Below are 72089 nucleotides of genomic sequence, written 5' to 3'. Positions count from 1 at the left end.
TAGATACCTGAGTTGCTGTTTTGACAACAATTCTAGTTTAATCAATCGGTTTAAATTATGCCTTTGGATACTAAAACCCAATCGAGTTTGAATTTAGTTTTGCCAAACTCAAACCCGTGAAATGATCCGATGTTTCGGGTATAAAAAAGGCATTTTGAAAGTTAGATGGAGAGTAAAGCCATCAAGAGATATTGCCATTCAAAACACTCTCTATCAAAGGTACCTTCTCATATGAAACATCTTAGCAATAAAAGACAGAAGACAACCCAAGGAAATTTTCATCCGCAAGAAGGAGGACACTGGAGCCAACAGTCACTGTGTGGTTTTGAAATTAAGTTGGTGCAATTTTAATACAGGTTTTTAATTGGAATGGCATATTGTTATAGAGTTGGAGGCAGTTAACAAGCAGTTAAGAGAAAGGGGCTTAGAGTTGTGAATAGTTGTTGTTTAGTGTTCACTTTAGAGTTAAAACAATAAATTGATTTTTTTTAATAGTGGTATTCAGAAGTTCTCTGTCACTCATATTTTAAAAGAGTACAAGGAGATGTGAGCTTTTCTGGCTGTTTGGTTTAATTAGCAGAAAGGTTCACTGCCGTATTGTAACAGTTTGGAGGCTTGGGTCCATTATTTAGACAGGTTTAGACAGATCCATTCTGAGATTTGGATAGATTTGAACAGATTTGGAGTTCAAAAGATACAAGCAGATTTAAATACTTGCCAATTAGTGTTCAAGATCTTTAAATAAAAGGTAGATGGGACAATTTGCTTAATTTCAGTTACTTGTGGTTGCTTAAATTAAAAGTGAGAGAAACATAAGGAAGGAATCAGGTCAGACTTGTATTGTGTTTGAAAGAATTAAGTTTGAAATATAGGTGCAGCCTTAAGAATAGATCTAAGAGGATCTAAGAGAGATTATATTCTGCTGGAGGAGTTTAAAAACTTACTTCCAGAGATGATAAGAATTCATGTGGATGAACAGGAAGTTCAAGAAGTGAGAAGAGTAGCAGAGATGGCAGATGAATATGCATTGGCACATAAGGCAGAGTTTTGTTTCTGGTAAGAATTTAATCCTGTGGGGGATAGAAATTGGGAGAAGGGGAGATCCTACACAATAAAATAGAGTAGAGCACACTGGTAATAGTTTATCACAGGTAGAAAAAGAAACTCAGGAGGGTGGAAAGGAGGTGAAAGGCCTCAGGTGTTTTCATTTAATGGAGTGGGACACAGAAAATTACAGTGCCAGTAGTTTTAAAAAAGGCACCGAGAAAGCCATTTTCACTGTGGTAGAAGTGGGACATGTAAAGTCACAGTGTTGGTCATTAAAGAAGGCAGTGTGGGAAAAGATGTGGTAAAAGATGCTATACTTTGGAGCAGCGAGAGGTGGGAGCTGGGAGGAGATGACGTTGGTGCAAGGTGATTGTCGGGAAGGCCGGTAAGTATATTTAAACTTCCTACCTTCAGGCCAGTGAGGGAAGAGCGAGCAAAGGACTTCTGGGAAGGGCAAGTAGAATAGTTTATATTTGCGTGGTTGCGTTACCCGAGACACTACTCGGATAGTGTCTCCCACCCATCCTCCTCCTCCTCTAACCTAAATAAAAGTTGTGGGAGCCAGATTGACAAGGTAACTAGTTTATTTCCTAATCCTTTCTTTTTAGTAGTCACTTCGGGAGTATAGTGGGAATGGAGTTTAGGGCAGTGGAATGTTCCTCCTGCAGAACGTGGGAAGTAAGGGGCACCACTAGTGTCCCTGCTGACTACATCTGTGGGAGGTGCACCCAACACGAGCTCCTCGAAAACCGCGTTAGGGAACTGGAGCTGGAGTTGGATGAACTTCGGATCATTTGGGTGGCAGAGGGGGTTATTGACAGGACTTAGAGAGATAGTCACTCCCCAGATAAAAGAAAAAGACAGATGGGTGACAGTTAGGGGACAGAAAGGGAACCGGCAGGCAGTACAGGGATCCCCTGTGGCCATTCCCCTCAACAATAAGTATACTGTTTTGGATACTGTTGGGGGCGGGAGGGAAGCAGTGGGGCACCTGCTGCTCAGAAGGGAAGGGGGAAGAGGAGCAGAGCAGTAGTCATTGGGGGCTCGATAGTTAGGGGGACAGTTAGGAGGTTCTGTGGGGACGAGAGACACTCACGGTTGGTGTGTTGCCTCCCGGGTGCCAGGGTTCGTGATGTCTCTGACCGTGTTTTTGGGATCCTTCGGGGGGAGGGAGAGCAGCCCCAAGTCTTGGTCCACATTGGCACCAACGACATAGGTCGGAAGAGAGATGGGGACTTGAGGCAGAAATTCAGGGAGCTAGGATGAAAGCTTAGAGCTAGGACGAACAGAGTTGTTTTCTCTCGTTTGCTGCCCGTGCCACGTGCTAGTGAGGTGAGGAATAGGGAGAGAAAGGAGTTGAACACGTGGCTACAGGAGGGAGAGTTTCGGGTTTTGGATAATTGGAACTCTTTCTGGGGTAGGTGGGATCTCTACAAGCAGGATGGTCTTCATCTAAACCAGAGGGGTACCAATATTCTGGGTGGGAAATTCACTAAAGCTATTAAGGTAGATTTAAACTAATACAGCAGGGGGATGGGAACCAAAATTGTAGGACAGGTACAGAAGAGGATGAGAGTAGGGAGTTCCAAAATCAAGTATCTGACACTGGCAAGTGAGAACCTGGTTTGAAGTGTGTGTATTTCAACGCGAGGAGCATCCGAAATAAAGTGGGTGAACTGGCAGCGTGGGTTGGTACCTGGGACTTCGATGTTGTGGCCATTACGGAGACATGGATAGAGCAGGGACAGGAATGGCTGTTGCAGGTTCCGAGATTCAGATGTTTTGGTAAGAACAGAGAAGATGGTAAAAGAGGTGCGGCATTGTTGATCAGGGACAATATTACAGTTGTAGAAAGGATGTTTGGAGACTTGTTAACTGAGATAGTATGGGCTGAGGTTAGAAACAGGAAAGGAGAAGTCACCATTCTGGCAGTTTTCTATAGGCCTCCGAATAGTCCCAGAGATGTAGAGGAAAGGATAGCAAAGATGATTCTCGATAGGAATGAGAGAGGCAGGATAGATGTCATGGGGGACTTCAACTATCCAAATATTGACTGGGATCACTACAGTACGAGTACTATAGATGGGTCAGTTTTTATCCAGTGTGTGCAGGAGGGCTTCCTGACACAGTATGTAGACAGGCCTACAAGGGGCGAAGCCACTTTAGATTTAGTACTGGGTAACGAGCCTGGCCAGGTGTTAGATTTGGAAGTAGGTGAGCATTTTGGAGACAGCGATCACAATTCTGTCAGGTTTACTTTAGTGATGGAAAGGGATAGGTGTACTCCACCGAGCTAGAGTTACAGCTGGGGGAAGGGAAATTACGATGCAATTAGGAAAGATTTGGGAAGGAAACTGCAGGGGGTGAGCACATTAAAAACGTGGAGCTTATTCAAGGAAAAGCTCCTGTGTGTCCTAGATAAGTATGTACCTGTCAGGCAGGGAGGAAAATATAGAACGCGTGAGCCGTGGTTTACTAAGGAAGTGGAATCCCTGGTCAAGAAGAAGAAGAAGGCTTATGTTAGGACAAAATGTGAAAACTCAGTTAGGGCGCTTGAGGGTTACAAGGAAGTCAGGAAAGACCTAAAAAGAGAGCTCAGAAGAGCCAGGAGGAGACATGAGAAGTTGTTGGCGGATAGGATCAGGGTTAACCCTAAGGCTTTCCATAGGTTTGTCAGGAATAAAAGAATGACCAGAGTTAAATTAGGGCCAATCAAGGATAATAGTGGGAAGTTGTGTGTGGAGTCAGAGGAGATAGGGGAAGCACTAAATAAATATTTTTCGACAGTGTTCACTATAGAAAATGAAAATGTTGGCGAGGAAGATACAGAGATACTTGCATCTAGACTAGAAGAGATTGAGGTTCACAAGGAAGAGGTATTAGAAATACTGCAGAGTGTGAAAATAGACAAGTCCCCTGGGTCAGATGGGATCTATCCTAGGATCCTCTGGGAAGCAAGGGAAGAGATTGCCGAGCCTTTGGCATTGATCTTCAAATCATCATTGTCCACAGGAATAGTGCCTGAGGACTGCAGGATAGCAAATGTGGTTCCCTTGTTCAAAAAGGGCAGCAGAGACAACCCTGGTAATTACAGACCAGTGAGTCTCATTTCAGTTGTTGTTAAAGTGTTGGAAAAGGTTATAAGAGATAGGATTTATAACCATCTAGAAAAGAATAATCTGATCAGGGACAGTCAGCACGGTTTTGTGAAGGGAAGGTCGGTGCCTAGCGAATCTTATTGAGGTTTTTGACAAAGTGACCAAACAGGTAGATGAGAGTAAACCGGTTGGTGTGGTGTATATGGATTTCAGCAAGGCGCTCGATAAGGTTCCCCACAGTAGGCTATTATACAAAATGCGGAGGAATGGGATTGTGGGAGACATAGCAGTTTGGATCAGTAATTGGCTTGCTGAAAGAAAACAGAGGGTTGTAGTTGATGTATCATGTTCATCTTGGTGTCCAGTTACTAGCGGCGTACTGCAAGGGTCAGTGTTGGGTCCACTGCTGTTCATCATTTTTATATATGACCTAGATGAGGGCTTAGAAGGGTGGGTTAGTCACAACTCCACCGACACTAAAGTCGGTGGAGTTGTGGATAGTGATGAAGGATGTAGAAGGTTGCAGAGAGACATAGATAGGATGCAGAGCTGGGCTGAGTGGTGACAAATGGAGTTTAATATGGTCAAGTGTGAGGTGATACACTTTGGACGAAGTAATCAGAATGCAAAGTACTGGGCTAATGGTAAGATTCTTGGGAGTGCAGATGAGCAGAGAGATCTCGGTGTCCATGTACACAGATCCCTGGAAGTTGCCACCCAGATTGACAGGGTTCTTAAGAAGGAATACAGTGTTTTGGCCTTTATTAACAGAGGGATTGAGTTCCAGAACCAGGAGGTTATGATGCAGCTGTACAAAGCTCTGGTACGGCCACACTTGGAGTATTGTGCACAGTTCTGGTCACCGCATTATAAGAAGGATGTGGAAGTTTTGGAAAGGGTGCAGAGGAGATTTACTAGGATGTTGCCTGGTATGGGAGGAATGTCTTATGAGGAAAGGCTGAGGGCCTTGAGGTTGTTCTTGTTAGAGAGAAGAAGATTGAGAGGTGACTTAATAGAGACATACAAGGTAATCAGAGGGTTAGGTAGGGTGGACAGGGAGAGCCTTTTTCCAAGTATGGGGACGGCAAACACGAGGGGACACAACTTTAAAGTCAGGGGAGATAGGTACAAGACAGATGTCAGAGGTAGTTTCTTTACTCAGAGAGTAGTAAGGCTGCTTTGCCTGCAACGGTAGTAGATTCGCCAAGTTTAAGTGCATTTAAGTCATCATTGGACAGGCATATGGACGTACATGGAATAGTGTAGGTGGGATGGGCTTCAGATTAGTATGACAGGGCGGCGCAACATCAAGGGCCGAAGGGCCTGTACTGCGCTGTAATGTTCTATGCTCTATGTTAAAAGTTGAGAATCGGAGGAGAGAGCACAGCCTAGGCAGGGGCTGTGTGTTGAGATAATGCCTGATATCTATAAAGACTTCACTTTTGTTTGTGATGTTTACTCAGAAAGAATGGGGGAGAAGGGAAAGAAGTTATAATTTTGAAAGATACAGTATCTAATCTGTTTCTAACAGTAAGAGATGAACATATTTGCACTCTTTCTGACCCTGTTACCAGACAGAATGGTAATAGATGGATAGAAATTTAGCATTCCCTTATGTAAGATCAGGTTAGATTGCCAAATTAACAGTAACAGTGGCAGTGATTGACAGAGTCAAAGTGTAGTGCTGGTAAAGCACAGTATGCCAGGCAGCATCTGAGGAGCAGGAGAATCAATGTTTTGGGCATCAGCCCTTCATCAGGAAAGGGCTTATGACTGATTGACAGAATATCAGTTCCAAGAATATAGTTTGTTCTTGGAACTATTTTGCAGGATCCAAGTTGGGAGTGACACCCCTTGTTGTGGAGAAGCCAAGGGAAGACCAAGGAACTGAGGAGTTAAAAGAAAAGGTATTTTCCCAGACTGTGTAGTAACAAGATCCATTATCATAAGTCACAGCACGAAGCAAAAACTAAAGAGAAAGACAAAGGAGTTGAGGTTCAGTTAGTAGACACCCTGTTTGATGTAATGGTGCAGGAAAAACCTGAACAGGCAGAGGGTCAGGCAGAAGTGTTTAGCCCTAAAAAGCTAATGGATCACAACAGAAAGACGAGACAATAAAAAACATATACACTGATGCATACTCAGAAATGGAGTCAGAATATATTCCTGAGGGCTATTATCTTAAAGATAGAATCCTAAGATGAAAATGGAGACCACAGCAGGTTAGTGCAGAGCAGAAATGGGCAGACGTGCACCAGATTGTGTTGCCAGTAAAATACAGACAGGAAGTGTTACAGGTAGCACATAATTTACCATTAGGAAGTCACCTAGGAAGACTCAGGCTAAGATACAAAGCATTTCTATTGGCCTCGAATGCACAAGGATGTAGTTAAATTTTGCCATCCGTGTCATACATGCCAAATGGAAGATAAGCCACAGGCAGTGATAAAACCAGCAGCTTTGTTACCAATTCCCACATTCAAAGAACCTTTCACAGTGACTGTGTAGGGCCCTATCCCAAAAACTAGAAGTGGGAACCAGTACTTGCTAACCATAATGGATTAGATTAGATTAGATTACTTACAGTGTGGAAACAGGCCCTTCGGCCCAACAAGTCCACACCACCCCTCCGAAGAGCAACCCACCCAGATCCATTCCCCTACATTTACCCCTTCACCTAACAGTATGAGCAATTTAGCATAGCCAATTCACCTAACCTGCATATTTTTGGACTGTGGGAGGAAACCGGAGAACCTGGAGGAAACCCACGCAGACACAGAGAATGTGCAAACTCCACACAAACAGTTGCCTGAGGCGGGAATTGAACCAGAGTCTCTGGCGCTGTGAGGCAGCAGTGCTAACCACTGTGCTACCGTGCCACCCGATGTGTTTACCAGATTTCAGGAGGCAATTCCATTACAAACTTTTGGATGTAGGTTTGCTCGCTGAGCTTGAAGGTTCATTTCCAAACGTTTCGTCACCCTGCGAGGTAACACCTTCAGTGGGCCTCAGGTGAAGCCCATTACAAAATATTAAGGCAAAAATGGTGGTAGAGAAGTTAGTAGCTTTCTTCATCTGGTATGGGCTACCCAGAGAGATTCACTCAGACAAAGGATCTGATTTTATTACTAGGCAATTTAAGGAAGTCATGGATAGCTTAGGCATACATCACTTTAAACCAAGTGCATATCTTGCAAAGCTCAAGGAGCTTTGGAAAAGTGGCATCAGACCTTGAAGACGATGTTAAGAGTGTACTGTCAGGATTACCTGAATGATTGGGATATTGTTTGCTATTAAAGATGTCCCAAACAAATCTACTCAGTTTACTCCCTTTGAGTTATTATTCCGACATGAAGTGAGAAGAACTTTGAAATTAATTAAAGAAAAATTGAATGGACCAAAGTCAGAGATCTCACACTTGGATTATGTATCTGAGGTGAGGAAGAGATTAAATCATGTAGGTGAGTTAGGTCAACAACACCTGAAGAGGGCGTAGCATAAAATGAAGCATGTGGCAGATAAAAACTCTGAAATTCAGACGTTTTCCCGTGGGATAACCTCCTTGTGTTATTACCAATGGTAGGAGATCCCTTGAAAAAACAGGTTTAGTGGTCCCTATCAAATTGAGAAAAAGCTGAGTCAGGTAAACTATCTGGTTTAGATGCCAGACAGAAAAAACCTGTATCGGTTATGTCATGTGAATATGTTGAAACGTTATTATAATAGAGAAAGGGAACTGGAGAAACAAGTGTTAATTACTCGCCTGCAGAGTGAGGAATCAAATCCAGATGTTTTGACGTACCTCAAAACATGTTAAGCAATGAGGAAGTCCTTGAGGATAGGTTAGTGAACTATCCGTCTCAGGAGCAAAAGACCCAGTTGAAAGGTTTGTTGCAGCAGCATTAGGATATATGCAAGAATAAGGTGGGGAAGACTAATGCTATTGCGGATGGGATAGAAGTAGGGAATTCTGTTCCGATAAAATAATACCCCTACAGGCTTAAATCTTTCAAAGCCACACAGGTCCAGAAGGAAGTGAATGTGATGCTCAGCGAAGATATAATTGATTCAAGTCAGAGTAAGTGGAGTTTGCTGATTGTGAACATAGAACATAGAACATAGAAGAATACAGCGCAGTACAGGCCCTTGGGCCCTCGATGTTGCGCCGATCCAAGCCCACCTAAACTACACTAACCCACTATCCTCCATATACCTATCCAATGCCCTCTTAAATGCCCATAAAGAGGGAGAGTCCACCACTGTTACTGGCAGGGCATTCCATGAACTAACGACTCGCTGAGTGAAGAACCTACCCCTAACATCAGTCCTATATCTACCCCCCCTTAATTTAAAGCTATGCCCCCTTGTAATACCCGACTCAATACGCGGGAAAAGGTTCATACTGTCGACCCTATCTAACCCCCTAATCATCTTGTACACCTCAATCAAGTCACCCCTAAACCTTCTTTTCTCTAGTGAAAACAGCCCCAAGTGCCTCAGTCTTTCCTCATACGATTTTCCTTTCATACCAGGCAACATCCTGGTAAACCTCCTCTGCACCCGTTCCAATGCCTCCACATCCTTCCTATAGTATGGCGACCAAAACTGCACACAATATTCCAGATGCGGCCGTACCAGAGTCTTATACAACTGCATCATGACCTCAGGACTCCGGAACTCAATTCCTCTACCAATAAAAGCCAGTACGCCATATGCCTTCCTCACCGCACTATTTACCTGGGTGGCAACTTTCAGAGATCTGTGTACATGGACACCAAGATCCCTCTGCTCATCCACACTACCAAGTATCCGACCATTAGCCCAGTACCCCATCTTTTTGTTATTCTTCCCAAAGTGAATCACCTCGCACTTAGCTACATTGAATTCCATCTGCCACCTTTCTGCCCAGCTCTGCAGCTTCTCTATATCCTGCTGTGTTAGTTCCCAAACTTGACAAGTTTTATGTACACTATTGGAAGGTCAATGCCATAACAAAATCAAGAGTCCTAGCCAACAACAAGTTTGGCGGACTGTATAGAGAAAGTTGGACAAGCCAGTTACATCACAAAGTTGGACTTACCTGCGTGGTTATTGGCAGCTACCTTTATCAGAAAAAGCGAAATAAGTTTGTGTTTGTAACCCAAAATGGACTATATCAATCCAAAGTGATGCCTTTTGGGATGAAGAACACACCCACCACATTCCAAAAACTCATGAGGTAGTGATCTTTAGTTAGTCATGGAAAGATCACATGGTTCAGTTGGCAGAGCTCTTTGAATGATTAAGAAAAACTGGTAATAAACTTAACGAAAACAGAATTTGCAAAGGCAGAGGTGACGTTCTTGGGACATAACATCGGTCAAGGAAGTTTGACCCTAAGGAACGCAAAGACAAAGGCCATTGAGGAATTACCACGACCAATCTCAAATAAAGCAGTGCTTCATGTTTTAGAATTAAGCGGATTCTACCAGAAGTTTGTTCCAAACTGTAGCAGCGTTGTGGCACCGCTTACAGTTTTACTGAAGAAGAACACAAAATTTCAGTGGACAAAACAATGCCATGAGGCATTTGACAATTTAAAAGCAGTATCAACCATTCCACCATTTTAGCTACACCAAAGTTTTTGAAACTTTGACAAGTTGCCAATTGGCTGTTCAATTCTATCATCATCTTCCTGTAGCAGTACAGCTCCAACTCCTATAATCGCTAGCATCGATTGCAACTTTAAAGAAACTCAACAGCCATCAGAGAAAATACTCTACCATCGAAAAGGAATTATTGAGTTTGGTATTGGCCTTACAACATTTAATGTTTAGGTGATGAGCAATGTGTCAGAGACAGTTGTGTAGATGTATCACAATTTTCTTACATTCTTGGAAAAATTTAAAGACAAGAATTTGCAACTAATGCTATTGCAGATGCGGTAGAAGTAGGGAATACTGTTCCAATAAAAAAAAAACACCCCTACAGGCAGATGCTGGAGATCAGAATCGAGAAAAGCACAACAGGTGAGGCAGCATCTGAGGAGAAGGAGAATCAATGTTTCAGGCACGAGCGCTTCCTCACAAATAAAACCTCTCTTGCACACTCTCAGAAAGGCTCTACATCCTTCCTGTAATGCAGAACTGAATACAATGCTCCAAATATGGCCTAACCAAATGAAGGACTAGTGCCCGAAAAGTCGATTTTCCTGCTCCTCAGATCTGCCTGACCTGCTGTGCTTTTCCACTCTTAATTCCCTCCGAACTTCTATAAAGCTGCATCTTCACTTCCTGACTCTTGTACTCAACACTTCGATCAATAAAGGCAAGCATGCCGTATGCTTTCCTTATCACCCTATCTATTTGTGTGGGCATTTTCAGGGAGCTATGGGCTAGGACGCCAAGATTCCTCTACCTCAACGCTATTAAGGATCCTGTCATTATACTTACCCTTAACATTTGATCTCTCCAAGTGCAAAACCTTGCTCTTGCCTGTATTAAATTCCATCTGAAATTTCTCATCCCATTTCAGCAACTGATTTATCTCCAGCTGTATCCTTTGACAACTTTTACATCATCCACAACTTCCCTGATCTTTGTGTCATCTATAAACTTACAAACCCACCCACCTGTGTTTTCAGCCAAATCATTTATATAACTACAAAGAGGTCTCAGTACGGATGCCCGTGGATTGCCAGTAGTCACATTTCCATCACTACCCTCTGTTGTCTATGGGCAAGCCAACTCTGAATTCAAAAGCCCAAGTCACCATGGATCCCATGCATCTTAATCTTGATGTACCTACCATGAGGAACCTTGTTGAAAGCTTTATTAAAATCCTGAGGGGCCTTAACCAGATGTAAATGGAAAATATGTTACCTCTACTCTTGACTGCCTTTGGAACATGCTTTTTAATTTGCATTCTAACTCCTGCTTTTAGAATCTCATCACCTTGATTACCTATCTCCTTGGCCACTGTATACAATTCAGCATAGACAATCCACTTTGCCTGCACAACTTTGGACTGTGGAGGAAACTGGCACACATGGAGGAAACCCACGCAGACTCGGGGAGAATATACAAGCTGCACATAGAAAGTCACCATAATACAAACCTGGCTCCCTGGCACTGTGAGGCAGCAATGCTAACTACTGAGCCACCATGCCACCCTTATTGCAACAAATTATTGCATTTTTAAACTTTTCCTATTTCTAATGAAAGATCATTGATTTGAAAATTTAGTTCTGTATCTCTCTCTGCAGATGCTGTTTAACCCATGTATTCCTTGCAGATTTTTACTTCAGATTTCCAATAACCCCAGTATTTTGCTTTTGACTTACCAAACTCACTTTACCAGCCTAATGTCTTGTACTGCTGTAGCACTCTGCCAAGAGACAAGTCCCAGTAGTAGTCACTGGGACCCCAAAACTTTGTTTATAATATCTCAACATGATCGATTAGCAATTCTGGCACCTGTGACAATTGAGCAAAAAGGCAGGTATAGCAGCATCTGTGGAGAGAATGTAAAGTTAATATTTTGACTCCACTGACTCTTCTTCAGAACTGGGAGAAGTTCTTTCTACTAAATAATCCCCAGTTCACAAATTTCACCAATATTCATTGTAAGCCTCCATCTTACTGAACTACAAGTTTTACAAATGATAAATTGTTGTCACACAACCATGCAATTAATTGGTCATCCATGTCTAAAATATCAACCTCATTTTTAAGAATCAAGTCATTCCATTGCAAAATTAGTCAAGATCAAATTTGTGGATTTACTCATTTTCATCTTTATTTATTTAACTTCTGAGTAGCCAGTTTGATAAGAACAGATGACTTCAGCACAATGATTACCAAAACTTTCTGTGACAGGGGCTTTCCATACCCCATGTTAGGGTCTGTTGTAGATTGATGTAATAGGTCAATAATTTCATTATTGCTGCAGCATGTGATTTCCAGGATTGTAGAAGGTATACTAGATTAACTATAATCTTACTTCTTTCAACATTTCCCATGTTCTCGTGTGAAGGGACGCATGTGAACAATCTATAGGGAATCTGATGGCCTAGTGATATTATCGCTGAAGTGTTAATCCAGAGACCCAGGTAATGTCGTGGACACATGGGTTAAAATCCAGCCGCGGAAGATGTTGGAATTTAAATTCAACAAAAATCTGGAATTAAGAGTCTAATGATGACTATGGAACCTTTGTCAATTGTCAGAAAAACCCATCTAGCTCACCAATGCCTTGTAGAGAAGGAAACTGTCATCCTTATCTGGTCTGGAGTACATGTGAATCCAGACCCACAACAATGAAGTTGACTCTTAACTGCCTTATGGGTTATTAGGGATGGATAATAATGTTGGCTTAGCCAGTCATGCCCATGTACTGTGAATGAATAAAAGAAAAGTAGGCTATTTTACCTCTTCAGCATGTTCCACAAATCAATGTGATCTCAGCTGATTTGAAACTTAATTCCATGCATCTGCTTTCTCTGAGACTTTTGTTGTCCAAAGGTATCAACGATCTCAGATTTAAATCTAGTCTTGATCTGCCACCAGTTTCCATTGAAGAAGAGTTTCAAATTTCTATAGTCCTTTGCATGTTGAATTAATATCATCCCTGATGGGTCTGACTCTATGCTCCCTAAAACTGGATGTTATATCCCAGAAAGTGAAGGATCAGATTGGAGGAAATCTTTACATGCTTTAAGAACCATTTATTTGTCAAGATACATATTACAAATATGCACCTCACAACTCAACGATTCAGTATGTTCTTACTTATTGGAGCACAAATGCATCCTCAGTCAATTCCCACCATTAATATGCAATTAACATCTGACTCTCCAAACAGTGAAATTAGCTTTTCTGTATTCCTGTTAATTGTTCTTCTTAATAAATTGAAAATTGAATAATTCTTTTTTTATTCACGTGATGAAGGCATCGCTGGCCCATCATTTCTTGCCCATCCCTAATTGCCCAGAGGGCAGTTAAGAGTTAACTACAATGCTGTCTGTCTGGAGTCACATGGTGGCAAGACCAGGTAAAGATGGCAGATTCCTTCCCTGAAGGACATTAGTGAACTAGATGAGTTTTTGTAACAATTCACAATGGATTCATGGTCGTCATTAGACTGTTAATTCCAGATTTTACTGAGTTCAAATTACACCATCTGCCATGGCAAGATTGAACCCAGGTCCCCAGATTATTACCTGGGTCTCTGGATTAACAGTCTATCGATAATGCCACTCGTCTATTCCTTCCCTGATTGTTTGTATTTATTTCAAAATCAAAGGAAATCATCAAAATCATTTTAATATATTTACAAAGTTGCAAGAATAACCAGATTCCTTAGTAGACCTTTCTTATTTCAATGATCTGTGAATATTCATTTCTCCAATCATACAATTCCATCATATCCTTGAATTCCACACTTTCTCCCTGCGATTTGACAACCGAATATCAATGATTCCTGAATACATTTGCCTGTAAGAAAATCATAGCAAAGTGTCAGGCTAAATTTTCATTCTTCATAGTGACTGACAAGTGCAGGATGTACAATTTAACTTACTTTGGTAGAATGTACGAGTACACTGTCACACTATCAATTGACAAGATTAAAAAAAAAGCACTGTGGGGTATACATTTTACAAAGCTATTAGTTATCTTGACAAACATTAGAGCAATGCAATTGCCAAGGCACACAAAGAGCAAGTTAAATGAAATACCTTTAGAGAAAGCTTTTCTTTTTAAGGTTGACTTAGCATCACCAAAATACAATTATAGCACATCCACCATAAGCTATCAAAGTCATCAAAGATAGACCTACCATTGTACAATGAAAATAGTACAGCTGCAATGAATGTATCTCCTGCTCCAAGGGTATCGACAAGTTTTTCAGGAGGAAAGGCGTTTGAATGAAAGACACCATCAGGACCCATTGCATCAGCTCCCTGCTCAGCCCAGGCACAGATTAAGTAGGCACTAAAGGTCAAAAAGACAATCAGATCAACAGGACATGATAGTGTAATTTTGGCTTTTCAATGGTCATTTCATTTACATTCGAGTAAGGGGAGTTATTAATGGAAGTTTAATCAGAATAATGGGCCGTGTCTGTGTCAAAAGCAAAGAGTTTGTTGTCAGAAAGGCTTAAAAATTCAGGCTACTAGAACCACAAAAATTCAATATATGCTCTTTGTTTCTGGAGAGGTGGAATTTAAATATAGAGAAGTTACTTTAAAACTGCATTAAATCTTGGTTAGATCACAGTGCTTTTTTTTTAATCTTGTCAATCTTGGTTAGATTACATACCATACAGTTCTGCTTCGTATATGATAGGAGATATAGAGATCCAAAGTGTTACCCAGGTGTCTTTGATGGTGGAACTGAGAAGAAAATAAGACTGGAGAGTTTTCAAATGGCAAGCTGATGAGTTTCTTTTTATTGCCACTTTTGCCACAGCTGACGTGGAAGCACCAATGCCCAGGCAGTGATGGAAAGTCTATGTGAATATTTAACTGCTCACTTTTGGGTGCTTCCAAGCAGTGGGTGGACACCCCATTGAGGGTTATGCCCAGAGCTTGGGTGTGAGGAATTCTTGGTGGTGGCTGACCTGGGGATCAGAAGTCCTCCATTGCTTATATTCCCTGTCAGCATAAGTTCTGAGGTAGACCTATAGGCCAGCCCCTCCACAGGTTTGGCCTGGCAGCCATGTCCGCAAGTATTTTTTAAAAAATTGAATTCATCACCTGAAGACCTCTCCAGCTTGAAGCACCCCCACATTCTCCTGCCTGCCATAGCACTGCCCACCACTTTTGATTAGGCTAACTGCAGGACAAAGTTGAAGGCTTTTCCATCGGGCTGGATGACTAATCAAATTCAGGATGGCTATTTACTAGCTATGTCTGGTAAATTCATACAGGTGGTGGCCAGGGTATGCTTTTGGTCCCCAGCTCAGAAAATCTTCAAATGTGGTAAGATTTCATTCATAGAACCACAAATTTATTCCAGCACAGATGTAGCACATTCAGCCGTAATATATGCTAACTGTTTGTTGTGCAATCTAGTCATTTCCATTTCTCTGAGAGAAAGTGTGGGCTGCAGATGCTGGAGATCAGAGCTGAAAATGTGTTGCTGGAAAAGCGCAGCAGGTCAGGCAGCATCCAAGGAACAGGAGAATTGACGTTTCAGGAAGAAGGGCTTATGCCCGAAACGTCGATTCTCCTGTTCCTTGGATGCTACCTGACCAGCTGCGCTTTTCCAGCAACACATTTTCATTTCTATTTCTCTCCCCATTTTCATAACCTTGCAAATTCTTTTCCTTCAAATGCCAATTAATTTCCTTCCAAAACCCTTAAACACAGTAGGTTTGAGGTCATTCTACTCCTGCATCTCAAGTACAAAATGTTATGTAAATGGACACTAATTTTGTACTATGTGGAACAGTTGTTCCTTAACCATCTTACTCTTTTCTCAAAAAGAGAAAGTTGAGGGGAGAAGTTAACAAACATGGTGTTTTCACTTATGGGGAAGAGCAATATAATATAATCATTAAAAATTCAAAAGAAACCTTTCACCCGAAGAATGATAAGAATGTGGTATACTCCAACACAGGGACAAATGGAACAGAATGATGTTGACGCATTTGAGGGCAAGCTGGATAAACTGAAGGGAAAAGGGAATGAGTTACACCTGTACAGTTGGATGCAGGATCAAGCTGAGCCTAAATATTGATTTGGAATGGTTTGGCCTAATGGCGTGTTAATCTGTGTATATTCCACCTAATTCCGCATGTTTTACATCAGGCTCTACTAAGGCAAATTGCATGTTCACCCTGCTGCAGATGCTTGAATGTGGAGGCCAACTGCATTGGCCTTGAAGACAGATGGCTGAATGGTACTAAAGCTCTAGTTACATCAAATGTTCATCTTTAAAATTCTATTTATGGTGATGGAATGAGACAAAAATGCCAGTGAATTCATAGAGAGAAAAAAAAATTGCTGGAAATCAGAAACAAAAATAGAAATTGCTGGAAAGATTCAGCAGATGTGGCTGTGGACAGAAAGCAGAATTGACATTTTGGATTCAGTGAATTGTTTTCAGAACAGACCTCCACAGATTCTGCTAGACCTGCTGAGTTTTTCCAGCAATTTCAGTTTTTGTTGCCCTTTAGTTTAGATCTCTGCTTGTACTTACCCTGGCTTTACTCGGTTGTAAAGTCCTTTTACAGCTTCTGATGCAGAATTAAACCCAAAATGTCTGGCAACGTCTTTGCTGATGAAAACCTAAGGCATGTATATACACAAGGCAAGCATTGTTTAGTCTGATTTTATTCCTTCTTCAAATTTATACTGAATGTTTGTTTCAGGTATAGCAAGATTTGTGTTATCTGGCAGCTCACAACCCAGATTGCTTCAGAACCAGAACCACTGATAACCTCCCAATGAAACAGTGAAAAATAGAAAATAGGAGCAGGGTAGGTCATTCATCCAATTGAGAGAAAGTGAGGGCTGCAGATGCTGGAGGTCAGAGCTGAAAATGTGTTCCTGGAAAAGCGCAGCAGGTTTCATTCAACCAATTGAGCCTACTTAATGCAAGTTCAATACAAAACCGCAAGAAGAAACCTAGTCAGCAAAATTTGCAGATTAATTGCTGGTTAATATCTTCTGAATGCATTTGATTCCTCCTATAGTTGTTTTCCTTTGCAAAAATCTATAGAAAGTAATGTATTAGGTACTGACAGACCTTTTGCTGACTTCAAGTTTCTGTACAAATCAGGTGTTCCCAGTCATGAGTGCACTAAGAGGCAAGCACGTGAAACATGGTTGCTTAGTTGCCCACCAAACAATAACCACGAGTGAAAAAAAAGTTTGTTCCATTGGCAATTTTGAGAGGTTGTACTGAAACATCATTAAACGAATACAGGTATACTTAAATGCCAATAAACAAGTTAGTTTAACATATTCATTTCATATGACAGCCTATTCTTTAACATTTCTAAAGTAAAACATACGAAGTCTCCGTGCCCAAAGAGTTGGTAAAGTTCTTCTCTTGTTTTCTCAATCTCCACAGAGGTGGTAATTCGCAGCTCTGCTGACACAGTGACATTGTACTGTTCAACTTGCTGTATCATAGCAACTTGCTCAGATGCATTTCGGCCCTAGACATCAATAACAATGATTTAAAAAATGCTATTATTGTCAACATTTTTGTAATTTTTTAAAAAAAGAGCATACTGACACACAAAGATATAAGATACAAGTAATTCCTTAAGAGTTTTGATGAGAGGAAAGGAACAGGTTATAGAATCATAAAGTAATACAGCATGGAACATGCACTTCAACCCAAACTAGTCCATGCTGGCCATGGTGCTCACTCAGCTTATTCCAATTGCCTGCATTTGGTCCATTTCCTTCTAAACCCTAACCAACCATGTATCTATTCAAAAGGTTTTTAAATGTTGCTATTGTACCTGCCTCTGGCAGTCCATTCCATATACACACCACTCTCTGTATGAAGAAGATGCCCCTCAAATCCTTCTTAAATCATTCCCCTTTCACTTTAACCTATGCCCTCTAGTTTTCAATTCACCATCCCTGGGAAAAAGACTATATGCATTGATCTGGTCTATGCCTCTCATAATTTTATACACCTCGATAAGGTCACCCCTCATTCCAAGGAATAAAATCCTATCTGACCAGCCTTTCCCTATAACTCAGGCTGACAAGGTAATATCCTTGTAAATCTTCTTCGCACTCTTTCCAGTTCAACTATGTCTTTCCTATAGCAGGGTGACCAAAACTGTACACAATACTTCCAAGTGCAGTCTCACCACGACCCATATAACTGTAACGTAACCTCCCAACTCCTACACCCAATGCCTCAACCAAAGAAGGCCAGCATGCTAAATGCTTTCTTTACCAGCCGGTCTACCTGTGATGCATCTTTCGTCGGGCCCTCTGTTCCACAACACTTACAATCAGAACCTTACCATTTACTGTCTAAGTTCTACCTTGGTTTGACTTTTCAAAGTACAACACCTCACATTTATCTGCATTTGCCAATCCTCAGTCTAACTGATCAAGATGTCGCTGTAAGTTTTGCTAACCTTCCTCACCATCAACGATATCTCCTAATTTTGTATCATCCACAAACTTACTAATCATGCCTTGTACATTCACATCCAGATTATTTAAATACAATTTAAATTGTACATCCAGAAATAACAATTAACAAAGATCCTAGCGCCCATCCCTGTGGCACACCACTAGTCACAGTTCTCCAGTCTGAGAAACAACCTTCAACCATCACCCTCTGCTTCCTACCATTGAGCCAATTTTGAATCTAATTAGTTAGCTCGCCCTGGATCCCATGTGACCTAACCATCATGATTAGCCTGCCATGCAGGAACTTGTCAAAGGCTATATGTCTGTCTTTTTACTACTAGAGCTCTGTAGCCCCAGTAAAGATGGAAGATGTAGAAACAGAAAGAACTGAGGCTGGGGAAAGGCGTTATATGTTTTCATTGATAGATTGCAACTTGCCAACAAACTTCTTAAATCATTCCCTATTAAATCATAAATTCAGTAAAATTAGTTTGTTGGCAAACAGAACAGCCAGAATTTGTGAAATAAATTATGACGTGACACAGTATATTTGAAGATGGCCGGCAACTTGTGGCAAGGTAGAGATACTCAAGACTGAATGTAACCACATTTGGCTAAGCCACATTTTAGATTAGATTTCACAGTGTGGAAACAGGCCCTTCGGCCCAACCAGTCCACACCGACTCCCCAAAGAGACCCCCGTGACTAATGCACCTAACACTATGGTCAATTTAACATGGCCAACTCACCTGACCTGCACATCTTGGGAGGAAACCGGAACAAGCCCACTCAGACACGATGAGAATGTGCAAACTCCACACAGGCAGTCACTCAAGGCTGGAATTGAACCTGGGACCCTGGTGCTGTGAAAGGCACTCTGCCTGTATTCCTGATGAAGGGCTTTTGCTCAAAACGTCGATTTTACTGCTCCTCAGATGCTGCCTGAACTGCTGTGCTTTTCCAGCACCACTAATCCAGACCCTGGTGCTGTGAGGCAGCAGTGCTAACCACTGTATCACTGAGCCACCCACAGATTTCTATCAAGTTTCATGGAGGGTTTCTAATCCATATCAAACATTTTAGTGCTCTTGCCCCAGACCTGGCTCATCAACTACCTATCATGTCCCAATGGCACCCCTCTTGTCCATTCTGTGTGGGTTCTAGCAATTCTTATAGCCCGCACAATGACTACTGCTGGGATATCCTGGAATAGACCATCATAATTGGCATCTGCTCCATCTTTAAAAGGCTATTGCACACCCAGACATCAGAGATGCCCTGCATGATTTGTAATATTTGCTCGAGACATAGCAGAGATGGGGAAATTGGCACCCTATTTTGCAGACAGGGAGCTGGAAGTCCTTAAGAACAGAACGGTATAGATGGGTACACCACTACCATCAGAGCTGCAGAGGAGGCCATTACACCAGATATTGCCTGCTTGGTCTAAGGTTTCAAACCAGGTCTGAGGAAGGGCCTGTGCCCGAAACGTCGAATCTCCTGTTCCCTGGATGCTGCCTGACCTGCTGTGCTGTTCCAGCAATAAAGTTTCAACTTCAAACCAGGTCTGTGTGGTCTCAGCCATATTTAGGTAAGCCCCGTGGATGAAGAAGGTCAATAAACATCCCCACTTTGCCAGGAAAAGTTACCACTATCTTTTCTATGCTACCTTACACTGACTCTATTTGAGTTAAAAAGCTTCTGGCTCTTAATTCCTGATGAAGAAACATCAACTCTCCTGCTCCTCGAATGCTGCCTGACAGGCTGTGCTTCTCCAGTACCACAACGTTTGATTCACTTTCTCCTCTATTAATTGTCTCTGTTCATGATAGATATTAGTTAAAGAAAATTTCACAAATGGACAATAGATTTGCAGAATCTGGAATGTACTAATCCAAAATCAAAGATGCAGAATCATAAATTATTTCCTGGTGATATTACGGAAAGCTGTATGATCAGCAGTGCTACTATTAAGTACATTATCTGCTTTTACTGGCAAAAATGACTTTATGAAATGTTAAGCTTCGGAACTATGAATTCTTATTATTGATGCACATAAAAATAATGTATCCTCAATGAAACAAATTCAATTTATCTTGTGCACAGATAAATAAAAGCTACAAATAATAAAGTTTTAAAAATATGAGGTGATGGGAAAATTGAGGAAACATTTTCCATTCATCCTGCTATTAATCATTTCCAAAGAAGAACGATCACCAGGAATTCTTTAATCGCTAAGCCTTTCGAATCATCTCATTAGGAGAAAAATTACTCTCATTTTGGTTAAGCGTTCATTTAATGGCTGAATTTTACCACTCTGTGTCAATTTCAGGGAGTTTCGTGGAGGGTTTCTCCTATGCAATTCTCTGCTGTTCACCTCATTATGTATGCACCATGTCTCCACTGGCTAAGCTCTTGTGCTCACCAGCAATGTCAGTACTTCTCTTCCATAACAGCACAATAAATATACTCTTAATATGACCAAACTTCTACACATCTATTTTATAACTCATTTTCTCTCTTGCCAGCTGCAGGCACTAGTGGCATCTGTATGGTCTCTTTGAAGACAGCTGCCCCACAAGACATCATCTTCCCCTCCATTTCTGAGGAAGAAGCTATAGATCCCCCAAAGAAAATGCTAGTTAAGTTGTCTCCTGCATCTTCCAACAGTTCAGATAGTAATATATTGGGAGGTACTTTACTGAGATTAGACTTAGGAACAGCTTGTGGTGAGCAGATTACGAGTAGATGCCTGCGGCTAGCTGAAGGGGAAATGCCAAAAGTCACTAATATTCAGAGGGCTGCCAGAGCTCAGCGGGAGAAATAGTAACTTCATTCACATGCACAGGTAGGCACAGGAGCAGCAGGCAGGACTGTCCAGACACACTTGGGAAATGGGATTGAAGGTTGTGTGTGTCTCACAGTCTTAGCAGAGAGGTTAGTGGCTCCATGGAGACCGTGGTCCAGCACACTCAGTACTGAATATATGTACAGATACATGCTCCATCACTCAGTCACTGGTGCTCACCTTCTGAGGGCACATAAGTGATATGGGTGAAAGTTGATTGTAAATATATCATCATATTTTTAAATATATGTTCACTTTTCATCATCAGGTCTGTGAGCGAATGTCATTGTAGCTGTCTTTTCATAGTGCCCATATGAGCATGAACTTTAGTTGGGATTGGATGGAGACCATGATGGCTTATGTTATGCAGGCTTCAATCACTTTCTAACTTTAACTTTTATTAAACTAAAGGAAAACCTTAGAAAGATTGAAGTGTTATGTTACATTTGCAGTTAAACTTAAACAAGAAACCTCAGCAGTATCAAAGCATTTGCAGTTAGTGAAAGATAACCTTTCACAAATCAGTCCTGCCCCACTTGCCTTGGCCTCAGATGCTGTACAAGGATGCTCAAGGTGCTTCCTTCTGAAGAACATCTTCATTGCCCTGCTGTGGATACAATGGATCCTCATTTTTCATCATTATCTCATTCTGTTAGCCAAATGTCCAAGCAAAGAATACAAGGATTAAGTGGTATCCTCAATCTGTACTGTACTGCAACAAGCCCCCAGATAAGACTTAAGAACCTCATGTGGAGGGGACATTGTTGACCTCATTGGAAGAAAGTGTTATATTACATATACAGCAGGTGATGGAGAATATTTTACAAGGTCTATCCAGGTTGCTATTTATTTGAATGACATGCTAATATTCAGGAAAATGAATAAGGAGCACTTAGAGAACTTGGGCATCGTCCTTAGAAGTTTCTCCAAGGCAAGCATATGCCTTAGAAGTGATCTACTTGGGCTACAGGCCGACAAGACTGGTTTGTACCTGTTGAAAAATAAAACAAGGGCAATCAAAGATGCTACAGCTTCCATGTCTGTACCAGAGCTTAGGTCTTTCCTTGGACTGCTAAATTGTTAATTAAAGTTCATACGCAACCTGACCTACATCTAGGCACCCTTACAGCTGCTATTGAAAATGGTTCAACCTTGGAAATGGTCATGTCATGAAGACTTTAGGGAAGTGAAGACGCAGCTATCACCGTCTAAGTTGTTAGCACACTGAATCCAAGTGAGATCTGGTGCCGATATGCAATGCCTCCCCATAGGAAAGTCCTGTACAGTTGGCTCACAAATGGCCCAATGGAGCGGAGTGTCCAATAGCTTTTGCTTCCTGGACTTTGGCTGATGCAGAGCACAAATATGTCAGATAGAGAAGGAACGTTCAACCGTCATCTTTGGTGAGAGAAAGTTCCAGCCATACCTTTACGGACATAAATTTGTAATAGTAACAGAACACAACCCCCAGATAGGCCCACTCAAAGAGGACAAGGTTGTGTCACCCATAGCTTCAGGTCAAAATCAATGGTGGGCTCTCTTTCTAAATGTGTACAATTACAAGGTGGCACACTGTCTAGGAGGCTAAGTAGAGCCACCACCAACTGGCAGATACACCAATGGTGGTGCTGCTACTGCAAGTGTCCATTCTGGTATTAAACTTTAGACACTCTTCCTTAGTCTGCCAATACCAGACTGTTGACACAAAAAAGATCCGATTATGGCCAAATCAAAGTAGCTGATTGTAATCTGGGAAACAAAAGTGCCACCACAATCAGAATTAAAATCTTTCTGGACCTAAAGATACCAGAAAATCATGGAGGATGACATTTTATTATGGGGAACAAAGAAATTGGCTGAACTCCACTAGGCTCATCCAAGAATATTCAAAATGAAGATGTTGGTGAAAAGTTATGTCTAATGGTCAGAATTGGATGCAGACATAGCTGCATTGGTAGACTGTGCCCAGAGGGCCAACAACGACAAAAATTACCAGTGGCAATAACCCCCACATTGGCTGGACAAACACTGGACTTGGTTACGTGTCGAAATGCCGATTATGCTGACTCATTGATGGGCTCAACATTCTTAGACATTATGAATGTTCTTAGTCAAAGTAGTTGTACATGCATAGAGTTAATTTGTTAAACACTGGGATGATGATAGAAAAGCTGCGAGCATCTTTTGCTCTCGCAAGTGTTAGTCAGAGACGACTGGCCATCATTTACCAGCTGGAAAGTCAAGTATTTCCTAAAGTCGAATGGCAATCAGCATGTAAGAATAGCTCCATACCATCCATAATCTAATGGTCTGGCAGAAAAAGCAATCCAAACTTTGAAGGGGCATGCTTAAAGAAACAGCTTATAGCTACACTCAATGTCAAAATGTCCCAGTTGCTATTTGATCATCAGACCACTCATCATGCAACTACTGAGATAGCTCCAGCAGTGTTTTTAATGGAGAGAAGACACAGCACCAGGTTAAGTCTGATCTTCCGGGACTTGAGGGAGATGTTGAAATGACATCAGAAATGCCAATGCCAGACACAAGAATCCTCTAAATGAGCGGCAAATGGGACAAAATTTGATGCCAAAACCATGGAAATGGCTCAGCATCAGTAAGAGGTATAATCGACACCAGATCCAGTCCCTTGACTTACATTATTCGGGTAGCTGAGGCAGTCCTGAACAAGCACATGCGCCACATGAATGCTGCAAACTTGCAAACTATCAGGGACAAAGCATATCCGCCTGTCAAAACAGTGGGAAAGGCTGTCAAATGGGACGTACCCCTCTATCTAGCGTCAAAGAACCTCAGAGCCTGAGATGGATACAGTAGATGTTGCTGACTCGACACCTTTACCAACTGAAGAGGATGAATTTCCCCTGGGTCACTCCAGATGCAAGAAGTGGGCTACGGTTCAGTACGTGAGACTTGGTCTGAGGCTGAGCTGGAGGAATTGGAATTCGTGCGAAAATGCCGAAGAACAGGCTACAAGAAAAAGAGCAGACCATCGTCCTCTGACTTAGTGGAGGAAAGATATAAGGATTGTAATGAGTTCAGCCAGGTGGACTTCATAGAATATGAATTCCCTAATTGTGGCTGTTAGCGTGGTCAAATCAGGGAGCCCTAGTTGACAGGTGTGTTGAAGGTTCTGTTCACTCTGAGAGCTGGCTCTGAGGAAGCTGGATTCATGTCAAGTACTAAGTAACTTAGTGATAACATACTGGCCTCTGTGGAATTACTTCAAACCCCAAAATCCCAACTGAGAGCAAAGCTAAAAGCCCGGGTCTTTATGAAACTGTCTCCAACCACTCATACTTCTTTTGTCTGATAAAAACAAAACACACAGGGAGCTCAAAGATGTTTAGCCACTGCTTCAGAAGTAGACATTCAGCCACCAGTATGGCAAGACCTCTCTGAAAGAGACTTAAAGGCATAGGACCATCACTCTGAAGACTGCTCCCCATAGTATTTGGGAAATGGCCTTTGCTTGAAATAGAACATAGAACATAGAAGAATACAGCGCAGTACAGGCCGTTTGGCCCTCGATGTTGCGCCGATCCAAGCCCACCTAACCTACACTAGACCACTATCCTCCATATGCCTATCCAATGCCCGCTTAAATGCCCATAAAGAGGGAGTGTCCACCACTGCTACTGGCAGGGCATTCAATGAACTCACGACTCGCTGAGTAAAGAACCTACCCCTAACATCTGTCCTATACCTACCACCCCTTAATTTAAAGCTATGGCCCCTCGTAATAGCTGACTCCATACGTGGAAAAAGGTTCTCACGGTCAACCCTATCTAAACCCCTAATCATCTTGTACACCTCTATCAAGTCACCCCTAAACCTTCTTTTCTCTAATGAAAACAACCCCAAGTGCCTCAGCCTTTCCTCATACAATCTTCCTACCATACCAGGCAACATCCTGGTAAACCTCCTCTGCACCCGTTCCAGTGCCTCCACATCCTTCCTATAGTATGGCAACCAAAACTGCACACAATACTCCAGATATGGCCGCACCAGAGTCTTATACAACTGCAACATGATCTCAGGACTCTGGAACTCAATTCCTCTACCAATAAAAGCCAGTACGCCATATGCCTTCTTCACCGCACTATTTACCTGGGTGGCAACTTTCAAAGATCTGTGTACATGGACACCAAGATCCCTCTGCTCATCCAAGTATCTGACCATTAGCCCAGATACCCCATCTTTTTGTTACTCTTACCAAAGTGAATCACCTCACACTTAGCTACATTGAACTCCATTTGCCACCTTTCTGCCCAGTTCTGCAGCTTATCTATATCCCGCTGTAACCTGCCACGTCCTTCCTCACTGTCAACAACTCCTCCGACTTTCATACCATCCGCAAACTTGCTCACCCAACCTTCTAGCCCCTCCTCCAGGTCATTTATAAAAATGACAAACAGCAATGGTCCCAAAACAGATCCTTGCGGAACACCGCTAGTAATGGCACTCCAAGATGAACCTTTAACATCAACTACTACCCTCTGTCTTTTTCCAGCCAGCCAATTCCTAATCCAAACCTCCAACTCACCCTCAATGCCATACCTCCGTATTGTTTGAAGTAGCCTACCATGGGGAACCTTATCAAATGCCTTACTAAAATCCATGTACACCACATCTACTGCTTTCCCCTCGTCCACCTCCTTAGTCACCTTCTCAAAGAATTCAATAAGGTTTGTGAGGCACGACCTGCCCTTCACAAAACCATGCTGACTAGCCTTGATCACATTATTCCTATCCAGATGTTCATAAATCCTATCCCTTACAATTCTCTCTAAGACTTTGCCCACAACAGAAGTGAGACTCACCGGCCTATAGTTACTAGGGTTATCCCTACTCCCCTTCTTGAACAAGGGAACCACATTTGCTAGCCTCCAGTCTTTTGGCACTACTCCTGTAGACAACGAGGACATAAAAATCAAGGCCAATGGCTCTGCAATCTCCTCCCTTGCTTCCCAGAGAATCCTAGGATAAATGCCATCAGGCCCAGGGGACTTATCTATTTTCACCCTTTCCAGAATTTCCAACACCTCTACCTCAAAGCCATTCATTCTAATTAATTGTGACTCAGTATTCACATCGGCAACAATGTCCTGTTCCTGAGTGAATACTGACGAAAAGTATTCATTCAGTGTCTCCCCAATCTCTTCAGCCTCCACACGCAACTTCCCACTACTATCCTTGACTGGACCTATTCCTACCCTAGTCATTCTTTTATTCCTGACATACCTATAGAAAGCCTTAGGGTTTTCCCTAATCCTACCAACTAAGGACCTTTCATGTCCCCTCCTACATACAGTGTGTTTACTGCTGAAGGTGCTGACACGTTATGTGTTAATTTGATGGAGCATTACGTTGTACAGTATGTCTACCTGCTTGACTGTGCATTTTTGGTGAACATGACAAGCAGAACTGCTGTAAAGCTGTGAAGTTCTGAATAAGGCAGTAATGTGCAAAAACAAGGCAGAAATGCTGTAAGTAGTCATACAGTGAGTAATGAAACAGCAAATGAAGAGGTCTGAGATGCATCCTAGCTAGTGCATGAGATGGATGCCTGTTCCTGCTCACAAAGTAACCTATTAGCAGCATTACAATGCAAAGTGCTGGTGCTCTCCAAAGGACAGCATTCAAGTGGAGACAGGCGACTGACTGTGTGGAGTTTGCACGTTCTCCCCGTGTCTGCGTGGGTTTCCTCCGGGTGCTCCGGTTTCCTCCCACAGTCCAAAGATGTGCAGGGTCAGGTGAATTGGCCACGCTAAATTGCCCATAGTGTTAGGTTAAAGGGGTAAATGTAGGGGTAGGGGTATGGGTGGGTTGCGCTTCGGCGGGTCAGTGTGGACTTGTTGGGCCGAAGGGCCTGTTTCCACACTGTAAATAATCTAATCTAATCTCTAATCTAATGTAATGTGAGTGTTGGATATATGCCACGATGATGCAATAAGGCTGGTGCCTGTTCAATGCTTAACTCCATGGATGTGGTGTATATGGTTGATATCCATGGAGCCTGTCTTGAGATGATGGTGATCCAAGGAGCTGGAGCCATTAGGGTGTCTGCTCTGATTTTCATGTCAGGAATATTTGAAGGCTAGTTTATCTGTGGTGTATGATAGAAGAGCAGATTTCATCTAACTGAGGGAAGAATATGTAATTATAAAATGTGTATACATTCAAATGGATATCTTGATGCTCACTAGCTAGATTCTCATTTAGCTGTTAAAACCTTTAAAGGAAAATGAGACTTCATTTTCTTGATGTCAAGAATCTCATCTCACCATATTTCCTTAGCATATTTAACACTGCCCATATCTTTCAGGCTGAGAAAGGATTGGAAAAATTCCACCCACTCTGTTTAATTTTAAAGTAACAACCACCTTTGAATATATGAGATGAACTGGATAATCTGGGATTATGAATTGGGAGTGCATAATAACACTTAATCATGGTATTATTCTAGTGTTAAAGTGCTGCTGTGTCCTCTTGAGATCACAATGACTAATTTTAATTGTTGGTTAGTTAGGGAACTATAGATGAAGAAAGTGGTTGTAAATTTCAGTATCCGTATCAATCACAGGCTTTGTTGCGTGGGTGGAGAAATCATTTCTGAAGACTAGGAATGTGAAAAGGTGGAAGTATTATGGCATGGCACCGAAGAAATGTTTTCAAGAGCTATAACCAGGATCACAGACAGGGAACTGGAGAGGCAATATTTTGAAGCAATTGAGTTGGGTTTGCATTTGGAACACACTTATATAGACAACATTTTGTAATCTGCATTCAAAGTTAGGTGCACATTGCATGATATCTCTATTGCCAATGGCAGCAGCATTATATGCAGAATCCCATTGTAAGATATCGATACTGGAGCCACTACTTATCTGAGCTGGAAGGTTCATTTACAGATTTTCTGTTACCATGCTTGGTAAAACTCAGTGAATCTCTGGTGAAGCATTCTATTCCACTTTCTATTTATGTGTTTAGGTTTCCTTGGGTCGGTGATGTCATTTCCTGTGGTGATGTCACGTCCTGCTCTTTTTCTCAGAGAGTGATAGAATCCAAATCAATGTGTTTGTTGATAGATTTCTGGTTGGGATGTCATGCTTCTGGGAATTCTCGTGCATGTCTCTGTCTGGCTTGTCCCAGTCAAAGTGGTGGGCTTCCTCATCTGTATGTAAGGATACCAGCAACAGTGTGTCACGTGTTTTTGTGGCTAGTTCATGTTCATGTCCCCTGGTGGCTCGTTTTCTTCCTGTTGGTCTAACATAGTGTTTGTTATGGTTCTTGCAAGGTATTTTGTAAATGACGTTCATCTTGCTTGTTATCTGTATCTACTAGGATATATGAACAGCAACTAGCCACAAAACGACATGACCCACTATCATTAGTATCCTTACATATAGATGAGGAAGGATACCACTTTGACTGGAACAACACATCTATCCTAGACCAAGCCAAACAGAGACACACACAAGAATTCTGAGAAGCCATGGCATTCCAACCAGAACTCTATCAACGAAAACATTGATTTGGATGGCATCTCTCACCCTCTGAGGAAAAGAGCGGGAAATGAAATCAACACAGGAAATGACATCACCAATCCAAGGAAACCTAAACACATAAATAGTAAGCAGGCCATAACACCAGTACTTTCACCGGAGGCTCATGGATGGTCACCTAGTATGGTGACGAAACATCTGAAAATGAACCTTCCAGCTCAGCGAGCAAATTTACATCCAGAACTTCAACCTGAGCTACAAATCTTCTCCAAACTCGCTACCACTACTTACCTCCCAGTGAATCCATTGGTATAGGGAAAGATCAATTTTCCTGAAATCATCTGAGGTAACATCACATAAATTCCTAAACACAACCACATTTTAAGTCAAATTTGAATAGAGATATTATGCAATTGTCAATAGTATTAAGAATTAAAGGACAATTTTTTTAAGTACACCAAATATTTGATTTATGCACACCATTTTATACAGTCTAATTAACACTGTATTAATAGTGGGAATGTATTTTATGACCTGGTAATTAAAATAAAGATCGTCAAATGTAAATTTACACATTTAATTTACATCCAAAAATTACTGCAACATTAACTAAAGCAATTAAATTTAACTTAAGAATAACTAAAGCCTTACTAGATATAAAAGAGAGGCAACGTTTTAACGCAGAGGGTGGTACGTGTATGGAATGAGCTGCCAGAGGATGTGGTGGAGGCTGGTACAATTGCAACATTTAAGAGGCATTTGGATGGGTATATGAATAGGAAGGGTTTGGAGGGATATGGGCCGGGCACTGGCAGGTGGGACTAGATTGGGTTGGGATAGCTGGTCAGCATGGACAGGTTGGACTGAAGGGTCTGTTTCCATGCTGTACATCTATGACTCTATGACTCTATAATAGGAAGTATCTTGTCTCCTCCTATCTCTATGATTCTCCCTTGCAATTCCTTCTGGATTTTCTCCACCCCTTTCCTCTCTTACAAGACTGTTTGTAAGAGTCTTATCCAAATCACTGCGATATACCAAATGTACAATACCTCAAGCTCCACACTGCACTTGTATTGCTGTGGGAAATAGCATGAGACAGCTGGGCATTTCTCAAAGACAGATTTAAAAAAGAAAACAGAATTCTTCTCAGTGTTTTCAAGGAAGGTTAGGTTCTGTACTTGGATACTCATGCCACACTATGAAACTGCTGGCAGGTATAGGCAAGCCTCTGTCCAGAGATGTGTGTCTATTAAAATTGAATCTTCAGGATTTTTTAAATGTAAGGTTAGCATTTATTGTCCATCCTTAAATGTCCAGAAGGAAGCATATGCTATGGTCAGCACGTTCATGATTTTGCCCTCTACAAATTATTCGTCTAATCCAAATTTAGATTTTTGACTTTATCCAAAGCTCCTCTAGCACCAAGCCATTATCATTGAACACATTGTCCAAAGGATTTGGACAACAAATTCACCCTGGCATTCAGTCAGTGGTTAAAGATCAGGTAATTAAAACATTCCAAGAAACTTCAGAAGCTTACATGAATTAATGCAGTTTTTGAGCAAAGTAAAATGTAATTCTGCAAGTACAAATTCACCCCACAAACTTATATGTGTATGTGTGCATGTGAGTGTGTGCTTGGGGAGGGAAGGGGGTGGTTATGAGTCTCTGTGATTACACACACTCTCTCATAGGGACTCATAATCCCCCCTCCAACTCACACACACACCCACATGCGCACATACACATATAAGTTTGTGGGGTGAATTTGTACTTGCAGAATTACTTTGCTCAAAAACTGCATGAATCCATGTAAGATCCTGTAAATCTGTCTTTCAGATTAGAATCTGTCTGACCATTGAGGCACAGACAGCCACACAGGGAAGCTCACACCTTGAATACATTATCTGGGCCGACATGACACCAATTGTTAAAGTTCACTTGTGAATGTAACTTTTTTTTAAAAAGAAGTTTTGTGATTTACATATGAAAGAACTGAAACCAACATGGTCATTCTAAAAGATGACAGACTTACAAACAATCTAGGTCTTTTTTAATATATAATTTCAGTTACATTACACTGTAAACCTTTGCTATAAATTGTGTGTCTTACAATTCTATTCTCCACAATCACCTGATGAAGGAGCAGCGCTCCAAAAGCTAGTGCTTTCAAATAAACCTGTTGGACTATAACCTGGTGTTGTGTGATTTTTAACTCCAAAGAAACTTCATTAAAACTTAGAATGTGGAGATTTGAGTACAATGCTTTAATCAGGATTGCTTAAGGCAGAAATTGGACAGCAAAAGTAAGAATTGTTTGATCTGGAAACGTCCTAATTAAACAATTGTAATCTAAAACATTATTGAATTGATTAATGAACATATATTTTTGTTCCAAGGTATGTATTACATGTGCCAAAGTAGAAATAATCCTTTTGAGATATTAACTGAACACGTTAAATTTATTCTGTCATTCTGTTAAAAAGGTATAGCCAGAAACCTGGGAAAGTAACTATTTTAGCCATGTAATATTCTTCACTCCATTTTCTTTCACCAGTCATATTTAAGGGGAATGACACAGATGCACATTTTGGGAACATGAAGTAACACAAGGGTGAAAAAATTAAAGTGTATTTAAGTTTTGTTTTACTCATTTATTCATGGTATGTCACAATTCCTAACTGAGAAGGTACTGACAAGCAACAATATTGATGCAGTGCTATTAGCGATTGAGATCCAGGATTTTGATCCAGTGATGATGAAGGAATAGTGATATTTTCCAAGACAGGATTTATGCATTGCTTGGAGGAGAATGAGGATGTAGATGTATTCTCATTCACCAGCTTCCCCCTACTCTTCCAGGAAGCAAAGGGCACAGGTTTGACAAGCACTGTAGAAGCAATTTCATATTCCTGCAATACTCAATTGTTGTCATTGTGCCCTGTTGCTGTGGAGACTGAATGTTCAAGGTGGTAATTGGGGTGCTGATCAAATGGGCTGTTTTATCCTGACAGGACTTTGAGCTTCTTGGGTGATAGTGGAGCTGCATCTATTGAAGCAGGTGAAGACTTTATACTCTTGCCTTGGGGCTACATGGTGGCTCTGTGGTCAGTACTGCGCCAGGGACCTGGGTTTGATTCCACCCTTAGGCAACTGTCTGTGTAGAGTTTGCACATACTTCCCATGTCTGTGTTTGCTCTAGGTGCTCCAGTTTCATCCCACATTCTGAAGATGTGGAAGTTAGGTGGATTAGTTATGCTAAATTGCCCATAGTATCCAGGGATGTGTAGGTTAAGTAGATTAGCTATGGTGTCTGCAAGGCTAGAGGGAGGGGTTGGGTGCTCTTTGGACAGTTGGTGTGGACTCGATGGTCCAAATGGCCTGCTTCCACACTGTAGGGATTCAGTTATTTTTGTCTTGTAAGTGTTGGCAAGACTTTGACTCACTCACCACAAGAGTTCCCTACCTCTGACTGCTTTCCTGGCCACAGTATTTATGTTGCTAGACCATTTAAGTTTCAGATTAATGGTATTTACATGCATTTGGAAAGACATGGACTGTTTAGGGATAGTCCACATGGCTTTGTGCATGGAAAATCATGTCTTATGAACTTGATTGAATTTTTTGAAGGAATAACAAAGAGGAGGGCAGACTGGTGGCCGTGATCATTATGGACTTCAGTAAGGCATTTGACAAGATTCCACATGATAGAATGGTTACATTTGATTTCCTACAGTGTGTAGGAAATCTACCCAACAAGTTCACACTAACCCTCCGAACAGTAACCCACCCAGACCCATTTCTGTTCTGACTAATGCACCTAACACTATGGGCAATTTAGTATGGCCAATTCACCTGACCGGCAGGTTTGGATTGTGGGAGGAAACCAGAGCACCTGAAGGAAGCCCATTCAGACATGGGAAGAACATGCAAATTCCACACAGACAGTTGCCTGAGGCGGGAACTGAACCTGGCTCCCTGGCACTGTGAGGCAGCAGTGCTAACCACTCTGCCACCGTACCACTCTAAGTAAGATTAGCAAGGTTATATCTCATGGAAGAAAGGGAGAACTAGCCAATTGGATACAGAGCTGGCTTAAAGGTAGAAGAGGGAGGGTGGCGGTAAAGGGTTGTTTTTCAGACTGGAGGCCTGTGACCAGTGGAGTGCCACAAAGATCAGTGCTGGGTCCACTGTCTTTCGTCATTTATTTAAATGATTTGGATATGAACATAGGAGGTATAGTTAGTAAGTTTTCAGATGACACCAAAATGGGAGGTGTAGCTGACAGCAAAGAAGGTTACCTCAGATTACAACAGGATCTTGATTGGATGAACCAGTGGGCTGAGGAGTGGCAGATAGAGTTTAATTTAGATCAATGTGAAGTGCTGCATTTTGGAAACGTAAATCAGAGCAGGACATACACTTTTACTGGTAAGGTCCTGGAGAGTGTTGCTGAATAAAGAGATCTTGGAGTGCAGGTTCGTAGTTCCTTGAAAGTAGAGTCGCAGATAGTTAGGATAGTGAATAAGGCGTTTGGTATCCTTTCCTTTATTGGTCGGAGCATTGAGTATAAGAGTTGGCAGGTCATGTTGTGGCTGTGCAGGTTAGGCTACTTTTAGAATATTGTGTGCACTTCTGGTCTCCTTCCTATTGGAATGATGTTATGGAACATGTAAGGGTTCAGAAAAGATTTTCAAGGACGTTGCCAGGGTTAGAGGATCTGAGCTACAGGGAGAGGCTGAATAGACTGGGGCTGGTTTCCCTGGAGTGTCGGAGGATGAAGGGTGACCTCATGGAGCTTTACAAAATCATGCGTAGTATGGATAGGTTAAATAGGCAAAGTCTTTACCATGGGTTGGGGTGGAGTCCAGAACTAGAGGGCATAGGTTTAAGGTGAGAGGGGAAAAATTTAAAAGGCAGCTATGGGATAACTTTTTCATGGAGAGGGCGGTGCACATATAGAATGAGCTGCCAGAAGATGTGGTGGAGGCTGGTACAATTTTGACACTAAAAAGGTATCTAGATGAATACATGAATAGGAAGGGTTTAGAAGGAAATGGGCCAAGTGCTGGCAAGTGGGACAAGATTAGTTTAGGATATCTGATCTGCATGGACGAGTTGAACCGAAGGGTCTGTTTCCGTGCAGTACATCGCAAAGACTCTACGACTAATTCCCCTCCCCCATACCCTGTAATTTTGATGGTGGTAGAATCAATGGCGATAATGCCATTGAATGTCAAGAGAAGGTGGTTGGCAGAATTGCTAGTTGGCACTGAGCATCCCAAGCAAGATGTTGTCCAGGTCTTGCTACTTGAATGCATAAACTGCTTCAGTACCTGGAAAGTTGGGCATGGAACTGAAAATTACGCAATCATTCAGTGAAAGAACTCACTTATAGGAGGCAATCTTTTCGTGGGCACAGAGGGCACTGGCAGGGTGTTAAAGGGCTGGAAAGTCAGATTAATTTGGATAGATCAGCACAGACTTGATAGGCCGAAGGGCCTCCTCTGTGTTGTATGACTGGATGATTAAGTTTAAAACATCTATTACAATTTTTACTACATTAAAATAGCTCCCATTCATGAAAGTCCATTCTTAAATCTCTTATGTAAAAAAAATGCTCATTTCCACACATCCCAACATCTCTGTGAGGTGTCAATCAAGCTGTGAATTTAGAAATCCATATTGGGATCATAGAATAATACAGCTCCTTCTGAGAGCTGGCTCTGAGGGATCTGGATCAGTGTCAAGGACTCTCTATGTGTAAATAATGGATAACTTGGTGATGGGACACCAGCCTCTGTGGAGTTATTTCAGGATGTTTTAAATTACCAGGAAAAGGATGGAATCAAAAGATTAAAATATACATGGAGCCAATGGATGTATATGAGGTCCTGAATGGATTTTTTTCATCTGAATTCATAGAGAGAAAGACACAGAAGCTAAAGATTTAATTTGGGTTGGTAAAGTTTTGGAAGATGTTAAAATTAATAAAGAGGTGTTATCAGATGTTTTAGTGAGCATATAGGTGCACAAATCCCCAGGACCTAATGCTGCTATGGGAGGTAAGGGAGAAGATTGGTGTGCCCTGGCAGACATATTTACTATATTTTGTTGGCCACAGGTGAAGTGTCTGATGACTGGACAATAGCTAATAACGTTCCTTTGTTCAAGAAGGGCACCAGTGATAAGCCAGTTAATTACAGACCAGTTAGTTTGAAATCAGTGATATGGAAATTATAAGATAAAAAAATTCTGAAGGCTGGATTAATCAATAGTTGTAAAGGTAGGAAGTGATCAGGGATAGTCAGCATGGATTTCTTAATCCTATCTGACTAACTCAATTGAATTTTTTGAAAAGGTGGCTACATATATTGATGAAGGTAGTGTAGTTCATAAGGTTTATGTGTATTTCAGTAAGGCCTTCGACCACTAAGGTCCTATGTGGAAGGCTGATCCAAAAAGCTGTTGACAAAAATTGATCCAAAATTGGCTTACAAGTAGGACACAAAAGTGATGGTGTAATTGAAAGCTCTGACCAGTGGTGTACCACACAGGGTTCGGTGCTGGCACCCTTACTGGTTGTAATGTATACTAACAATTTGAATGTAGAAAGTATAAATAGTAAGTTTTCAGATGACATGAACATTAGCAAGGCTGTTGATCATAAGGAAAAGTTGCAGGGTACATCCTGATATTGACCAGCTGGTAAATTAGGTAGAGCAACTGATGATGGAATTTAATCCTGGTGAGTGCGAGGTTAGGCCACAAATAGAACACTGTGTGCACTTTTGGTTGCCACACTATCAGAAGAATACAAGTGCAGTGGAAAGGGTGCAGAGGAGATTCACCAGGATGTTGCCTGGGATGGAAAGTCTCAGTTTGATCGACTGGATAGGATGGGTTTGTTTTCCTTGGAGCAGAGGAGGCTGAAGGGAGATCTGATTGAGGTATACAAAATTATGAGAAGTAGACAGCGTGAATCATGAGAATCTTATCCCGATGACAGATATATCCAAGACCAAAGGGTATAAGGTTAGGAAGAGAAGCAGGTGTTTAGAGGAGAACTGAGAAAGGCATTTGTTAGAAATATGTTCCATGCTGTCTGAGGGGGTATGGAGGCAGATAATCGTTTAACATGTAAGGGGCACCTGTATAAGTAATTAAAATGCCAGGGTATAGTAGGCTATGGACCAAATGGAGCTAAATAGATTTAGTGTAGTTTAGTGTTTGTGGTTGGCGTAGACATCATGAGCTGAAGGGACTGCATCAATGCTCTACGACTCTACGATAATTAGGAAAGGGGATTACAGACAATGGCCTGGAGTTACAGTCAGCAATAAAATGATAATATTTCCCACTGGTCTCAAAGAAAAATTATCACAACAATTTTTGAATTTCATCTTTTCTAAACTCAGTTTGAATTATGGGATCCCTACAGTGTGGAATCAGGCCATTTGGCCCATCGAGTCTCCATCAATCTTCCAAACAGCATTCCATCCATACCCAGCCCTGGTAACCCTATATTTTCCTTGGTATATCCACCTAGCCTGCCATATCCGCTGACACGCTGGGCAGTTTAGCATGGCCAATCCATCTAACCTGCACATCTTGGCACTGTGGGAGGAAAACATAGCACCCAGAGGAAACCCATGCAGACACAGGAGAAGGTGCAAACTCCACACAAACAGAGGTGGAATCAAACCTGGGTCCTTGTGCTGTGAGGTATTAGTGCTAACCACTGAGGCACCAGGCTACAACTCTGACATTTAGACAAAGGAATCTGAAGATGCTTGCAAAAGTGATTTCATGTGACAGAGTAGGCAGCCAATAACATTGAATTATTCCAACAGACAGTACGCCAAAAAGTATCATTTACTTCTTCAGCTACACTTTTCATTAGATTTTACACATTAGAACAGATCATTGGGACATAAACACTAATGACAGATAGAAGTTAAAAAATCATGAATAAGATTTAGAAATATGTCACATCCATTATCATAATTGATCAAAATGACATTCCACAAACATAAAATTAATTTTCCAGGATGATGTAGGATTTTCAAAATAATTGTATTTTTAGTAAAGTGTGAAAAATGTAGTTACAACTCAGTCCACAAGTTGTTAAGTTTTAAAGTTTTTTGTGAAGTACCAGACAGTCATGTCAAATCCACCAGTTGCAGCTTGCTCAATAAATTTGCATGATTTCAATATGACTGGATCTTCTTTGTCCATATAGCTCAATGATAATCAAGTGCAGTATTTATTATTTCTGCATTGACACTTGTTAAATTATATGTAAAAAAGATTGAAATGCCCACAATCTTACATGTCAGATACTATGACTGTCCGAGAGCCACTGGAAAGGTTCACGATACAGCAAGCACTAGGCGTGATTCCCGCTTGTTGCCATACAATATTCGATATGTTGATACCTCTGCTTTGAAAATCATCTGTTATGAAACTTTGCCAAAAGAAATGACAAGTTCAGGAGACAGAAAGATTGAGAAAATCTGGAGTCATTTGGCGGTTTTTGAAATAAAAACAGAAGTGCAGGCTTATGCAGTTGGTTAAAAAAATGTCCTTACCATTGAGGAAATCAGTTCTCTTTGTCCAAACACTGATGCTGATGATTAAAGGCAAAATTAATGTTAGTGGTAGTTAATGCCTCATCTAGTTGCTGATACCCACATCAGTCTTAGTAATCTGTGCACATAACCTTTAGTCAAAATGTTTTTAGTTTTGACCTAACTCTTCACTTCCTTCTGGAAGTGAGAATCTACTCTATATTAGGTTTGTTTCAACATCATCTTGCATTTATATGCAAGTAAAGCACAGTACAATATTGTGTTTTCTATAACTAAACAATTAACAACTTGTTTTTGATGTTGTAGTATTTTAAAATATAATAGGATTTGGAATATTATACATAAGTGATTGATTATGAGAATGGAAACTTTGTATCCATCTTCCAAATTCCCAGCCATTTATAGTCAATAAGTGGAAGACTAAATAAATACTTTCCAGTGAAAAACTTCATGATGATGAAAAGACAACATGAATCTGAAGTGATTGTAACCAGATCGTTCAGGTGGATATCATAGAATATGAGTTCCCTGATTGGAACTGTTAGGCTGGTCCAGTCAGAGTGTTCCAGGCTGACAGATAAACAGGAGTGGTTAGGCCATAGTCCAGGGGAAAAAGAAAAAAAACAGGAGCGTCAAGGATTCTGCTCTCGCTCTAGGAGCTGGTTCTGAGGAAGCCATATTTGTGTCTTTGTATTATGTACGATACATATAAATATAAAAGGTGACTTGGTGGTAAGATACCAGCCTCTGAGGAGTTATTTCAATAGCAATGAGAGAAAAGAAAATGGTCATGAAGAATTTTGCTCACAACAGTTGTCTTTGAATTGGAGTAAGTATTTCTCGCGTCATGGCATTATTTGGGAAGCTTCATTTATTTGATCCTGCAATCAATGGTTGGGCCAAGTATAGATTATTTTCTCCAGGCAAACAACATTGGGGAAAATTCTCCGGACAGCTTATGGATCCACAGCTTTTTTGCTTATTACAAGCCTAATGTTCCCTGAGGCACCGGATACTAAAACCTTTCAAGAGTTGACAGATTTAGTTAAGGAATGTCATGACCTCAAGCGTCCTCTAATTCTGAGACACCATTGGTTTTACTTGGCGCTTTGATAACCACGGGATTTGGACAATTAACACTTCATCTGATTCTAGCAGCTGCTATAAGTCAAGGTACAACTGATAAGCACTTAGAAGTGCATCCACGTTAACCAGCATACATTTACTCAACTCTAATTATGCTCATTTAACCTAAGGGTTTCTGTAATTGGGTTAATGTAAAGAATGCAGGTGATGAAATATATGTGGACTTTCAAACCATGGTTGTTGGGATTTGTGAGAAGAGAACCGTCAGAAATATGAAGGTATGTAAGAGAAAACATGGGTAGAAAGGTAACAAATTGGCTGACAGATGGAAAGCAATAAAATTAGGCTAAATTGGAACAGTTTAGATTGGAGGCGGATTGGAAGCAATACACACTAATTGGAAGCAATACACACAATTAGGCTCACTGTCTTCAATAACGACAACAATCTATCTTTGTACTCAGTATGACTCCAGCCAGCAGAGTTTTCCCTCCAAATCTCACTGACTCAAGTTTTGCAAGAATGTTATGATGCTATACTTGATCAAATGTCAAATTTGAGTTTCGTTGGTTATGGCATTGCCTAAGAAATGAACCAGACAATAGTTCTCATATATTGTATCACTTATTGAAACAGATGGAGTGCAATAACAATTTTGCTGAAAACAATCACCCCACAAAAACAGGCCTTTTACATCAATTGTCCCACGCAACATTGATATTGCGCTCAAAGAAATGAAAAAGACTCCAGAAGAGTCTATTTTAACACCTACAGCAATCAGTTGCTCTTCAAAGCCCTGCAGCAATTGCATTTAGTCCAGCCCTTAGAGAAGTCCATTTGTACAGATATACCAGTGTGAGAAAACTATTTCAGAATAAACTCCAAATATTTTCCAACTACCTAATTCTCTTTGTTTTGCCTTTCTTAGTTTTTAGCCAGCAAAACTTCACAATGACAAAGACTTTGGCATCAAGTTCCTTTTCGTGACTGTTCCATGATCTTATAGCTATGTCATTCATAATATTGCAAGAACACTCTCTTGCACAACTGAAGAGTCTTTCTGTGATACATAACTGGTTTCTGATACTTCAGTCACTTCTTGACTCTAAATGTTTACTCATTATCACTATCCAGACATTGATCTATTTTATTCCATTGCTGCAGACCTCCATCACAAAATACAAGAGCTTTTCTATACAAGATGCCTCACTGTATTTTTATCAGCTGCATGAATTCTGAGATTTTGTCAATGATTCTGATTAAGCATGAGGAACCTCTGATTGCTTGGTTTTATCATGAAGATCCTTTACCAAGATCTTTTCATGACCTGGAACTCTCTCTTTTATAATATATCAGATCTCCTGAATTAATTACTGTCTCGGATGGTATTAAACCTGAGAAGTCTCCAAACTTTCTCCAAGATCGCAACCTTGATGAAGTGCAATGTACATGCATACAGAGTATTTATTTGTTTGAAACACAATGGAAAGAAGAAGGCTAAGGGGGACTTGATAGAGACATACAAGATGATCAGAGGATTAGTTAGGGTAGACAGTGAAAGTCTTTTCTGAAAATGTGTTGCTGGAAAAGTGCAGCGGGTCAGGCAGCATCCAAGGAACGGGAGAGTCGACGTTTCGGGCATAAGCCCTTCTTCAGGAATTAGGAAAATGTGTCCAGCAGGCTAAGATAAAAGGTAGGGAGGAGGGACTTGGGGGAGGGGCGTTGAAAATGCGATAGGTGGAAGGAGGTCAAGGTGAGGGTGATAGGCCGGAGTGGGGTGGGGACAGAGAGGTCAGGAAGAAGATTGCAGGTTAGGAAGGCAGTGCTGAGTTTGAGGGATTTGACTGAGACAAGGTGGGGGGAGGGGAAATGAGGAAACTGGAGAAATCGGAGTCCATCCCTTGTGGTTGGAGGGTTCCTAGGCGGAAGATGAGGCGCTCTTCCTTAAACCGTCGTGTTGCTATGGTCTGGCGATGGAGGAGTCCAAGGATCTGCATGTCCTTGGTGGAGTGGGAGGGGGAGTTGAAGTGTTGAGCCACGGGGTGGTTGGGTTGGGTTGGTTGGTCCAGGTGTCCCAGAGGTGTTCTCTGAAATGTTCCGCAAGTAGGCGGCCTGTCTCCCCAATATAGAGGAGGCCACATCGGGTGCAGCGGATGCAATAGATGTTGTGTGTGGAGGTGCAGGTGAATTTGTGGCAGATATGGAAGTATCCCTTGGGGCCTTGGAGGAAAGTAAGGAGGGAGGTGTGGGCGCAAGTTTTGCATTTCTTGCGGTTGCAGGGAAAGGTGTCAGGAGTGGAGGTTGGGTTGGTGAGAGGTGTGGACCTGACGAGGGAGTCACGGAGGGAGTGGTCTTTTTGGAACGCTGATAGGGGAGGAGAGGGAAATATATCCTTGGTGGTGGGGTCCATTTGGAGGTGACGGAAATGACGGCGGATGATACGCTGTACATGGAGGTTGGTGGGGTGGTAGGTGAGGACTAGGTGGGGTTCTGTCCTGGTGGCGGTTGGAGGGGTGGGGCTCAAGGGTGGAGGACTTCCACAGCTACCTAGACTACACCTCCTCCCACCCTGCCCCCTGAACAAACGCCATCCCATATTCCCAATTCCTTCGTCTCCGCGGCATCTGCTCCCAGGAGGACCAGTTCCAAACGGTACAACCCAGATGACCTCCTTCTTCAACGACCGCAATTTCCCCCCAGACGTGGTCGACGATGCCCTCCACCGCATCTCTTCCACTTCCCGCTCCTCTGCCCTTGAGCCCTGCCCTTCCAACTGCCACCAGGACAGAACACACCCACTCAAATATCAATCACTTACCTTCCCGACCAGCTCTGCGCTCCAACCTCACTTCCGCCCAGCTCGCGTCGCTCTCTGCTGTGAAAAGACCGTTGGCGTTGAGGTAAGTTCTTTATATATCAATCACTTACCTTCCCAACCAGCTCTGCGCTCCAACCTCACTTCCGCCCAGCTCGCGTCGCTCTCTGCTGTGAAAAGCCCGTTGGCGTCGAGGTAAGTTCTTTATATATCAATCACTTACCTTCCCGACCAGCTCTGTGCCCCAACCTCACTTCCGCCCAGCTCGCGTCGCTCTCTGCTGTGAAAAGACCGTTGGCGTCAAGGTAAGTTCTTTATATATCAATCACTTACCTTCCCGACCAGCTCTGCGCTCCAACCTCACTTCCGCCCAGCTCGCGCCGCTCTCTGCTGTGAAAAACCAATTTATCTTTCTGGATATGACAAACCAATTTATAAACTCCCCCAATTGTATGAGAAAGAAATGCTAAGGACTGAATCTTATGCTAAATCTCTTTCAAAACAAAGCATTCCCGTAGGTCACTGTTCTCCCAGGTGACAACAATGAATGAGACTCATGGCTCCTCATAAGGCTGCACTCAATGTGCATTGAACATTTACTTACATCATGGCTCTCCACATTGTCTGCAATGACAATTCTGAGTGCAAAAGTGATATATTTAATTAAACAGTAGTGTTGTACATACATTTTACACACACTCCCAATTTGATTTCAAAATTCTTTCATCTTCCTTGTTCTAATGTTACAATGACGTGCCACCTCAGTGGCTGCAGCTGAGTTTCCGAAAGCCTGTTGATATGACTGTCATCTTTCCTCAGATGATATTTATGACCAGCCTCTATTAAGTCCAGAGCCTAGCGAGCCTAATACTAGAGGTTCCTGCACAGGTATGTACAGGTATGTTACCCCTTGAGCCTGAGCTGATGGAGATATGTAACTCATTGGCAAAGGGAAGATGGTGTCAGGACACCTCCAATGTGACCTGAGATGATAATCCTTTGTGTTTATTAGTCACTCATCCTTCCTTGAGTTTATGATGTACTTCACTCATTCCTTCTGGAGTTGAGGAACCTGAGAGAGGTCAAACTCATTTAACCCCCTCTTGCTTTGCCAAAAAAAAAGAGACAGATCTATGCTTTGCCATTCAGGCCAATGAGGCAACCGTGCACTCACAAGCCAGAGCACCAATATTAGATAAAAACTGCACATTGTTCCGGACTAGATCTCCAGTTTTGTCAGATGTTCTGTACTTGCCAGTGCAGCTCTGTCAACTAATGTATGGCTCAAGTTCAAAGGCTCATCAAGTACACTGGCCTCAACAGCAGTCTGTTCTCCAGAACACCACCAAGTATCAGAGATTTTATCTACTTCTTCCTGCTCTGCTTGTCGTCCTGTGTCACCAATGAGCTCACCAATGTGAAGCTACTCTAAATAAATTAACCACCAGCGCTAAACTGGTGCAGGATGGTGTGGAATGACTTGACAATGCATCCTCTGAGGGACCAGTCTATTCTTCCTCATCGGATTGCTCTCAAAACAAATAAATCTGGGTACTCAGATTCTCCAAAGGCCATCACTCTTCTTTATCTCTATATTGTGGATCCTGCATAAAGATCATATGTAATGCCAAGCTTAACCAAAGTTTAAATTAAAATTGCTCCTTGATTGGTAACTCCTATCAGCTGCTTGGAGGATATCTCACATGATAACCCAAAATTTCCAATTTCTGATAAAGTACAAACTAGCTCCCATGTTTTCCAGCTATCTCTGCAGCTTGTTCTGCAAAGATCATGAGGACCACAAAATTGGGGATTCCACTGGTTATGTGTGCATTTTTCTGTTGCAAAACGACAAATGAATTAAGTGGCATTATCTTTCCTTGCTAAAGATACAAATCCCCATTGCTGTGACTACCCATGTGCAGTAAGTGAAAGAAGAATGTGGTATTGGGGTAATTGTGAGTGTAATTCAGCAATTCAGTTTCTGTTTGAATTGTGACCTCTGGCAGATGGGAGGGGCAGCAATACCCCACTGCAAGTAGAGTGAAGTCCTGTGAAGTGAGAAACAAATGAGAAAGATGGATGGCACTCAATATTTTATGTTATATCCTAGAACAGAGACAAATTAACTACACTGAGTGAAATAAATTGAGGCATTAAGCATTTAGTGTACAGTGGCACTTATGTTTGAAATGTGCAAGAGATCATTCTTTGTTTGTAGTATTGTAGCCAGTCTCATGCCTGGGCACCAGTACCAGTACTACAGTTCATCCACTTCACCAACACCTTCCACCCCGACCTCAAATTCACCTGGACAGTCTCAGATTCCTCCCTCCCCTTCCTCGACCTTTCTATTTCCATCTCAGGCGACCGAATCAACACGGACATCTACTACAAACCGACCGACTCCCACAGCTACCTGGACTACACCTCCTCCCATCCTGCCCCCTGTAAAAACGCCATCCCATTCTCCCAATTCCTTCGACTCCGCCGCATCTGCTCCCAGGAGGACCAGTTCCAAAAACGCACAACCCAGATGGCCTCCTTCTTCAAGGACCGCAATTTCCCCCCCGTCGTGGTCGACGATGCCCTCCACCGCATCTCTTCCACTTCCCCCTCCCACTCCACCAAGGATATGCAGGTCAGACCACAACAAAACGACGGTTGGAGGAAGAACGCCTCATCTTCCGGCTAGGAACCCTCCAACCACAAGGGATGAACTCGGATTTCACCAGTTTCCTCATTTCCCCTCCCCCCACCCTGTCTCAGTCAAATCCATCAAATTCAGCATCGCCTTCCTAACCTGAGATCTTCTTCCCGACCTCTCCGCCCCCACCCCAGTCTGACCTATCACCCTCACCTTGACCTCTTTCCACCTATCACATTTCCGACGCCCCTCTCCCAAGTCCCTCCTCCCTACCTTTTATCTTAGCCTGCTGGACAAACTTTCCCCATTCCTGAAGAAGGGCTTATGCCCGAAACATCGATTCTCCTGTTCCCTGGATGCTGCCTGACCTGCTGCACTTTTCCAGCAACACATTTCCAGCACCAGTACTAACTGATGACTGTAACCACCTCAGTCCATGCAGCCCTGTCACTCCTGTGCTAAAGATTGGTCTGCAGTATCAAGCCTGATGATGTGACGCTAAAGCTTCCTGTCTTGTCTCAGGTACGTTCAAGGTTCAGTCGGGGTCCACAGATTTTTCTTGGTTGATAAGAGTGAAATTTAGAGGAGGTGATGCCTTTGTGATAATGTCACTGGGCTGTTATTCCAAAGATCCAGGAAATGACCCAGGTATGAATCCTGACTCGAATAGCGGAATTTAAGTTCAAAAATAAGAAACAAAGCTGGAATTAATGATGACCAGGAATGAATTGTCAATTGTCAGAAAAACCTATCTGGTTCATTAAGCCACTTGCCATGAAGGTTTTTCCTTTAAACCACACAAAAAGACTTGAACAAAATTGCACAAAAAAATCCACCCTGACCCCATGTGGATGTTCTCCTACTTTTTGAGTCCAGCTTCACACTTATGCTCAGAAATGAAAATTCCACCTGTGGAGTCTGACTCAGTAATGGGATTAATTGTCAGATCAACTGGCCAAACACACACATATGCAAAAAACTTGCCATCAAACTAAAAGTAGTAAGGTAGTATGCAGAATATTGGATTGAAGTTAGCAGCACAGGACATGCCTGTAATGATAAATGACTCGGAAGAGTAAAGTTACACCAGTACCAAGAGGTGAGTTTGTGTAATTGGTTATTTATTTTGATGTGACAACAAACAATGCAGGTGAGATTAAATATCACCACTGATTTATAGTTTTCATGCAAAATAACCCTATTTGTGTTTCATAATTAACATCGGTTTATTGGAACGCTCAGCAATTCCATGTCCGAACATAAGAAAAAAGCAAGCATTTGAGATTACAGTATCCAGTACACACAACAAGGACTTCCATTGTTCGAACCTACATGTCTTACAATTGCATGATAATGTATTAGATGGAAACAGTAAATTACTGATTGTAAGTGATGTTGAGACAATTATAGGAGGTTGACAATGCTGAACTGAAGGGATTTTCTAAAGTAGATCATCAGGACAAAAGCATCATTTTTACAGAAGAGAGAAAAAGATGATTGTAGTTTTCCCAAATGTGAAGGTACAAGGCTCATTTTACATTTTTAAAGAAAGATTTCATCCTTGGACATGGTGACATATTTCACCTTTTAGAATGTATTGCAATTCAATCTAATTGAAATCAAAACTATTCATTTTGTTTACAAAACCCTTAAATTATAAAATTAACTAGCTCTCATTAGCTTTATAATATATTTTGATTGCATTTAAATTTGACAACATCCCTTAATAGCACATGGGAATTGTTTGAATACCAAAGTATAGGTAAAATTATCATTGAACTTTTACCAGCCTATTATTTGTTGCATTTCTGTTCTCTTTACATTGACCTGTCAATCGTACAAACAGGATTAGTAAACTAGAAATAGTTTTACTTATTTGAAGACTTGAACTCATATATATTCTCCCCGTGTCTGCGTGGGTTTCCTCCGGGTGCTCCGGTTTCCTCCCACAGTCCAAAGATGTGCAGGGCCAGGTGAATTGGCCATGCTAAATTGCCCGTAGTGTTAGGTAAGGGGTAAATGTAGGGGTAGGGGTATGGGTGGGTTCGCTTCGGCGGGTCGGTGTGGACTTGTTGGGCCGAAGGGCCTGTTTCCACACTGTAATGTAATCTAATCTAATGTAATCTAATCTAATCTAATATTTATTTGTTACGGAATAGCTCAGAAAGTCAGGCTACTCTCAGGGATCACCACGTGCAACATATCAATAACAACTAAAAAATAATGCTGCTTTAGATCCTGGTAGTATGACAACATTTGTGTTCAGAAGCATTAAAACAGGTGCAGGAGTAGGCCATTTGGCCTTTTGAGCCTGTATCATCATTCAATATGATCATGGGTGATCATGCAATTTCAGTACCCGACTCCCGCTTTCTCTCCAGACCCCCTGAACCATTTAGCCACAAGGGCCAAGACCAGCTCCCCTCGTGAATATATCGAACAAACTGGCCTCTGTGGTAGAGAATTCCACAGGTTCACAATTCTGAGTGAAGAAATTCTTCTTCATTTCAGTCCTGAATGGCTTACTCCTTTTTTCTTCCCCAATGTCAGGAACATTCTTTCTGCATCTAGCCTGTCCAGTCCAATCAAATAAGGATTTTATATGTTTTTGTGAGAATCCCTTATTCTCCTAAATTCCAGTGAATACAAGCCCAATCGATACAATCTTTCTTTCTGTTAGTCCTGTTATTCAAGGAATCAGTCTGGTGAACCTTTGCCGAACCTCCTCAAATAGCAAGAATGTCCTTCCTCAGACTAGGAGACCAAAACTGCCCACAATAGTCAGGGTGTACTCGTCAAGGCCTGGAATAAGTGCAACAAGACATTCCTATACTCAAAATTCTCTTGCTATGAAGGTCAGCATGCCAATAACTTTCTTCACTGCCTGCTGCACCTGCCTGCCAATATTTAATGACCGTTCAACTATGACACCCAGGTCTCATTATGCCTCATCTTTTCCTAAACTGTCATCGTTCAGATAATAATCTGCCTTCCTATTTCTACCAGCGAAGTAGATAACCTCACATTTATCCGTATTATAATGCATTTGTCAAGTATTCACCCATTCAAACAGCTTGTCCAAGTCACCTTGCCATCGCTTACCCGGTTTAGTGTCGTTTTCAAAATTTGGAGATACTGCATTCAATTCTTTTGTTCAAATTATAATGCATGCTGTAAACAGCTGGGGTCCCAGCACTGATTCCTACAGGACCCCACTTGCCACGGCCAAGCACTCTCAAAAGGACCTGACTATTCCAACTATCTGCTTCGTGTCTGCCAACTAGTTCTCTATCCATGTCAATACATTAACTCCAATACCATGAACTAAATGGTATAAGATTCATAATATTAATTTCTATTATAAAGTTAGTTACGTGCAAAGTTTTAAATTTACCTCTACTGTTAGTACCCTTTACCTAATGACTTGCAAGCATTAGGTTGTTCTTACAGGATATGCTAGGCAAGATTAACTGTCACATCTATATTTGAATCTTTTCCCCTAATGCGTTTTAGTCATCAATGTATCATGTTGTGTGTTTGCATCTATAATTACATTGGAATCTATAATTATCTGAAGAATCTTTAACTAGAACCTATTTCTTAATATTGCAAATAAAAAACTAATTACTGCAAAATAATTTTAGCTGCTGCTTTCACAACTGTATGATGAGTTAGGCTGACTATCTTCTGGACCGACATTTATTATTCTTATTGTTGCTGATTCTTTTCAGCCATTAGGACAACATCCTTTCATTAATGAGGTTGGAATCAATCACTTGTCATAGTTTAATGAACTTGTTTGATCTCTCAGATTTTTATGAGCCACAACCCCACTCGTTCATCTGTGCTTGTTAGGGCAGAAGTTTATCTGCTCCTCCTATGTTTGTTGCAAATCTTCAGACTGTTTTTCCTTGGGTATTTCTTAATATGACTGTCGGTACCAACACCCCTTCCAACTGTATGTACACATAATGATCCCTTTTGCCTCAGAATAACTCCTTCATAAAGGCACCATTGTTTTAGTTAAATGCTGGAGCATGCTTTTAATTCTGTTTTAAATGCTTTGTCAGCCATTTTGTATCTCTCAAATATGGATAGCTCCATAATATAGTAGAATTCTTGCACCACAAGGTCGCCAATTAATCCTCTCTCATTTCACAGTACCCAGTCTGGGATGACCTGCTCTCTAGTTTGTTCCTTGACATAATAGTCAAGGAAACGATCCCTCATACATTTCAAGAAATCCACCTCCATCACATTGCTCCCAGTTTGGTTAGTCCAATCTATATGCAGATTGATGTCACTCATAATAACTGCTGTACCCTTACTGTGTTCATCTCTAATTTCCTGTTTGATGCCATCTCCAACCTTACAAGGACTATTTGGTGTTTTGCACAAACTCCCACTTTTTTTTTCCCCCATTGGTGTTCTGCAATTCCACCCATACAGATTCCACATTGTCCATACTAATGTCCTTCCTTGCTATTGTGTTAAAGTACTCCTTAACCAGCAATGCTACCTCACCTCCCTTTCCTTTCTTTCATTCCTGAATATTGAATACTCCTGGATGTTGAGTTTTCATCCTTGGTCACTCTGGAGCCAGACCTCCATGATCCAAATTGCTTCATATCTATTAATAACTGGCTGCACAGTTAATTCATTTGATGAAGGGCTTTTGCCCGAAACGTCGATTTTCCTGCTCCTCAGATGCCGCCTGACCTGCCGTGCTTTTCCAGCACCACTCTAATCCAATTAATTCATCTCTCTAATCACAAATTTTCTTTGCATTGAGACACAGAGCCCTTCGGCTGTTTTTTGACATTTTTGCCTTTTTACAATTATGATTTAATGTGACTTTCTTGATTTTTTTGTCTTTTGTTTCTCTGCTTTCCACTTTTTCCCTTGCTACTCTTCTGGCCCCAATTTAATTCCCTGTGACTCCTTGCAATAGTTTCCATCCTCCTGTCATACTAATTTAAACTTCATTGTAATTCAATGTGGTATGATGGTCACAGGCTTCCAGTCACAAAAAGCACCCTATGTCCAGTGACAAATCACAAGGTTCAGTGCTGGATCCCTTGCTGATTGTAATGTACATTAATGATTTAGACATGAATGTAGGGGGCAGTGACAATCATGCAGGATAGGTAAGCTCACACATGGTATGAATTACAATGAAGATGTGGTGAATAGGACAACCTTAGACTTCAGGTCAATATAAAAGGCTGGTCAGATGGGTTGAATGGTGGCAAATGAAATTTTTGAATTCCTACAGTGTGGAAACAGACCCTTCAGCCCAGCAAGTCCACACTGACCCTCCAAAGCGTATCCCACCCAAACCCATTCCCAAATGACTCTACATTTACCTCGACTAATGCTCCTAACCTACACATCCCTGAACACAATGGACAATTTAGCATAGCCAATTCACCTAACCCGCCCATCTTTGGATTGTGGGAGGAAACCGGAGCACCCAGAGGGGGGCCCATGCAGACACGTGGAGAATGTGCAAACTCCACACAGGCGGTCACCCGAGGCTGGAATCAAACCCGGGTCCCTCGCGCTGTGAGGCAGCAATGCTAACCACTGAGCCACTATGCTGCTGGCCAGATGAACATAGTGAGGGGATACATGTCAAATGATAGGAACCTAGGATGTGTATAAAATCAGAGGATGGATGAATGAATGAATAATATTATTATCACGTACTTCACAGTGATGAAAAACAGTAAAATACAAGAAAAACCTGTTCCACTGTCATTTGATCTAGCGCCATTTTGAATAGTTTAAGGATAAGAAAATGAACAGCAAGATATAGCTTGAAGAAACTCCATCATGCCTGAGCCAGCTCATCTTCAGAGATGCCTGCGCCACAATTCCACCTCCACTGCCTCGCTGCCATCTACACCAGACTCAACCAATGTTGAAGTCATCACTCTTCAGCTGTCATCTTCCGCTGCTAGGCTGATTCTCCTCCATTACCTCCACATCACCACCAAAGCCAGAAATGTCAGAACCAAACCTCTCACCACTGGGCTCATCTTGTTGACGTTGGCCTTCCACCGTTGCTTCACCGCCTCCAGAGCTGGACCAACCAACGACGAAGTTGCCGATTATCAGGTGCCAGCTCTTGCCACTGAGTCTACCAAGCCAACATTACCTCTGCCAATGTAGCAACTGCTAATTACAATGCCATGTTCATGCTCACCCCAAAATGTATGTAAGGGCTTACTAGAGTATGCCCTGGGCTCAGTTGCTGCCAACATGTGTTCTACCTGGGCCCCCTTGGATCAGCACTGGGCTCACTCACTGCTGCCATGACTCTGCATTGGGATCCCTTGCCACTGCTGATGCTGTTCAAGTAAGTAAAGAGAAAAAAAAAATGAGAAAAATGGAGAGAAGAGAAAAAAATAGCAGAGTGCTTAAACGTCATCCTCAGAAGTCTTGATGATGAGTTCTGCCTCTGGAGGTTGACCAGATAGATTCCTGGGATGGCAGAGCTGATAAGTGAGGAAAAGCTAGGGGGCAAACCTATAAAATTCTCAAAGGACTGGGTGAATACAAGAAGGATGTTCCCAAAAACTAGGAAGTCCAGAACCAGAAGTTACAGTTAAAGGATACAGTGCAGGCCATTCAGGACTGGGATGAAGAGTGGATTTTCATTTGGAGTGGATTGAACTTGTGGAATTCTCTACAACAAAAATCTGTTCAAGTCAAAACAATCAGTATTTTCAAGAAGGAACTTTTTAGGACTAAAGCGATCAAGGGGTATGAGGTGAAAGCAGGAAAGGATACTAAGTCAAATGATCACGCACGATCACACCAAAAGGTGAAGCACAATCAAAGGGCCAAATGACCTACTCTGTTGCTAGTGCTGTTTCTTTGGAACTTATTGCCCAAGAGAGTGACAGAGCTGAGAATCTTCAAGACTTTTAAGTACTATTTAAATGAGAAATGGAAACGCACTCGAGGCCAAGTACTGGAAAACGAGTCATATTGGGCACTCTCGTGACTTGGGCAATTACTGAGCTCAATATGCAAAGAACAGTATATGGACATGCCTCAAGAAATGATGCTGGATTGCAATTCTGTTGAAATTAACATTTAGTTTCCTCCATAGTCATTCTTTCCTAATGTGTGAAAATTGCACACCTATTTTCTTTCCTCATACCTTTAAAACTCAAATGTATACTAAAGGTTGTGTAAAAAAGTTTAAAAAGTTTGATTATTATCTTCTGATTTACTTTATATTCCCTTTAAATTTGCAAATCAATTGGTATCCTTCATGACAAATCTAAGCTTTTCACAATCAGCATTGCAATTTAGTAATTAAATCTAGGAAGTAGCTTGATAAAAAACAAAATGATTAAAACTAAACAATTCCATTCAGGCTTTGACTTCAGTTTAACTCAATTTATTTCTATTCAGCATCAATCCGACATTATATATTGTTTTTAAAGCATCTTTCCTGTAAATAAGACAATATTGTAACTTTCTGATTATCTCATTTTGCTTTGAAACCTGTACGAAAAGATTAAGATGGATAGATTTAGTGGATTAAGATCATGTTGATACATGTTACCATGGCAGTTGTCCATCCATTAATTTTAAACAAAGTAAATATCAAATAACTGAAAAAATAAAGTACCTTAAAACATACAGAAACAATTTCAGAAGTATATAATCAAATATGTAAAACCAGAGCGACACAAAAGAAAAAAATGATTTAACTTACTCTGAAACATGCCCAGGTGTCAGGGAGCCTAGGAATCCACATGGAGCACCAAGTAATGCCAGAACTGTGCATGAATTGGAAGCATTCCCACCCCGTTGCCATATCTGAGACAGACATCTAAAAATTAAATTCACGTGAGATAGCTTTGGCTGAGAAGACTAGGGTGAATCCAAAGAAATTCTTTCAGTATATTAAAGGAAAATGAACATATTGAGTATATTACGTGTATTAAGTATAATATATTGAAGCATATTAAAGGAAAAAAGAATAACTAGAGAGAGAGTAGGACCCCTCAAGGACCAAAGTGGACATGTATGGAACTGCAGGAGATGGATGAGGTCCTTGACGAATATTTCTCCTGTGTTTACCGTGAAGAAAGACATGAAGATGTGGAAACTTGAGAAAGTTAGTGGTGATATCCCGGGGACAGTCCATATTACATTACAGGATCTATGAAGGTGGATAAGTCTCCTGGCCTGAACCAGGTATATCTAAGAACTAGAAAAGAAATAGTGGGGCCTCTAACAATATTTGCATCATTGTTAGCCACAGGTGAGGTCACAGAAGAATAGCTACATCGTGGACAGTGAAGAAGGTTCTCAGAAGTTGCAGCAGAATCTTGATCAGCTGGTAAACTGGGCCAAGAAATGGCAAGTGGAGATTAATACAGATAAGTGCGAGATCTTGCATTTTGGAAAGTTAAATCAATTTCATGGTGAGTGGTAGAGACCTAAGGAGTATAGCGGAAGACGGATCTTGGAGTTTCGATGCTCAGTTCTCCGAAAGTAGTCATAGGTAGACAGGGCAGTGAAGAAGGCTCCTTGGCACACTGGCCTTCATCAGTTAGGCACTGAAAAGTTATGTTGCAGTTATACAGGACGTTATACAGGCCAATTTTGACGGTATTAGGCAAGAGTGTTCAAAAGCTGATGGGGGGGGGAGATGTTTGCATGTAAAGGGACGGCTGGAAAATGGGAAGTCTTCAGAAATGAGTTTACGAGAATCCAAAGAAAGTATATTCCTGTTAGGATGAAAGGAATGGCTGGGAGGTATGGGGAATGCTGGATGACTAAAGAAATGGAGGATTTGGTTATGAAAGAGAAGGAAGCATATGTCAGGTATAACAGGATAGATCGAGTGAATCCTTAGAAGAGTATAAAGGTAGTAGGAGTATACTTAAGAGGGAAATCAGGAGGGCAAAAATGGAACATGAGATAGCTATGGCAAATAGAATTAAGGAAAATACATTACGGACAAATGGGTAACTAGAGAGAGAATAGGGCCCCTCAAAGATCAGCAAAGCGGCCTTTGTGTGGAGCCACAGAAAATGGGGGAGATACTAAACAAGTATTTTGCATCAGTATTTACTGTGGAAAAGGATATGGAAGATATAGAATGTAGGGAATAGATGGTAACACCTCAAAAAATGTCCATACTACAGAGGAGGAAGTGTTGAAATGCATAAAGGTGGATAAATACCCAGGACCTGATCAGGTGTACCCTGAAACTCTGTAGGAAGCTAAAGAAGTGATTGCAGGGCCTCTTGCTGAGATATTTGTATCATCAACAGTCACAGGTGAGGTGCTGGAAGACTGGAGGTTGGCTAATATGGTGCCACTGCTTAAGAAGGGTGGCAAGGACAAGCCAGGGACTATAGACCAGTGAGCCTGATGTCAGTGGTGGGCAAGTTGTTGGAGGAAATCCTGAGGGACAGGATGTACATGTATTTGAAAAGGCAAGGACTGATTAAGGATAGTCAACATGGCTTTGTGTGTGGGAAATTATGTCTCACAAACTTGATTGAGTTTTTTGAAGAAGTAACAACGAAGATTGATGAGGGCAGAGCAGTAGATGTGATCTATATGGACTTCAGTAAGACGTTCGACAAGGTTCCCCATGGGAGACTGATTAGCAAGGTTAGATCTCACGGAATACAGGGAGAACTAGCCATTTGGATACAGAACTGGCTCAAAGGTAGAAGACAGAGGGTAGTGGTGAAGGGTTGTTTTCAGACTGGAGGCCTGTGACCAGTAAAGTGCCACAAGGATTGGTACTGGGTCCTCTACATTTTGTCATCTATATAAATGATTTGGATACGAGCATTAGTAAGTTTGTGAATGACACCAAAATTGGAGGTGTGGTGGACAGCGAAGAAGGCTACCTCAGATTACAATTGGATCTTGATCAGATAAGCTAATAGGCTGAGAAGTGGCAGATGGAGTTTAAGTCAGATAAATGCGAGGTACATTTTGGGAAAGCAAGTCTTAGCAGGACTTATACACTTAATGATAAGGTCCTTGGGAGTGTTGCTGAACAAAGAGACCTTGGAGTGCAGATTCATAGCTCCTTGAAAGTGGAGTCACAGGTAGACAGGATAGTGAAGAAGGCGTTTGGTATGCTTTCCTTTATTGGTCAGAGTATTGAGTACAGGAGTTGGGAGGTCATGTTGCAGCTGTACAGGTCATTGGTTCAGCCACTGTTGGAATATTGCATGCAATTCTGGTTTCCTTCCTATCGGAAAGATGTTGTGAAACTTGAAAGGGTTTAGAAAAGATTTACAAGGATGTTGCCAGGGTTGGAGGATTTGAGCTATACAGAGAAGCTGAACAGGCTGGGGCTGTTCTCCCTGGAGTGTCAGAGGCTGAGGGGTGACCTTATAGAGGTTTACAAAATTATGAGGGGCATGGATAGTGTAAATAGGCAAAGTCTTTTCCCTGGGGTCGGGGAGTCCAGAACTGGAGGCCATAGGTTTAGGGTAAGAGGGGAAAGATATAAAAGAGACCGAAGGAGCAACTTTTTCACACAGAGGGTGGTACGTATATGGAATGAGCTGCCAGAGGAAGTGGTTGAGGCTGGTACAATTGTAACATTTAAAAGGTATATGAATAGGAAAGGTTTAAGAGGGATATGGGCTGGGTGCTGGCAGGTGGGACTACATTGGTTGGGATATCTGGTCGATGTGGACAGGTTGGACTGAAGGATCTGTTTCCATGCTGTACTCTATGGCGTTGAAGAGACTGCACTTGGAGTATTGTCAGGACTCAAGGGGCTGAACTATAGGAAGAGGTTGGACAAACTAGGACTTTTCCTTTGCAGGAGTCTGAGTGGGATCTTCTAGAAGTGGATAAGACCATGAGAGGCATGGATGGAGTAAATGCACTCAGTCTTTTTTCCCAGGATTGGGGTATTGAGGATGAGAAGGCATCAGTTTAAAGTAAGATAGGTGAGAAGCAAGATGGACATGTAGGACAGGGCACGCGGGCGGTGCTGAGTTGGAAGGTTGGAACTGGGATGAGGAGGAGGGAGGGGAAATGAGGAAACTGGTGAAGTCTATATTGATGCCATGTGAATGGAAGATTTCAAGGGTGAAAATGAGGCATTCTTCCTCCAGGAGTCAGGTGGTAAGGGTTTGGCAACGGAAGTCGCTCAGGACCTGCAGGTCCTTGGCAGAGTGGGACAGGGAGTTGATGGTTCGGCCACGGAGCAGTGGGGTTGGTTGGTGCGGTGGTGCACTTCAGAGATTATCTCTGGGACACCCGCACCAACCAACCTTTCATGACCCTTTTTTGCCCTTCTAATTCTTGTTTAAGTCTTTCCTACTTTCTTTATATATTTCAAAGGCTTCATCGGTTCATTTTTCTTTCTGACCAAAGTCTTAACCGCCTTGGTCATCCAAGGTTCACCTAACTTGCTATACCTTTCCTTCATTCTTGCAGGAATGTAGAAAGTGACAGGTTATGGGGTGTCAGGAGGTAAGTCACTCACTGTAGGATTCCTAGTCTCTGACTTGTTCTGCTAGCAACTGTATTTATGAGAGATCAATTTCTGATCAATGGTAACTTCCAGAATGCTACTATCGAGGGATTCAAGATAGTAATATATGGGCACCATATCAAGGGATGACAGTTTGATTCTCTCTTGTTGAAAATGTTAATTTCTTGACACGTAGGAGAAAGTAAGAACTGCAGTTGCTGGAGTTCAGAGTCAAAGTGTGGTGCTGGAAAAGCACAGCCAGTCAGGCAGCATCAGAGTCAACGTTTCAGACTAGCCCAAGTCCATTAGCAATCAGATACTCTATCATTAAGGAAATTCTGTATTGTTAAAGGTGAAAAATTAATACAAAAGGTATTATGATACTTTTTTTAAAAAAACGGAAGACCATATTAAATTCTTGCAGTGTCCTGCCCAAAACCGATACCCAGCCAACATCAGTGAAATAAATTTGGACAGGCCCTTTGGTGCTCGAGGTTGTGCCGATGTGTGAACTGATCTAAGCCCATCACCCTATCATCATCCATATGCTTATCTAAGGACTGTTTAAATGCCCCTAATGTGGATGAGTTAACTACATTGGCAGGCAGGGCATTTCACGCCCTTACCACTCTGAGTAAAGAACCTGCCTCTGACGTCTGTCTTAAATCTATCACCCCTCAAATTGCAGCTATGCCCCTCCTTCAAGCAGATGTCATCATCCTTGGAAAAAAAGACTCTCATTGTCCACCATATCTAATCTTTTAATCATCTTCTATGTCTCTACTAAATCCCCTCTTAGCCTTCTTCTTTCCAATGAGAACAGACCCAAGTCCTTCAGCCTTTCCTCATAAGAGCTTCCCTCCAGACCAGGCAACATCCTGGTAAATCTCCTCTGCACCTTTTCCGATGCTTCCACATCCTTCCTGTAATGGGGCGACCAGAACTGCACACAATACTCCAAGTGAGGTCGCACTAGTGTTTTGTATAGTTGAAGCATAACATCATGGCTCCAGTCCTCAATTCCTCTACCAATAAAATTGAACACACCGTATGCTTTCTTAATAGCACTAGCAACCTGGGTGACAATTTTCAGGGATCTAGATACATGGACACAAAATCCCTCTGCAAGTCCACACTACCAAGAATCTTTTCATTGACCCAGTATTCTGCCTTCCTGTTATTCTTCCCAAAGTGAATCACCTCACATTTTTCTGCATTGAACTCCATTTGCCACCTCTCAGCCCAATTCTGCAATTTATCCAAGACCCCCTGCAAGCTGCAACATTCTTCCACACTGTCCACCACTCCACTTTCGTATCATCTGCAAATTTACTAACTCACCCACCTATGCCTGCGTTCAAGTTGTTTATAAAAATGCCAAACAGCAATAGTCCCAAAACAGATCCTAGTGACACACCACTAGTAATCGGACTCTAGGCTGAAAATTTTCCATCAACCACCCCTCGTTGCCTTCTTACAGAATGCCAGTTTCTAATCCAAACTGCTAAATCACCTTCAATCCCATGCCTCTGCATTTTCACCAGTAGCCTACCATGTGGAACCTTAAATGTATGTGGAACCTTAAATTAATGTAGTGGACATGAAGTCCATGTCCACTAAATTAATTGCCTTACTTTCATTTACATGCTTGGTCACCTTCTCAAAAAACTCAATGAGGTTTGAGAGACACAACCTACCCTTGACAAATCTATGTTGACTATTTCCAATAAAATTGTTGCTTGCTCGATGATTATAAATCCTCTCTTATAATCCTTTCCGAAACCTTTCCTACAACAGACATAAGGCTCACTGGTCTATAATTACCTGGGACATCTCTTTTGCCCTTGTTGAACAAGGACACAATATCTGCAATCCTCCAGTCTTCTGGTACAAAATGTGTAGACAATGACGACTCAAAGATCAAGGCCAAAATCTCCGCCAGCTCCTCCCTGGTTTGCCAGAGAATTTTCAGAAAAAACACATCTGACCCAGGGGACTTATCTATTTTCACACCTTCTAGAATTGATAACACCTGTTCCTTAATAACCTCAATCCTTTCAAGGCCCATAGCCCAAATCTCAGTTTTCTCCTCCACAATTATCTGGTCTTTTTTTTCACTTATGCCAATACATTGGATACAAAACAAGAAATAATATGTTCGACTGAAAGGAATGACCAAACAAAACAAAACATTGCTGGATTTCTAGAAAGTTTATGGGAAAGCAGTTCCCTAACTGTTCACATGTGAAGTAATAAAATTAGAATTCATTTGAAAAGTTAGCTAAAACGATTACAATAAAATTACAAAAGGTTGCAAAAATGCTTTGAACAGTTAGCACACAAATCATTGATGACATTATTTACCGTGTGTCTGTATCTTCCACTGGAAATTTATCAACCACATTAATTATGTCCAAACAAACTAAGCCAACACAAAGGATCTGCTTCTTTTTCGTTGCCATTCTGTAATGACAATATTGTTCCATATGTTATTAATTGACACATTATACAAGCAAAGTTTTGCAGAGCAATCACTGGTAACCCAAAATCACAACACAGCATTTATCATGATATAAAATGAGTCAATATTTCAGTAGTTCAAAGTTTGGGTGAAGATTTGTAGCTCAGGTGCTCGTTGTTGTGGTTCTGTTCGCCAAGCTGGAAATTTTTGTTGCAAATGTTTCATCCCCTGTCTAGGTGACATCCTCAGTGCTTGGGAGCCTCCTGTGAAGCGCTTCTGTAGTGTTTCCTCCAGCATTTATAGTGGCCTGTCCCTGCCACTTCCGGTTGTCAGTTTCAGCTGTCCGCTGTAGTGGCCTGTACATTGGGTCCAGGTCGATGTGTTTGTTGATGGAGTTTGTGGATGAGTGCCATTTCTTTGTTTGGCTTGCCCTATAATGGTAGTGTTGTCCCAGTCGAATTCATGTCGAATTGGCACTCATCCACAAACTCCATCAACAAACACATCGACCTGGACCCAATATACCGGCCACTACAGCGGACAGCTGAAACTGACAACCGGAAGCGGCAGGGACAGGCCACTATAAATGCCGGAGGAAACACCACAGAAGCGCTTCACAGGAGGCTCCCAAGCACGGAGGATGTCACCTAGACAGGGGACGAAACGTTTGCAACAAAAATTTCCAGCTCGGTGAACAGAACCACAACAATATTTCAGTAGGTACTCTTGCATTTTCAAAAGTTTCTGCTTGAAGCCAAATCACAAAGGCTTGCTGTGTCATAAGGTCAATTGTTATTTTTTTGTGGAAACAATGCTTAATTTAAAAATATACTGCCTTTACAAAATAACAAACTTTTTCTCACATGCAAATAGAACAGCAATGAGAGTGGATCACAAATACAGCTCGCATGTGACTTTGTTACAATGAAGAATAATGCATATTCCTAATCTGTACTTTTGCTTTGAATTTTCTTTTCACCCACGCAACAGAGGACAGCTTTGATGGCTAGGCCAGCATTTATTGTCCATTTTTAATTGACCAGATGGCAGTTAAGAGACACCCACAAAGCTATGAGTCTGGTGTCACATGTAGGCCAGACCAAGTAAGAATGGCAGTTTCCTCCCGGAAAGGACATTAATGAACCAGTTAGATGGATTAGATTCCCTACAGTGTGGAGACTGGCCCTTCGGCCCAACAAGTCCACAGTGACCCTCCGAAGAGTAACCCACTCAGACCCATCTCCCTCTGACTAATGAACCTAATACTATGGGCAATTTAGCACAGCCAATTCACAATTCATCTTTGTGACTGTGGGAGGAAACCCATGCAGACACGTGGAGAATGTGCAAACTCCACACAGTCAGTCACCCAAGGCTGGGATCAAACCTGGGACCCTGGTTCTGTGAGGCAGCAGTGATCACTGAGCCACCGTGCCATCCCAGTTAGGGTCTTTTTTTCTGACACTTGACATGTTAGGCTCTTAATTCAATCTTTTTATAAGATTCAAACTTCATCTTAGACTCATCATTCAATCATTAGACTCTTAACTGCAGGCTTTTTAAAATTGAATTCAAATTTCACCATAGGCTTTTGTGCTACTCAAACCAATTTCTCCAGAAAGTTATCTGAATTTCTGGATAACAGCCCAGCGATAATAGACATCACCTCCCACAGTTAGTTTACCAAGCAGTAATTATAACATCTGTGTTTGAGTAAGAGACACTCTCCTCAAGAATATGCTTCTTGTCTTCCAGCAATTCATTCACATAAACGCTAAGCAACTCATAGCATCAGATAGTCCTTTTTCATGAGACGTCAGCATCACTGACAAGGCTAGCATTTGTTGCTCAACCCTAAATTGCCCTTAAGAATTTAGTGGCAAATTGTCTTCTTGGACTACTGAAGTCATCTTGTTATGGTATTCCCACAGTACCATTAGGTTCTTCAACTCCGTGAGGGTTCAACAATGACATTTCTAGTCACAATGGTGTGGCCTGAAGGGAACTTAGAGATTTGCTGAGATACAGTGAAAAGTATTGCTTTGTGTGCTATCCAGGCAAATCATACCATACATAAATACAGCAGGGCAATGGAACAAAACAAAATGTCATGCTACAAATACAGAGAAGGTGCAGAGAAAGATCAACTTTTATATATATTCAAAAGTCTGATAACAGCAGGGAAGAGACTGTTTTTTAAATCTGTTGTTATATTGTCAAACCTTTGTGTCTTCTGCCCAATGGAAGAGAGTGGAAGAGAGTGTAACCAAGGTGGAAGGGGTTTTTTTTTTAGATTAGATTACACAGTGTGGAAACAGGCCCTTCGGCCCAACAAGTCCACCGACCCACCGAAGCGCAACCCACCCATACCCCTACATTTACCCCTTATTACCTAACAATAAGGGCAATTTAGCATGGCCAATTCACCTAACCTGCACATCTTTGGACTGTGGGAGGAAACCGGAGCACCCGGAGGAAACCCACGCAGACACGGGGAGAACGTGCAAACTCCACACAGTCAGTCGCCTGAGTCGGGAATTGAACCCGGGTCTCTGGCGCTGTGAGGCAGCAGTGCTAACCACTGTGCCACCGTGCCGCCGACTCTATGAATTTGTTGGCTATTTTCCTGAGGCAGGGGAAAGTATTGATGGCTAGTTTATATAATGGACTTGGTTGTGTTCTCAATTCTACATAATTTCTCGTGGTCTTGGACAGAGCATTTTCCATACCAAGCTGTGATACATTAGGATAGGATGCTTTCTATGGTGCACCTATAAAAATTGGTAAGAGTCATGGTGGGCATACCAAATTTCCTGAGCTTTGAAGAGGTACAGGCATTGGGGGGTACTTTCTTAACTGTAGGATCTGTGTGGATAGATCAGAATGTTGGTGATATTTAATCCTGGAAACTTGACGCTCTCAACCATCTCCATTGAAAGAGTCAGGGTTGTATCCTCCATTCCACTTCCTGAAGTCAATCACCAGCTCCTTCATTTTCCTGACATTGAGAGAGATGTTGGCTTTACACCATACCATTAAGCTGACTTTTTTTTTCCGTACTCTGTCTCATCATTATTTAAGATCTGACCCTCTACATCAATATTGTCAGCAAACTTGTAAATGGTGTTATAGCAGACTTTGGCCACAATTGAGAATGTATAAGGAGTATGAGATGGCACTGTGGATCAGTACCTCACACTGCTGCCTCACAGCTCCAGCCTCAATCTCCCTACGTCTGTGTGGGTTTCCCTCGGGTGCTCCAGTTTCTTCCCATGGTCCAGAGATGTGCAGGTTATGTGGACTGGCCATGCTAAATTGCCCATTATATCCAGGCTAGGTGCATTAGTCATGGGAGATGCAGGGTTACAGAGATAGAGTAGAAGGATAGTTCTGAATGGGATGCCCATTGTTGTGTCAATATCAACTTGATATGCTGAATGGAGAAAGTGAGGACTGCAGATGCTGGAGATCGGAGCTTAAAAATGTGTTGCTGGAAAAGCGCAGCAGGTCAGGCAACCATTCCTGAAAAAGGGCTTATGCCCGAAACGTCGATTCTCCTTCTCCTTTGATGCTGCCTGACCTGCTTGATAGGCTGAATGTCTTACTTCCATGCTGCAGGAATTCTATAATATATTAAGGGCATAAGTACAGCCTTGTGGGTCACTGGTATTGAGGATCATAGTGGAGGAGGTTTTGTCACCTATCGTTACTGACATGGTTCATGAGTCATGAATTCAAGGATCCAGTTGCAGAAGGGGTGCAGAGTCCGAGGTCTCAGTTTGGAGTTGAGATGAAGGTACTTCTACATGCTTGCTCTCCATGTTCCATTTGGTAGAATTTACAGGTTTGGAAAGTGCCGAGAAAGAAACCTTGTTAAATTTCTGCAGTGTAGATACCCACTGCTACCACTGTACATTAGTGAAGGGAGTGAATGTTTAAGGTAATGGAGCAATTCCCGATGAAGAGCTTATACTCAAAATGTCAACTCTCCTGCTCCTCAGATGCTGCCTGACTGGCTGTGCTTTTGCAGCACCAAACTTTTCAAGGGTAATGTAGCAAATTCCAAGCATGCAGATTACTTTATCCTGTATGAGTATTGTAGAAGCCACAAGCAGAGAATTGGTGTGTATTCAACACTCCTAACTTGTATATAGTAGATGGTCAACAGGCTGTAGGGAGTCAGAAAATGTGTTATTTGCCTCTGAATTCCCAGTCTCTGACCCAAGAATGTGTGAATTAGGAATGGGAGTAGGCCATTTGCTCTGCCATTTAATAAGATCATGGCTGATCTGATTATTCCACATTCCCAACTTCCTGCAAAAACTTTTCACTCATTTGGTTATTTAAAATCTATCAATGCCTGCCTTAAAAAGATGAAAAGGATCTGGTTCTAACACTTTTGAGGAAGTGTTCCAAAGACTCAAATCTCTGGAGAAAAAAATTCTCATTTCCATTAAACAGATGGCAACTCCTGCCTTTTAAACAGTGACCCCTACTTCTAGAAACTTCCATGAGAGGAAACATGTTTTTCCATTAATATTCCACAGAAGCTTACATTTCACTTCTTACTCTTCTAAACCCCAGTGGATAGCTGAGGCTATCCAACTTTTCATCATAACACAGCTAGCCCATTCGTGGTATTTGTCTCATAAACCTTCTCTGAACTGCTTCTACTACATACACTGTTAAATAAGGAGACAAATAGTATACATAGTTCTTCTGACATGGTCTCACCACTGACCTATTTAGCGGAAGCACAACTTCCCTACCTCTGCATTCAATTTCATTTGCAATTATTGATAACATTCTATTAACTCTCCTAATGACTTTTTTTTTAAAAAAACTTGCATACAAACTTTCTATGATACCTGGGATGCAGTTTGGTTCAACCCATGAACTGGGCTATGTGACAGCTTACAATGATCTTTGCTGGTGAGGCCCTAGATCCAGCACTGAAATGCAGAAGCATCTTGTAAGTGGAGCGAAGAGGCATTATAAAGGTTCTTAGAAGCTGGCACATGTTAGATGTTAATGTCCATGGGGTTACGTGCGGCCAGTGCCCATGAAATATGCTCTGAGAGGTTAGTGCCCTATTTCCAACATGTATTTGTTTGGAGAAAGTGAGGATCTGAAACTTCCAGGTGTTCACTCTGGTGTCCTTGTCAGGTTTTCATTGGAGAACTCGTTTAAGTTCAGTGAGATGAGAACTGACCATTGATGAGGCACGTTATATTACTTGCAAGGTGGTTAACAAGCAATAATCCCTATTAAACAGCATCTCACCATTGCCGAGCAAGAATTCGTGCCTTGCCAAGAATGAAAACCTTAAAAGATGGCATGAGGTACTCCTGCTTTCGGGCTTGTCACTTGATTCTGCCACAAATCTTACCATAACTTCTGTCACTTCCACAACTATAAGACTAAGTTGTCTATCCAGTTTTACATCTTTTTTCACTTTTCTGTAGCAGTTTGGTACAAAGTGGCTAAATTGTCTATTTTAGATGGCAGTTAAGAATGAACCACATGGCTGAGAGTTTGGTGTTACATATAGGCCATGCCAGGGGAGGACAGCAAATTTCCTTCCTGAAAAACTCTATTAAACCAGATGGGTATTTACAAAAATCATTATTTCATGTCAACATTACTGAGACTACCTTTTCATTTCAAAATTCTGAAAATTAAAATCTAAATTCCACCAGCTGCACTGGTTAACTCTGCACCCATGTCCTCATGATATTAAACTGGACCTATATACTTTTACTGCTCTTATGAATTATCATTAGTGTTGTCCAGCACTGACTAAACATAAACCTCTTGTTCATTTAGACCATTCATAATAGCAAATTCTGAACCCCATGAACATTAATGTGCTAAAAATTGTAGTTGTCCAATTTTACGCTTGTCCTCCTTGCTACCAAATACATTTTTAAACAACAATTTGCATTAGCAATGCTGAATTGCTCCTTCCCACTTTGGTACATCACAGATTTGCAGAAAAATGTGATTACATTTTTTCAATAATGCCTGTACACAATCTTCTCATAGAATTACTTCTCAAGCACTTGGTTGCGATAGTTTATTTTTTCTCTTTAACTCATATGTCAAAAATACACCTAATTTTCCAATACATTTCCCATCTAAATGTATACTTGCTATTTTAGATTAGATTATGTGAGAGGTAATTTCGGTTTAAACTTTAAGATGTGCCTGGACCACAGACTGATCTATAATAAAAGACAAAACTTTTGTTTCTTTTCTAGAACATTTTATATACTCAAAAGTAGATTAGTTTAAATTGTGCAGAATGCTGACAATTTGTGAGCAGAGTAAAAACAAACAGGCCCTTGATTGATGAAACCATTAACACAGGCAGGGAAGGATGAGTCCTTGACTGATAAGACTCCAGGATAGGGAAACGACTCGAGAGACATCTGCTACAGATTGCACAGACAGAGAAGAATAAGTCTTTGACTGATAAGACTACAGGGTGAGAAAAACAACAACTTTAGAGACTCTGGAGACATTTGTTGCAGACTTTGTGATAAGAATAATGATGTTTTTAAGAATGTGAACCTCATGGCTTGTTAGAGCCAAGGAGAGGAGGGACTTGTACTGTATATAATGGGAGACTTTGTAAGCCTCAGAGCGCCTTTTCTTCAAGGGTGGCCAACTCTGCAGACTTGACTTGTTAATAAAACTTTGTTTTCCTGAATTTGTCTAGAGCGATTATTGAGAAGCGATTTTCATTTCTAACAACTTGGGGGCTCGTCATCCGGGATCAACACTCCGGCCACAAGGGGAGTTGAGGAAGGATATCGGAGAAGGTGCACCCTGCCGAGTTCGGCAGTCCCTGATTCCTTGCTTGTCGCCCCGCGCGGCTTGAGCGAGTGATATCCGGGAGGCTCAGGAAAACAAAGGAGGGGTGTACCCGAGGCAGTGGGGACGGTTAACGATCGAGTAATTTCGGTGCACCGAACCCAGGTAAGAAAAAAACTTGCGGGGACCGTGTTTCCGGAGGACTGGGGACCTACGGGGTGCCTGTGGATTTTTTTTCTACAGAGACGTGGGACTCAGGAATCTAGAGACCGGGGCTCGCCTGTGAGGGATTTTGCAGAGACCGTGTTTGAGGAGGAACGTGTACCTACGGGGTGCCTGTGATTTGTGTCACAGAGACGTAGGACACAGGAATCCAAAGACCGGGGGTGCCTGCAAAGGAACCTGGGCGATCACGGGACTGAAGGTCCGGGAATTGGCTACATTGTGATAGATTATCACGGGAAAAATACGAAGTCCTCGGAAACGGGAAATAAGGGATCTAAGGCGATTAAGGGAAAGGTAGGCTTAAACAGGGACAATGACACATACCCCGGGGTACCTGACGATAGTCCGTTAGGGAGAATGCTAAATAATTGGGATCAGGGTGGAAGAAAGGGAAAATCTAAAAGGAAGATGGTAAAATACTGTCAAAAGTGGTCCCAGAAACCTATTCAGGGCGACTCAGTATGGTGGCCTAGATTCGGTACTGACGAAGACTGGGTCCGGCAAGCCCTTATTTTATATGTCAATTCAAAACCTGATGTTAATCTGGAAGAAAGTGATTATGCCCTTTGTTGGCTACCGGTTACGATATCTTGCCAAATGCAGGTAACTAATAAAGACTCGAAAGGGCAGAAAGAATGGGACCCTTTAGATCACTTACCGCCGCCCTACGTGACCCCGTCTGCCCCACAAAATGTTCCTTCGGGTGACGACGATTCAGGGGAAGGGGAAGAAAATGGGGAGGAATCACAAACTACCTCAGGGGTACAGACCAGATCTCAAGCTGGAAGGGGTCACAGACAAAACCCTGTCTCAATTGCAAGAATGAATCCACTCCGGGAAGTGCCCATGGGGGGCGAGGAAGGAAGAACGGGATATGTGAACGTTCCCTTGACGAGTACTGAAGTACGGAATTTCAGGGGGGAGATGAAGGGTCTACTAGAGGACCCCATGGGACTTGCTGAACAATTGGATCAGTTCCTGGGTCCGAATACTTACACGTGGGAAGAGATGTGTTCCATCATGAAAACATTGTTCTCTAGCCAGGAGCGTCAGATGATACGACAAGCTGCGCTCTTGGTCTGGGAGAGAGAGAGAGGAGGAGGAGGGGAGCAGAAGTTTCCCCTCACCGACCCCGAGTGGGATAAGAACACGGAGGAAGGACGGCGCAACATGAGAGACATGCGGGAATATTGGATAAAAGGAATAAGACACGCAGCCCCGAAGGGGCACAATTTTACCAAGGCCTTTGGTAATCATCAAAACCCGGAGGAAACCCCTACGGACTTCCTAGACAGGATTAGGAAGAATTTGCAGCAGTTTGCTGGGGTGGACCCTGAGACGGACGTGGGGCAACAACTCATACGGGTAGAGTTTGTATCAAAAGCCTGGCCGGACATACGAAAGAAGTTAGAGAAAATGGATGATTGGGATAGTAAATCTTTAAGTGAACTACTACGGGAGGCGCAAAAGGTGTTTGTGAGAAGGGACGATGAGAAGCAAAGGAAGGCGACAAAGATAATGATGCAAACTGTGCAACAAATGACAGCTGGAAGAAAGGAAAAGGGAGAGCCGTGGCAGAAACAGGAAAGGGGAGAGTCGTGGCAAGAGCAGTGGAAAAGAGAACCATGGCCGGAACAAAGGAAGAGTGGAGGAACTCGAGACCGCGACAGGGAAACGAAGAGGATACTCAGATGTTACTACTGTAATGAAGAGGGACATTTTAAACGGGAGTGCCCCCGCTACAAGCGGGAGGTGAGGTCGTACGCCCTGATGGAGGAAGATTAGGGAGGTCGGGGGTTCCTACCCTTGGGGCAAAAGGACTATCGACAGGAACCCCTGGTAAACTTGAAAGTAGGGCCCCAAGGATCGGAGATCACATTTATGGTGGACTCGGGAGCCGAAAGATCAAGTATAATCCAAATACCCCCCGGCACCCGAGCAGGAGGAAAAGTTATGGGGGTATCTGGAATTGGAGGACAGAAATTACAAGTCCCAGTGGTGGAGGACGTGGAAATTGGGTATGAAAACAGAACTACTAAACGAGACCTCCTTCTACTGCCATCGGCAGGGTTTAATTTGTTAGGAAGGGACTTGCAGGTCAAACTAGGGATCGGAACGGTACCAAATAACGGGGAAATGGTGGTAAGGTTGTTCGCCCTCACCGAAGAAGATGATCAACAAATAGACCCGGAAGTATGGTACCGAGAGGGGAACAGAGGGGGTCTAAACATCAAACCTCTCCAAATCACCATGTTACCAGGAAGAGGCCCGGTAAGAAGGAAACAATACCCGATTGCTATGGAAGGACGGGAGGGGTTACAACCTGTGATAGAAAGATTAATCACAGATGGACTACTGGAGGAATGCATGTCCCCTTTCAATACTCCAATACTCCCTGTGAGGAAGCCGGATGGGACATATAGGCTGGTGCAAGACTTGCGGGGGTTGAATGAAGTAGTCCAGGCTAGATACTAACGGGAAGTGGACGGTTCCTGATGGGAGACAAGTACTGAACAAACAGATCACCCGGGGTATTCTGCACCGATTACACCATCAGACCCACTGGGGGGTGCAAGCCATGTGTGACACAATCCTGAGAGACTATGTATGCAGGGGGATATACACATTAGCCCAACAAGAGGTAGTCGGATGCCCCACTTGCCGGCGTATTAATCAGAAGGCCATGCGTTCTATGCCAGCCGGTGGTCAGCCCCTCGCGATTAGGCCATTTCAGAGGATCCAAGTCGACTTTACAGAATTACCCCCAGTACAGAGATGGAAATATCTGCTAGTAATAGTAGACCATTTCACTCACTGGGTAGAGGCTTTCCCAACTGCCAAAGACGATGCACCAACCGTGGCCCGACTGTTGTTAGAGAACATAATCCCGAGATATGGCATAATGGAATCTATCGACTCCGACTGCGGGACGCATTTTATTTCTAAGCTACACCATTTGATCTGTACTGCCCTGGATATCCAATGGAAATTCCACGCACCCTGGCATCCTCAGAGTTCGGGTCGAGTTGAGAGAATGAATGGCACGCTCAAGACCCAATTGACTAAGCTGATGTTAGAAACTAAGTTACCCTGGCCAAAGTGCCTGCCCATTGCCCTATTGAGGATACGTACGGCACCTCGCCGAGATGTCGGGGTTTCCCCCTATGAAATGCTGTTCGGATTACCGTATTGGAGTAAGGTTGATGGATGTCCCACTCTACAAGGGGGGGATGTATTTATCCAAACCTATTTACTGGCCTTATCCCGTTCTTTTGCAGAACTCCGGAGGAAAGGTCTCCTGGCTCAGACTCCGCCGCTCGACTTCCTCCTGCATAAGGTGGAGCCCGGAGATTGGATACTTGTTAAGACCTGGAAGGCCGAAAAGCTCCAGCCGCGGTGGGAAGGACCGTTCCTGGTTCTGTTAACAACTGAAGCAGCTGTTCGGACGAAAGAAAAAGGGTGGGTCCACGCATCAAGGATAAAGGGGCCTGTTCCGCCTGAAGAAGAAAGCACCTGGACATGCGAGCAAGGGGACAAGCCGTTGTCGGTAAAACTGAAAAGACAGCAATAATGAACTCTACTTGGACTGTATTGGTGGGGATATTGATCAGTTTACTCCTGTATGTGGGGGAGGGTGAGGGGAGATGTGACAAATGTCGAACTACAGTAAGACTTGGGATTCGAATCTATTCGGGATCATTTGTGTCCCATTCCTATGTGGACGATAGGTGTTACGATGTGAGTGCACGCCATGAATGTTGGGAGGATGGGAGACCCTATTATCAGATATATAATAAAGGATACGGTGGCAAAATCCATGGATGCCCTATAAATGACCGCTGGGTGTATATTAGCAAAACTGGGAGGTGGGACCTATCCTCCGTGTTGCTCAGGGAGCAGGTTGACAGAGTCAAGGAGACCAAGATACAGATCACTGATCGGGGGTTGGGGAAAGAGCAAGACCGTCAGGGAACGGTCGTGCTCCCTAAAGTGCCATCTGTATACGAAGAGGTAGAAGGAAAGATTGAACTCCCTGTATTCAGTTTTTAATTCAGAAAAATATTTCCCGACTCCAGGCAGTGGTGGTTCCACAACATGGGACGCGGGAACTTAAAGTGATGTTGCTGCGAAAGACCAAGGATTTCCCGGGCCCTTGAGGGAGGGGGGGCTTATCTTGGTCAGGCACATCTTAAAGAAAGAAAAGGGTGGAATTGTGAGAGGTAATTTCGGTTTAAACTTTAAGATGTGCCTGGACCACAGACTGATCTATAATAAAAGACAAAACTTTTGTTTCTTTTCTAGAACATTTTATATACTCAAAAGTAGAATAGTTTAAATTGTGCAGAATGCTGACAATTTGTGAGCAGAGTAAAAACAAACAGGCTAGTTTAAATTGTGCAGAATGCTGACAATTTGTGAGCAGAGTAAAAACAAACAGGCCCTTGATTGATGAAACCATTAACACAGGCAGGGAAGGATGAGTCCTTGACTGATAAGACTCCAGGATAGGGAAACGACTCGAGAGACATCTGCTACAGATTGCACAGACAGAGAGAAGAATAAGTCTTTGACTGATAAGACTACAGGGTGAGAAAAACAACAACTTTAGAGACTCTGGAGACATTTGTTGCAGACTTTGTGATAAGAATAATGATGTTTTTAAGAATGTGAACCTCATGGCTTGTTAGAGCCAAGGAGAGGAGGGACTTGTACTGTATATAATGGGAGACTTTGTAAGCCTCAGCGCGCCTTTTCTTCAAGGGTGCCCAACTCTGCAGACTTGACTTGTTAATAAAACTTTGTTTTCCTGAATTTGTCTAGAGCGATTATTGAGAAGCGATTTTCGTTTCTAACAGATTAGATTAGATTATTTACAGTGTGGAAACAGGCCCTTCGGCCCAACAAGCCAGACCGACCCGCCGAAGCACAACCATTCCCCTACATTTACCCCTTCACCTAACACTACGGGCAATTTACCTCGGCCAATTCACCTGACCTGCACATTTTTGGACTGTGGGAGGAAACCGGAGCACCCGGAGAAAACCCACGGGGAGAATGTGCAAACTCCACACAGTCAGTCGCCTGAGGCGGGAATTGAAGCCGGGTCTCCGGCGCTGTGAGGTAGCAGTGCAACCGTGCCGCCTCTTGGAAGTTTGAGAGCACACTGTATAACTACTTTGTAAAAATTACTTTACAAGACAAATGTTTGCTAGAGTTGATGAAAGACCAGATGCCATAGCTCATTGTGCACCTTTAATTATTCTTATCAAAAATTGTAAAGTTCATGAATATCAATCTGCTCTGAAGCTGCAGAATGTAATTCAATATTTATTCTGAAACAAACACCATCTCAAAGTCCATCTACTTAAGATATTTATTTTCCCAATAAAGATTTTCTTCCCCTTCCCAAAGTTTAACTATGAACATGACAATCTGACAACATGGCAGCGTGCCCAGTTAGTAAACTATTGCAAAACTAAGTCATAAAAACACAAAAAGGTCCAAAGTTTGTTCAATGGCTGGTGTTACGTTAGCTGACTTCAGCTTGTCTACAGCACAAGAATTAAAATCACTGTCAACCTTCCTGCCTAAGAATAGGAATCAAATTTATCATTCTTGTTCCTAACTACAGCAATCTAGATGGAAAATGTTGGTGACCTGTAAGGTCAGAATTAGGCTGGAACTTATTAGAAAAAAAGGGAAATAACATCTGCGTTCCAGGGTGCACTGTATAATGGTGACAACGAAGGCTTTTTAGCTTCAACAGTTACGAAAGATACCACGGACATTTATTTAAATGATTTAGTATACATGTTAACGTAAATCTGCATCAACCACAGATCTTGTTGCTGATTGTGACAGAAATATTCATGGACTGATAGAAGTGTTTTAATCAAAACATTAACACATTTAAAACTAATTTAATCTTTTTTTCCCTAATGAGTAGATTTCTTTCTCGCAATTCACATATAAATTTCTAGTTATCCTCAAAATCTTTAAATCTTGCTCTGCAAAATGCAGGACTGGTGCAGAAGAAAATGAACAGAACTTAAACAATTAGTTCCCAACTATTTGCTTTGGCAAGAAACATAATCTCTAACAGATTTCCAAATATATAATCAGATTTGTCTAAAACCTAAAATACGTTCTGCACTAAAATAAATTGTTTCTTGTGCGTTAAACGATAGTTAAAACAGTGAGAAGTTGAAAACCTTTTTGCAGTCTTATCAACTGAAAATTTCTATTAGTCACTTTGTTTGTTATAGTTTGAAAATTCAGTTGCCAATGCTAAACATTAACATGTAACATGACCAGGTTGTTCATCTCTTATAAAAAAACTATAAATCAGGTGAGACAAGGGAAATATAATAAAATTAGAACATACATAAAATAAAGTTACTCACTGATTTAAAACACATGATAATTATCTCCAGAAGAATAATAACATATACAATACACACAAAATGGCATGCAACAAAAACTCACCTTCCGTCCTGACAGCAGACACCTTGTTTTTATTACAGTTGATACAAACAATAAAAAGTATAATGAACAAGAAGGGATATAGTAACAACTGAAATTTCTTCATAACTCCCACACTGCACCATCTACTGGTGAAAGCCCTACACTTCTATTGAATGATTCTCACTTTTGAGGTTGAATTGATGAATATTTTCCTTCGGAGTACTTTTTCATTTGAGAAGAGTACAGAGAGTCTCTTCCTGTTTATATTATCACAGGAAGTCTTAGAATATTTTTTAAAAAGAGCATTACCCAAACAGAAAACAACTACAGGGTGCAGAGTGTTTATGTGCAATAATCATAGAATCCCAACAATGCAAAACCATTTGGCCCATTCAGTCTGCACTGATCCTCTGAAGAGTATTCCTCATTTACCATGGCTAATCCACCTAACCTACACTTCTTTGGACTGTGGGAGGAAACTGGAGCATCCAGTGAAAACCCACACAAACATGGGGAAAGCACACAAGCTCTAGCCGACAGTCAACCAAGGCTGCAAGTGAACCTTAGTCCCTTATGCTATGCGGCAGCAGTGTGACCATTATGCCACCATGCCATCCAGCATTGTTCTAGTGTTTGAATCGCAAAATGTTAATATGCAGATCCAAGAAGTAATTATGAAGCTAATGCAATACTATGGTTTTATGATGAAAGGAATTTAATATAAACATATTAGATGTTATGTTACCGTCCTATAGAGCATTGGTAAGACTATATCTCAAATACTATGTGTAGTTTTGCTCTATCTATTTAAGAAAGTGTGTACATTTGTTGGAGAGATGTTTACTAAATTGATAGCTGGAATGAACAGCTTGTTTATG

At 41.9% G+C, this 72089-nt stretch overlaps 1 protein-coding gene and 1 long non-coding RNA gene across 3 annotated transcripts; one reads left to right on the top strand and one right to left on the bottom strand.

The window, feature by feature from the left end:
• Positions 1-12414: 12414 nt before the first annotated feature.
• On the bottom strand, positions 12415-71305 carry khk (ketohexokinase). Of its 2 annotated transcripts, none has more exons than XM_043686819.2 (9): positions 71151-71169; positions 57609-57707; positions 51492-51608; positions 36950-37084; positions 28906-28978; positions 17145-17291; positions 16328-16416; positions 13962-14116; positions 12415-13618 (listed from the first exon to the last, which is right to left on the bottom strand). In XM_043686819.2, exons 2-9 carry the CDS (start codon positions 57704-57706, stop codon positions 13533-13535), a joined length of 900 nt encoding a protein of 299 aa, XP_043542754.1. In that variant the 5' UTR covers position 57707; positions 71151-71169; the 3' UTR covers positions 12415-13532. The 2 variants fall into 2 exon arrangements, with proteins under 2 accessions (XP_043542754.1, XP_043542755.1); XM_043686820.2 differs by lacking the exon at positions 71151-71169 and adding an exon at positions 71233-71305 and having other exon boundaries at positions 12416-13618.
• On the top strand, positions 58387-68227 carry LOC148149764 (uncharacterized). The gene is made up of 3 exons (XR_015757417.1): positions 58387-58421; positions 64427-64686; positions 68025-68227. It is a non-coding gene; the product is annotated as an uncharacterized LOC148149764 (long non-coding RNA).
• Positions 71306-72089: the final 784 nt, after the last annotated feature.

Source organism: Chiloscyllium plagiosum, unplaced genomic scaffold (assembly GCF_037043375.1).
Source record: "Chiloscyllium plagiosum isolate Xiang-an unplaced genomic scaffold, Cpla_swu_hap1 HiC_scaffold_6, whole genome shotgun sequence".
Classification (NCBI taxonomy): domain Eukaryota; kingdom Metazoa; phylum Chordata; class Chondrichthyes; order Orectolobiformes; family Hemiscylliidae; genus Chiloscyllium; species Chiloscyllium plagiosum.
This window is presented reverse-complemented; position numbering and strand designations above follow the sequence as displayed.

Excerpts from the sequence above, each read along its gene's own strand:
- khk (XM_043686820.2), bottom strand. The coding sequence starts at position 57,706 with ATGGCAACGAAAAAGAAGCAGATCCTTTGTGTTGGCTTAGTTTGTTTG. Across the intron at positions 51,609-57,608 it reads GTGGAAGATACAGACACACG|ATGTCTGTCTCAGATATGGC; the intron begins GTAAATAATGTC and ends TTTAATTTTTAG. Across the intron at positions 16,417-17,144 it reads TCTTTGGGCACGGAGACTTC|GTTTTCATCAGCAAAGACGT; the intron begins GTATGTTTTACT and ends TACATGCCTTAG.